General features: G+C 37.2%; 2 long non-coding RNA genes across 5 annotated transcripts; one reads left to right on the top strand and one right to left on the bottom strand.

Moving 5' to 3' along the window:
- Window positions 1-7,704: 7,704 nt before the first annotated feature.
- On the bottom strand, window positions 7,705-21,820 carry LOC112133925 (uncharacterized). Its single transcript, XR_002915532.2, has 3 exons — window positions 21,730-21,820; window positions 9,816-9,884; window positions 7,705-7,865 (listed from the first exon to the last, which is right to left on the bottom strand). It is a non-coding gene; the product is annotated as an uncharacterized LOC112133925 (long non-coding RNA).
- Window positions 10,505-42,621, top strand: LOC129060086 (uncharacterized). Of its 4 annotated transcripts, XR_008526490.1 has the most exons (5): window positions 10,505-10,775; window positions 19,606-19,763; window positions 21,737-21,876; window positions 24,948-25,069; window positions 37,000-42,621. It is a non-coding gene; the product is annotated as an uncharacterized LOC129060086 (long non-coding RNA). The 4 variants fall into 4 exon arrangements; XR_008526488.2 differs by lacking the exon at window positions 10,505-10,775 and having other exon boundaries at window positions 19,293-19,763; XR_008526491.1 differs by lacking the exons at window positions 10,505-10,775; window positions 19,606-19,763 and having other exon boundaries at window positions 21,755-21,876; window positions 37,000-37,058; window positions 37,508-42,621.
- Window positions 42,622-67,236: the final 24,615 nt, after the last annotated feature.

Here is a 67,236-nt window from a genome sequence, read left to right as displayed (position 1 = left end):
ATGAATTCTTAGGTTTGATTGAGAGCAGAAATTAAGTGAAAGGTTCTGGAATCTCTGCAACATTTAGATTTAGGCCACAATTATGAGTATTTGCTATATGTCAAGTGCTAGACAAGCACAAATATTTTGCATATAATGTCATATTTAATTCGACAGGATAGGAGTTACCATCATTACTTCACAGTGAGGAAACAGGGTAGGACAGTGGTGTGATTTGTTCAAGATTGCACACTTAGAAATCAGAAGAACCTGGATTTGAAATCTAAATGTCTGACCGCAAAGTCCAAGATTCCTCCCACTGTACCACAACCAGCTGGAAGTTGACCTTGTCACAACATGCTAGCGACTTTCTGTTTCAGCTCTGAAGTTCTCCTGGAACTCTAGGATGGTGACCTTACAGCCTCATGGTATTCATTGACATGAAATCAGTCTATGGAATGAAGATGAGGATGAGGAAAAGCCATAGTCACTAAGAGTAAATTATTATTGTGTATATAAATGACTAGACTATGGCAAGCATCAAAGGGAAGATTCCTGCATATAATAATAATTTACCGGATATTAAAATGTCATATTAGGCTCCATTTATGTTCCCTAAATGGTACTCCAGAAATGTATAAATGTTGTCAGTTGCTGGTTCCTGTTTACTTGAGTTGGTGGAATTTGCAAGGGTAGTTAATATCACACGCGTGTTTTTAAAATGGCCTAAGAAAAAAGGAGTCCATTTCTGCTTCATTCTGTTTGGAGCTAATTGTTTTCACACCTAAGAGTTTTAGTGTTCGTTGAATTCCACTTTTTGTGCTTGAGTATTAGTTCATTGTCTTTTCATGTAATCCTTTTTACCCATTCTGTATTTCTTTGAAGTTTTGCTCCACAGGGCTTTGTGCTATTACTTAGATTCTTCCTTAAATGAAGCAAATTGGTCAGTGAAACTTATAACTCATTCACTAAAACCATTAGCCTTCAGTGAGTTGAAAATGATGAGTTCTATTACCTAAGACTATTTTATCACTGCCCAGAAAACTGACTGTGTTAAAACCTACTATCCTTAAGCATCATTTATTAATGAATATTTTTAACAGAACACAATGAATGCACCGTAAAACTCTAAGCAAATATTAAACCATTAAACAAATTCAATGAGTGATAACCAATTTTGGGGAAAATCCCCAGCCTCATTTTCTCCCTATACAAGCTTATCGTACACTTGAAACATGTCAGACTATGGAAATATTAACTTGCAAGTTAAACATGATTGATACTTCTCTGAGAACCCATTTCACTCATAATTCTTACTCAAATGTTGCACTATTTCTGAACTTTCTGAAACATTAAGCCCTAGACTGGTTCTCAAAATACCGTGGCTCTCACTGATATATGGAATTCATTACAACATAGCGCTGATGGTAGGAGAAGGAAGATACTGGAGGGAGAAAGGAAATACCGTGTATGCAAGAGAAGACATTTATGCTGACCCACTGGAAAACTGCACAGTTTAATTCATATTTAATAACATATTGGTGATGACATTTCCAGAGGTAAAATCTCAATTAGTGTGGAATCATTGACTATATAATCCTGGATATGTTTTTGAAAGAGATTGTTCTCATACTTACATTGAAATGTAGAAAGATCTAACGATTTTCCTCTCTTCCTCTTGAAATAACTATAGTTGAATGAAGAGTCAGTCATGGGAAGGAAAAGCATGGAAGCTACAATCCAGAGTTCTGGGGTGATTAGGGAAGGGCTTGACTCAAATAGGGAATCTGTTGAGAGCCCACTGTAAAGTGGAGACTAAGGTTTTATATGGCCTTTTAACAGGCCACTGTCTCTTGAGCCTGTGCGGGTGTGTGTGTGTGTGTGTGTGTGTGTGTGTGTGTGTAAGTGGACACCAGAGAAGAGGTGGCATTAAGGAAGTAGGCTGTATCTCTGCAGTAGGGATTCTGCATCATGGAGAAGTATCTTCAGACCCTGCTTGACAATGCAGCTGTTGATTTTAAGCAGCTGTTACTGGAGCACCAGTAGCATATGTAGCTGTGCCTGTATTTTCTTTCCATCCCTGACTCATTCTGTTTCACACTGTAATCTGATAACATCTCTCTTAATCTGAGAAGTCTGTCCTCTTTGTTTTTTAATAAGGAAGCAGCCATAGTTATAGGCAGTGCCAGATGCTTCACTTCGTGACCTTCCTTCGGGATCACTTGTTTTCTCTCACCTGGGGGAGGGGGTTTATTAAATGTGCAGACATAGTGAGTCAGAATTTTAACCTGCCCTCTTGGTAAATCTTCTGTATCTGTTAAGAGCCCAGACTGTATCACAAAGGACCAACTAAGAGAATATCATTTATATCTGGGTGTCTATTTGAGACAAACTAGAAAGTGCAAAGTCATTTCTACAATTCTATTTTATAGACTGAATAAAACCACAACAAAAGACACATAATAATGCAATGTTTCAATAAAAATAAGCTAGGAATGATGTTAACAAGCATATTTACACTTAGCATTTGTTGTTTTCTTCTTCCCATTCTGTTGGTTGGAAAGCCAAGAGAACCAGTAGCCTATAAAAATAATTAAAACAAATGGAAAAATGAATCTCAGGATTTTCCCCTGTGGAACTCCTTGCTCATGAAAAAATATGAAATTATTTTAACTTGATTAGTTTTCAGAAGATCACTAAGTCATATGGGGAGAGTCCTGAGAACTGGGATCAAACATAGATTCAGTGATAGGATGCATATAAAACTTAGCCAAGTAGTTGCCACTAAATAATAATAGAAAATATCTCTACATAATATTCTATATTATGTTGCCAGGTACTATTCTAAGTGCCTTACATATATTTAATAATTCGCTCTATCATCACAGCAGCTATATATGGCATGTATATTACTATACTCATGTTACAGAAGCAAAACTGAGGCAAAGAGGGTTCACATAACTTGCCCAAAGTTATAAAGCTAGTGTTTAATGAAGCTGGGATATTTGAACCTATGCAAACTGGATTTAGAGTGGATTTTCTCAATCACTATACAAAACTACAATAAAAATAGACTTCATTGTTATCTGAACAAACAAGCAAGTGTAAAACATTTTGAAAATTTTGAAGGAAAGAATATATAGGGTCTAGTCCTAGAAGATAATGAAATATTATATAAAACTAGAATAATTAACTGTGTAATTTAAATGATTAAACTGTTGTACTTAGTGGTGAAAAATAGACTGGCAGATCAATGGGGTAGAATAGCTGTCATGGAACCAGACCCTTTAACAAAATGCATGATAAATAAATCCTCATGAATCAGGTGAAAGGGATAGATCTTTCAAAATGTATTGCTGAGAGTGTTGATGAGATAGTTTTAAAAATCCATTTTGATTTCACTTCACTCCATTGTATCAAAATAGATTATAAAAGGATGAAAAAGCCAAACATAGCAAACGAAACTTTAAAACAGCAGAAAATATAGATAGGTATTTATCTAACTTGTGAGTGGAGACAAGCTTTATGAATTGGAATAAAACCAAACAGCTAAAAATAACCACTCTATCTTACTGTTTGTAAACACCTTCAAGACACTAAAGTAAAAACAAAACAAAAACAAACAAACAAACACCCAGAAACAAACAAACCTCCAAAAACCCAAGAAACAAACAAATTAAAAAACCCCAAAAAGGAATTAAAAGAGAAAACACAGGAATGTATTTAAAATAAAATGTGAAACATTGTTGGTTTTCTTAATAAAAAGGACATTAAACCACTTTATAGAGGGGGAAATACTTTAAAGTAAGCCACAGATAACTGGACAAGGCACTCAAACTATTCACAAAACCAGAAAGGCAAATGTTTAATCAAATTTGAAAGAGATTATGCTTACTAATAATTAGTATATAAATCATAACTGTAGTATACCATTTTTAGCAAATTACTAAAGATGTAAAACATGAATTTTTGGAAACTATAATGTGCGAACATATGACCCAGAGCCTAGGTTCACACGCTTTGACTCAGAATTTGTGTTTCTGGATATATGCGTTAAGGAACACTCCAAAGAACATAGATAAACATTTACAGAATAACAATTTACAATGCATGTTTTATAATGACAAAATACCAGCAACTACTTAACTGTTTCAAATTTAACTATGGTGTGTCTACACAATGAAATACTACAAAATCTACAGTTACGTAAAACAGTATTTTTATTACAGTTAGAAAATGGTGGTCATTTTCTAATCATTTTAAGTGCAAATTTTATGTGTGATTTCTTATTTGTAAAACAAGTTGCAAAGTAACAGAGAAATGAATCAGAAAGATTACGGTGAGTGGTTAAAATTTCAGTAATTTTCTTCTTTTTAAATTTTTTCCTTATATTTTCTAGTATGTCTTTTTTGCAATTAAGGACTATTCCTTTTCTACTCAGAAAAGATTGCTGTTTTAAAAAAAGAAGTGAGAGGAGAGGAGAAGTAGGTTAGAAAACAAGGGATGGAGTGGGTGACAATAGGAGAGAAGTGAGTATTGCCTCCTTTTGGGAATGATTACCTCCTGTTGGAGAAATTGTATCAAGGGAACTTGGGAAATCTAGTGAGTATTCCCAAAGATGATTTACTAGGTGCCTTGGTCTGTTCTTGCATTGGTATAATTAAGTACCTAAAACTGGGTAATTTATAAAGAAAGGAGGTTTAATTGGCTTGTGGTTCTGCAAGTTTTACAGGAAGCATGGTGCTGGCATCTGCTAGGCTTTTAGGGAAGTCTCAGGAAGCTTCCAATCATGGTGGAAAGTGAAGGAGGAGCAGGCATCTCACATGATGAAAGTAGGAGCAAATGAGGGAGACTGAGCAGAAGTGGGGGAGGTGCCACAGACTTTTAAATGACTAGATCTGTGAATTCAAAGGGAGAGCTTACGCATCACCAAGGGGATAGCCCAAGCCATTCATGAACGATCTGCTCCTAGATCCAAACACCTTCCACCAGGCCCTACCTCTAACACTGGGTACTACATTTCAACATGAGATTTAGGCAGGGACAAATATCCAAACTATATCCCCACGTTTCAGAATTTTCTAATAAAGAAATAAATGTTCTTTGCTTGGCTATAAAGTTAGCGGGAATAAAACTGAACATTTTCTTATAAATATTGCAAAAGTATGCACCCACATACCAAATGCCTCTTGCTAAACTATTTAAGACTATTAGATTCAAAATAGGTGTAGGATACATTCGGAAAGTAAAGTGAAAACATTTTAAAATTGTCTAATGAAGGATGAGGGCATGCTTTACTGAGACAAGAGAGGAGGACTGAGGCATAGATTTCCGGAGAATGGAGCCAGAGATGAAGAGCTAGAAGCAACTAATGAGGCTTCAGAAGTCGTTCCACAGGGCCTGGCACAGTAGCTCATGCCTGTAATCCCAGCACTTTTGGAGGCCGAGGCGAGTGGATCGCCTGAGGTGAGGAGTTCCAGACCAGCCTGGCCAACATGGCGAAACCCCATCTGCACTAAAAATACAAAAATTAGCTGAGCGTGGTGGTATGCGCCTGTAGTCCCAGCTACTTGGGGAGGATGAGGCAGGAGAATTGCTTGAACCTGGGAGGCAGAGGTTGCAGTGAGCTGAGATTGTGCCACTGCACTTCAGCCTGGGTGACAGAGCAAGACTCTGTCTCAAAAAATAAATAAAATTAAATAAAATTTAAAAAGAAGTCATTCCACGAAGGTGGCAGCAGAAAGAAGAGCAAGAGTTAGCTCTGAAGATGGAACACAGGGATTGGGTGAATCTAGAGAAACGTTCCATGATGTTTTACTATCGGGTTCTTCTTACATAGGTCATCAGTTTTTCTTTTTCTCCATTGCATCATTTCTAGCTGCTTATGAAAGTGTTATGACTTCTTACGTTAAAAAATCCTTCTTCTGGCCAATTTTTCTGCTACAATTGTCATGTCCATTTCTCAGTCCCCTCTTATCCCAAAGTCTAAGGAAGAATGGTCTATCCCCTAAGCATTTACCCCACCACACCATCATATTTGTTCCTTTCACTCATATTGACAAATCCAACAGTCATTTCTCAGACCTCACCTTGCTAAACCTACTAGCACCATTTGACACAGTAGATGACTCGCCTTCCTTCTTAGTACACTTTCTTTACTTAGTTTCGGATACATAGCATTTGCCTGTTTTACCTCCAACCTCTCTGGTTTTATTTCACAGTTTCTTAACTTGTTCTTCCTCTGTCTCCCTCAACACTTTATTTTCTAACCATATCCACTTAGAAAGAGGTATCATCCAATTTTGAAGCTTTAAATACCACTTATATGGTATGGTCCCTCAAATTTAGAACTCCAACCCAGTCTTCTCTCTTGAACTCCAGACTTGTTTATCCAGCCACATTACGGTCATGTCCAGTGCTAGCCCTGCTGGTCCAAGGCAAAAACATCTCTTAAATGGATAACTGTCTAGTCTCCTAATTGCTGTGACACTTTCCACTCTTAACCTTGATGTTTGCTCTATGGAGCAGAAAGGGTGAATTATAAAAGAGTTAGATTATGTCGCTTCTCTACTCAAAGTCATCCAGTGGTTTACCTTCTCAGTCAGGGGGGAAAAAAAAAGAAGTCTACAGTACCCTAAGAGATATGATATAGTTTGACCCCAGCTACATATCCCTAATGTCACTCTGTGCCAGCCTCACTGGATTTCTGGAAGATAGCCACATAGTTTTGTTCCGAGGCTTTTGCCCTTTCTCTTCCTTTTCTTGGACCACTTTTCCTCCAGCAAGCTAAATGGCTGGCTCTCTTATGCCCTTCAATTATCTCCTTGAGCATCATCTATCAGATAGGTCTTTCCCTAGCACATAGTGTTCCCTCTTCTTTCACCACTCACCAACATTTTAACCTGTTTTATTTGTCTCTAGAGTACTTATTTCCACTATATAATTTAGTTAAGAATTCCTTCTTCTCATTATAAAGTCAGCTCCATGAGGGTAAAAACTTTTTAATTTTGCTCATTTTTCTATTTGCAGAGCTCTTAACAACACCTGGCATAAAGTTGGGTATTTAATAAACATTTGTGGAGTGAATGAATGGACATGGATCCTAGTATACACTTTCAGGATAAAAACCAAGTCTTAACCCAATATAACCCGAGTAAAGGAATACTCTTTAATAACTTATCCCAAATATAATATAATCATTTCATTATTAGGCTGTATATTTTTGTGATTTCACATTAAAGAAAATTATTTTAGAGAATGTACTTTTTCCGTATCTCCCCCAAATTTAGATGGCTATACTATTCTTAAGGTTTTAAAATTACTCTTTTCCAGAGACACATGAAATTTTAAAACACAAAATAATATAGTTTATTTACAAAAGATTTTTGATTTTGTTAATCTCTTTGTATTAAAATATAAGTGAGTCAAACACAGCTTTAAAGTTTGTAATTGTCTTCTCAAGAAAAAAAAGACACCCACAATCTTCATTGACATTAATTAGTTAATAAACTCAATAAGAGCATATCATATTATTATTGTCCCCTGGTGTAAATGAGGACAGGCGCTCTTATAATCTTTTTGATTGTTTTACATTATAATTGATTGTATTACATTATATATTACATTATAATATAATTATTATACATTACAACCATAATTATATAAATCTCATCTCCAATTTTTTGTGACTCAAATAATTTTAGTCGACTGATTTTTCACATTGAAGAAGTGTTATTGGTTACATCAAACAAATTATCAAGAGCTAGCACTTAAAAAAAGTACCAATCAAAATTTTCAAGTGGAGCTCCGTTCTTGTGAGATTTCAAGAGTTTCTGTGTCAGTCTTTGCATAATGCATGAAGAATTTGAATTCTTTAGTATTCATGCCTGAATGGGGGAATATATAAGAAAGTCATGATTTATATTTATTGTAATAAAAATGTTCAGCTTTTATCAGTTCAGTACCCTTTAGATGGATGAGACTGAATGAAATCTCTCATTTTTTAAACTTATTTTTAAAATTTTACCTTTAACCTATGTATATAGACAAGTGTATTATTATTGTATATTAAACCACCCAAAAAATTACAGTTTAAAATAACAATGATTTATTACTTTTTATGCTTCTGCAGGTTAAATTGATAAACTAGGCTTTAAAAAATTGTTAAATACTTATGTTCACCAAAAGGCATTGTAGTTAAATATATGTATAGGCAAGCCACAGCATGGGTGACAAGGTTTGTAAAACATATTACTGCAAAAGGACTGTTACCTAGAATACATAACAAAATGCTGTAACTCAATAATGAAAAGGCAAACAATTCAATTAAAAATTGGCAAAATATTTTAAATATATATGACAAAAGAACATGTACAAATGTCCTTTTAGCATATGTCACACTTCTCAGTATCATTAGTCATCAGAAAATACAAATTAAAACTATGCTAGGATACCATTATACATCCATGTGAATGGCTAAAGTAAATAGGCTGATAACATTAAATATGGATAAGGATATTGAGTAACTGAAATCCATACATTACTGATGGGAATGTAAAATGCAGCAGCCACTTGGAGAAAGTATTGGCACTTTCTTATAAAACTCAACATATACTTACCATGAGACACAGCGTTTTTTTTTTTGAGATGGAGTCTGGCTCTGTCTCCCAGGCTGGCGTGCAGTGGTGCGATCTGGGCTCACTGCAGGCTCCGCCTCCCGGGTTCACGCCATTCTCCTGCCTCAGCCTCCTTAGTAGCTGGGACTACAGGCGCCCACCACCACGCCCGGCTAATTTTTTGTATTTTTAGTAGAGACAGGGTTTCACCGTGTTAGCCAGGATGATCTGCAACTCCTGACCTCGTGATCCGCCCGCCTCGGCCTCCCGAAGTGCTAGGATTACAGGCTTGAGCCACCGCGCCCAGCCGAGACCCAGCATTTTTTATCGTTGTTGTTTACCCCAAAGAAATGAAAACCAAAAGGCTTTGATAATTATGATCATTCTGCTCTTTTCTGAATTGCTTTAAACTGTAAATAAAAAACCTTGGCGTACATGAATAAGAGAATGAATATGTGGTATATTAATACATGAAAATATTTTTCAACAATAAAAAGCAGCAATGTAGTGATATAGCAACAAGAATGAATCTCAAAAACATTATGCTTAGCATAAGAAGCTAACCATAAAAGCACATACTGTATGGTTTCGTGTATATGAAGTCCTGCAATAGGCAAACCTAATGTATAGTGAGAAAAATCAAACCAAGAGAACAGGCTTTGTCTCTGGGAGTATTCAAGAGATTGATTGGGAAGGGGCATAAGGGAACGTTCTGGGGTAAAAATAATATCCTATGTCTCGAAATGAGTTTGAGTTTTCCAGCTATATCCATTTATTGAAACTCAAATCTCTTCTACACTTTATTTATTTCATACTATATAAATGCAAAAACTATAAGATCAGATTTAAAAAAAAACCCTCATGGAGAATACTCATGTAAGGCTTGAATCAAGGTGAAAAAAATGGCACAACTGGAGAAAGAAAGTATATGCAAGCCTGGGGGCCAGAGAGACTCCTGGGCACAGCTCCACAGGGATTTGTCTCATATAACACTCTTAGTCTGTGGATTATAAGCCACCAATATGGAAAGAAGAATATGAGTTTCATGAGACCAGGAAAACTTTCCAGCTGGATCTTTTATGCTGATTAGTCACATTGTCAAGCTAGTAAACATTTAACCAGTTACACCAGGTGTAAGTGATCAATAAACAAGTTGGTCTTGGGTGTAAAGTATAAAATGGGAAAATTAAACAGCACATTATTAATCTTTAGTTAACTCACTTGTTTTATCTTGGTCCCAGACTTTTCTAGGCATCTCCAGTTGTTAAGCACAGAGCTGTTCCAGTGTAGCTGTCACATAATGGTATGGTCAGATAACGGTATGCAGTAAATTTTAAATCAAAAGAGAAGAAACTGTAAAAAAATTGCACTCTTGTTTATAATATGCACTCTGAAGTACTTAAGCAGAAGAATATAGATTCTGTGATTTAAAATGAATAGAGCTTGATGATGGGGAGATGAGTAAATACAGGGTTAAAAATAAATAAAATACTAGTGGTAAATTTAGGAAGTGAATGTACTGGTGTTTATTTTAAATTCTTTCAACTTTGCTGCATATTTGAAGATTTTTATAAGATTTTGGAAAAATCTGTTAGTGCAAAGATTTATTAAATGTTCTATAACTAAAAATTTTGACCTAGGAAAAGGGATTGCTCCAATAAAAATATGAGTGAAACAAAGTATGTTGTCTTCTCTTTTCCACCATTCTTTGTTTCTTGCTCTTTGTGATGGTTAGTTCTTTGGATTGAAGGATGCAAAGTATTGTTTCTGGGTGTATCTGGGTGTTTCTGGGTGTTGCCAGAGGAGATTCACATTTGAGTCAGTGGACTGGGGGAGGAAGACCCACCCACAATGTGGGTGAGCACCATCCAATCAGCTGTCACCTTGGCTTTAAGATAGAAGAAGGCGGAAGAAGCTGACTTGCTGAGTTTTCCGGCCTTTATCTTTCTCCCATGCTGGATGCTTCCTGCCTTTGAACATCAGACTCCAAGTTCTTTGGCTTCTGGACTCTTGGACTTACACCAGTGGTTTGTCGGGGCTCTCAGGTCTTCCGCCACAGACTGAAGGCTATACTGTCAGCCTCCCTATTTTTGAGGTTTTGGGACTCGGACTGAGCCACTACTGGCTTCCTTGCTCCTCAGCTTGCACGCGGCCCATCGGGGGACTTCACCTTGTGAGTGTGTGAGTCAATTCTCCTTAATAAACTCCCTTTCATATGTACATCTATCCTATTAGTTCTGTCCTTCTAGAGAACCCTGACTAACACACTTTTCTTTCTGCCTCTTCTTTGCTTCTAGGTACGTATGAGCTTTTTGCTCATCACTAAATATCTCTATTAAGATTTCTTTCAGAATTACTCTAAAACCAGCAAGCTGAATAGGTGAATTACACTAAGGTGCTATAATTATAAACAAACTCTTAATGAGGTCTAATCTCTGCAGTTGAATAGTACTGTCAAGTATGTGTCTATAGAATTATAAGGAAGTTCCATTTTTCTGAGATAATTTCAATTTAATTGCAAAAATAATGTTCACGTAGGAAAGTAATTCACAAGATGGTGATGAATTTTATAAACGCAAAACTTAGTGGTATATCCCTAACAAATTTTGTTCTAAAGAAGGTGAGAATGTGCTCAACTGGGAGGGCAAGTAACAGTTTCAAATTGAAGGTGGATCTTAAAGGATGAGTGAGCTCTCCATACACAAATGTAGCCTTCTAGGCAAGGAGAATGAAATGAGAAATAGGACAGTGGTCTGTCAATTTACTGCATATTTTCTTGAGGATAACATGGAGTTCATATTGGAGAACAGTGATTTGGCAGAAATTTTTGAATTCTATTTTGGCTGTATTCGAAGGCAGAATATTCAATATATTTCCAAGGAAAGTGGAAATATAAGACTGTATCCTTGAGGCCAGTATTAGAGGGGTAAATGTCCCATGTAGCATTGAGTGTGATTTCATAAATCAAACAAGAATGTGTTTCATTACCTGATTGATGTACACCTTACATAGATTTAAAAAACATTTTTATGGAACAAATTACTGACAGTGTATGTGATCTCACAGGGAGAACTATGTACAGAGTACGGCAGAGATACTCAGAAAAGATAAAGACATGGTGAAGAGCTAATATCTCAAACTTGAGAGGAAATCCCTCTAAAACCACACATCCAAGTGGTGCAACAGATAGATATTTCTGGCAGGGCAATGTTTATTGGCATCTGCATGTCAACAAATATTAATGTCACATCAGTCAGAATCGACATTATTAAAATGTCAAAAAGTAACATGGTGGTGAGGCTGTGGAGAAAGGGAACGCTTATACACTGTTGGAGGGAATGTAAATTTGTTCAGCCACTATGTAAAGCAGTTTGGAGATTTCTCAAAGAACTTAAAACAGGACTAGCATTTGACCTAGGAATCCCATTACTGGATATATATCCAAAGGAAAATTGATCGTTCTACCAAAAACACCCCTGCACTTCTATGTTCATCACAACACTGTTAACAATAGCAAAGACATGGAATCAACCTAGGTGCCCATCAATGATGCACTGGATAAAGAAAATGTATATATACACCATGGAGTACTACACAGCCATAAAAAAGAGTGAAACCATGTCTTTTGTTGCAACATGAATGCAGCTGGAGTCCATTATTCTATGCAAAGTAATGCAAGAACAGAAAACCAAATACCACATGTTCTTACTTACAAGTAGAAGCTAAGCATTGGGCAAACATGGAGCTAAAGATGGAAACAATAGGCACTGGGGACAATTAGCAGGGGGAGAGAGGGAGAGTGGCAAGGGCTGAAAAATGACCTATCTAAGTATTATGCTCACTACTTGGGTGATGGGGTCATTTGTACCCTAAAACTCAGCATCATGCAATACACTCATGTAACAAACCTGCATATGCACCCCCAAATTTAAAATAATAGTTGAAATTATTTAAAAAGCCCAAATAACTTATTTCAACTATTACACACACACATGCGCACACACACACACATTATTTATTTAAGTTCAGGGGTACATGTACAGGTTTCTTACATAGGTAAACTCATGTCATGGGGTTGTTGTACAGATTATTTTGTCACCCAGGTGTTAAGCCTAGAACCCATTAGATATTTTTCCTGACCCTTTTCCTCCTCTCACCCTTCACCCTCAGGCCCCAGTGTCTGTTGTTTCCCTCTATGTGTCCATGTGTTCTCATCCTTTACTGCCCACTTATAAGTGAGAACATGAAGTAGCTGGCTTTCTGTTCATGCATTAGTTTGCTAAGGATAATGGTTTCCAGCTCCATTCATGTCCCTGCAAGGCACATTATCTCATTCATTTTTATGGCTGCATAGTATTCCATTGTGTATATGTACCACATTTTCTTTATTCAGTCTACCATTATCCAGTCATTTAGGTTGATTCCATGTCTTTTCTATTGTGAATAGTGCTGTAATGAACATACACATGCATGTATCTTTATGGTAGAACAATTTATATTCGTTTGGGTATATACCTAGTAATGAGATTGCTGGGTCAAATAGTAGTTCCCTTTTTAATTCTTTGAGGAATTACCACATTGCTTTCCACAATGGTTGAACTAATTTACACTCCCACTAGCAGAATATAAGTATTCCTTTATCTCCACTATCTTGCCAGCCTCTGTTATTTTTTGACTTTTTAGTAATAGCCATTCTGACTGGTATGAGATGGTATCTCATTGTGGTTTTGATCTGTATTTCTCTAATGATCAGTGATGTTGATCTCTTTTTTGTATGCTTCTTGGCCACATATGTGTCTTCTTTTGAAAAGTTCATGTCCTTTTACCATTTTTTAATGGGGTTTGTATTAGTTAATTTTCATGCTGCTATAAAGACATACCTGAGACTGGGCAATTTACGAAAGAAAGGTTTATTGGACTTAGGGTTTCATGTGACTGGAGAGGTCTCACAATCATGGCAGAAGGTGAAAGGCACATCTCACACGGCAGCAGACAAGAGAAGAGAGCTTGTGCAGGGAGACTCTTCTTTTTAAAACATGAGTCTCATGAGACTCATTCACTATCATGAGAACAGCACGGGAAAGACCTGCCCCCATGATTCAATTACCTCCCAATAGGTCTCCCCCACAACACATGGGAATTCAATATGAGATTTGGGTGGGGACACAGCCAAACCATATTGGGGTTGTTTGTTTTTTTCTTAGTTGTTTATTTTTCTTATACATTTAAGTTCCTTATAGATGCTGGATATTAGACTATTGTCAGATGCATAGTTTGCAGAAATTGTCTCCCATTCTGTAGGTTGTCTGTGTTTACTATGTGATAGTTTCTTTTACCGTGCAGAAGCTCTTTAGTTTAATTAGATCCCATTTGTCAATTTTTGCTTCTGTTACAATTGCTTTTGGTGTTTTCAACTTGAAATCTTTGCCAGGTCCTATGTCTAGAGTGGTACTGTCTAGATTGGCTTCCAGGGACTTTATAGCTTTGGGTTTTACATTTAAGTCTTTCATTCATCTTCAGTTGATTTTTGGATATGGTGTAAGTGTCAGAGGCATTCAAACCAGAATGACTCCATCTTGAGTGAGGGCCAGGAAAATGAGGCTGGAACTTGCTAGGCTACATTCCCAGAAAGTTAGGTATTCCTAGCCTCTAGGTGTTTATGGTTAAGGGAGCAGATGGATAATGTTTACTAAACAGATCCAGACTTAGGAGTGTCCTAGTACCCCAATATCTTAAGAACAAAGGCATTTCTAATTTTACTTTAAAGATAATAATATTAATTCTTGCAAAATATAGTATTAAGAAAATTAATCCTTTATCACAAAGGCTTGTATCACAGCACATCTCCCCACGATCTTTTTTTTATCCTACATATACGAGTAGTGTACTTTGGGTGGACGCATTTCTCCTCTTACTTTCAGGAACACCCTACTCTTTCTATGGAGTAGCTGTTCTTTCACCACTTTACTTTCTTAATAAACTTGCTTTTCCTTTGCACTGTGGACTCACCCTGAATTCCTTCTTGTGCCAGATCCGAGAACCCTCCCGTGGGCTCTGGATTGGGACCCCTTTCCTGTAACATAAGGAAGGGGTCCATTTTCAATCTTCTGCATATGGCTAAGAAGTTACGTAGCACCATTTATTAAATCAGGAGTCCTTTTCCCGTTGCTTGTTTTTGTCCGCTTTGTTGAAGATCAGATGGCTGTAGGTTTGCAGCCTTATTTCTGGGCTCTGTATTCTGTTCCATTGGTCTATGAGCCTGTTTTTGTACCAGTAGCATGCTATTTTAGTTAATGTAGCACTGTAGTACAGTTTAAAGTTGGGTAGCATGATGCCTCCAGCTTTGTTCTTTTTGCTTAGGATTGCCTTGGCTATTTGGGCTCTTTTTGTTCCATATGAATTAAAAAAAATTTTTTTTCTAGTTCTGTGAAAAATGTCATTGGTAGTTTGATAGGAATAGCATTGAATCTATAAATTGCTTTGAACAGTATGGCCACTTTAACAATATTGATTCTTTCTATCCATGAGCATGGAATGTTTTTCTATTTGTTTGTGTCATCTCTGATTTCTTTAAGCAGTGTTTTGTAGTTCTCATTGTAGAGGTCTTTTGCCTGCCTAGTTACCTGTATTCCTAGGTATTTTACTCTTACAAACAGCAAATATTAATGGACTTATCCATCCATTAAAAGAAATGGATTTTCATATTAGACCATAAACGAAACTAACTCTAGGTTGAAAATCAGATCAGTGAGCAAGACAATCTAGAAAATCTGGGAGAGAAATGGGCAAATTTATTTCCAGGCCAAATGCAAATAAAAATAATGTGGAGATCTTGACTTTAAGATATTAAACAAAATGCAATTTAGTCCATCAATTATTCAAAGAAGAAGAGAAGGCCCCTTTGTAATGCTAACATGAGGAGTTTAAAATGGAGATACACAGAAGTAGCTGAGAAAGTACAGAAGACGAAAGGAGAAAATATCCACTTACTGCAAGTGAATGAATTTACCTTTCTTAGTCTGTGACAGACCAAACTAGACAAAATTTAAGGCTATGATGAAATAAATACCATAATTTTAAAAGTTCGTTTGATTGGTACGTACCAAATTTTGATCCCTGAAAAATAAGAATAATGGATTTTTTTAAGTGTCCTTGTTGCATTTATGAAAATTAACCATTTAAAAGCTCATGAAGCAACCTCAAGAAATTCCAGAAAATGTAAATAGTATAGAAAATTTCTCTGATTGAAATGTGGTAAAAATAGAAAATATAACAAAACCAGAAAATAAAAAGGTACTTCTGTCTGGAGATTAAAATAAACAAACAAACAAAGCAATAACTTTTAAACTCCTCTAGAATTAATATACAATGCAACCTGGAAATGTAGAATTTCTAGAAAACAATAAAAACATTACATTGAAAACTGTGGAATTCACTGAAGGAGTGCTAAAAAGAAATGCACAGACTTAAACAGTTACATAACAATAAAGAAAATTTAAATAAAGTTATGAAGCATCTGAATCTAGAGATTATAAAATAACCCCAAAATGCATTCAAATACAGAAAAAATGTAAAATATGAAAGCTGTTTGTTTTGAGAAAAAATGGGATTAATCACTATTTAATCCATGAATAAAAAACAAAATGCGCTAAAAACAAGTGACAATAGGTAAAAGCTCAGAGAAACAGAGGAAAATTTAAAAACTCATTAGATACCACTTAACTCAGATCACTCCGTAATAGTATAGAGAGATAATCCTCAATACAAACAGCTACTCTTTACTCCATTGTGTAGTAGACATATTTTATTCAACTGGCCTCCTATCGACAGTAGTTTAGGCTTTCCAGCTTTTTGCTATTATAAATAGTGCTACAATGAATTGTTTTATGGATATGTCTTTTTATGTTTTTGCTAATAAATATCTGGACTAGGTCTCTAGAATTAGAATGACATGTTCAAAAGGTAAAATGCAAATGCAATTTTGCTAGATATTACTAAGTTCCCCTCTAATTTTTTTTGTTTTCATGAGACGTATATGAAAACGACACCTACATCTTTTTTGAAGAAAGAAACCATACCAACTGACTCTAAATCTAATGTAAGAAAATAAACAAGAATAAATAGAAAAACTTTGTAAAAGAAGAGCAATGAGGATAGAATAAGACATATAAGATTTAAAACATTATAAAGACTAATTAAATTAATGTGATAGAGATCCATGAAATAGAATAGAAAGTACAGAAATAAGTTATAATACTTAAGGAAATTTAGCATATGGGTAAGATTGTTTTCATTAGGGAAGAAGAAGGGTTAATCAATAGAGACAGCTGGACAACTAATAACTATCTGGTAAAAATCATGATGGATTTATATCTCACAATGTCTACTAGGATGACATCCAAATGTCTTAAGAGACTACATGTAAAAATATGAAATCATATGTACTCAAAAGAATTTGCTAAAAATATTTGGAGTGGAAAACTTTAATTGAAAATGCAGATGGCATAAAATAGGTTTGAAAATTTAATTATCTAAAATTAAAAACACGTGAATTGCCTTTCAAAAAATAACATAAGCAAAGTCAAAATATAAATGATTAATTTGGAAAAAGTATTTTCAGCTCTTCTATGCTGAAAACACCTAGAGAAAGACCAACCATCAGGCCTAATTTTCCACTGGAATGTGTTGCTCTGGACATGCCAGGTGTTTACATCTGGCACTCCTTCTAATTGGGCTGGCATCTTTTGCCACTGGCTGGGAATCGTGCCAAATTGATTGTTAAAATTTTTGAATATCAAACTTTCTAATAACTCAGCAGAGAAAAGGACAAATAATATGAACAGACAGTTCACAGAAAATAATGCAAAGTGGATATTTAACATATGGGAAAATTCTCAACCTTATTCATAAAAAAAGTTTGTTGAATGCCTATTTTTAATCTATCACGTGAGCAAAAAATGGAAAAATCTGAGATATTTTGAGCTGGGCTCTGGGAACAAGGGTTCTCTCATCCATTTCTGGTGAGGGTGTAACTTGGTTCGATCTCTGTGGATGGCAATTTACTAATTCTTGCCAAAATTACAAAGATAAATAGAATTTGACTAACTCATTGACTTCTGGGACTTTATTGCTCTAATATACTTGCACATCCAAATGTGATTCTTAAACAAGGCTACTAATTGGATAATTATTTGTAGTTGGAAAAGCTTAGGAACAACCTAAATGTCCTCTAAAAGGGTACTAGTTATGAAATATAAGTTTTCAACACAATGCAATGATGTCCAACTGTAAAATATAACAAATTTCTGTAATATTATGGAAAGATTATTCAAATACTTTGTTAAATGAAAAGTATAAGTCATAGAACAGTGTGCATGGCATGCTGACCTGGTGTATAAATGGTAGACAAATATAGAAAATAATGTATGCTTTTTTATTTTATATGCTTGAAGGAGATTTGGAAAGATACACAATAAAGTGGTTACCTGGTGAGGATGGTTGGGGGAGGTGTGCTGAACAAACAGAGCAGAGTAGTGACAGGAATTCCTTCCCATTCATAACTTTTCTTTACATTTTTAATTTTTAGAAACATGTGAAATGCACTAGCTATTTAATTATTAAGTGAAAAAATAAGAAGATATGGAATAAAACTATAACTATTGAAGAAGTAGACAAATGTATCTCACTGCAGAGATTGCAATCTATTTTGCTTGCTCATAAGATTAGCCCTGGCTTTCATCCAAATTTTTCCAGGAAGTGAGATTACTCTTTTCCCTCTGGTCACAGAAGAATCTCTCCTTTGTACAAACCATAGAGCTATTATCGACTAGTAAAAGGCATCTTCTTATCATCATGCTAATCTTTCCCTATGAATATTTTGATATTTATAATCACTCTGGACATGTTCTTCCCCTTCAGCTAACTGCAGGAACTGGGTATCAAAATTTGGTTGTGTTCTATTCACTTGTTATGTCATAGTTTCAGGCTCCTCTTCCTACAGCTTGCTTTATTGGATTTCATCATTGTCGGTCACGTTTGCTTCCTGACCACTCTCTCTGGCTCTTGACCTAGAGTTCTTTCTTTCTTCACCAGTCCTTTGGAATTAGTGATCAAGTTTTTTCTTGACACCTGGGATTCTTAATCTTGATCACTGATCACCGAAGCATTCATTGGGATGCTTGATCATTTGAGCTTATCTTTAATGAGAAGACCCACTTTTTGTTTGCTTGTTTGTTTGTTTTTGTTTTGAAGACAGTGTCTCCCTCTGTTGCCCAAGCTGGAGTGTAGTGATCTGATCACGGCTCACTGCAGAGTCGACCTTTCAGGCACAAGTGATCCTCCCAGTTCAGCCTTTTGATTAGCTGGAACTACAGGCACAAGCCACCATCCCTAGCTAATTTTTTAGCCAAGCAGAGACAGGGTGAGAGGGTTTTGCCATATTGCCCAAGCTGGTCTTGAACCCCTGGGCTCAAGCAATCCACCCACCTTGGCTTCCCAAAGTGCTGAGATTACAGGCATGAGCCACTGCACCCTGCCCCACTTCTTATTTGATGAAAATAAGGTTGCATATTGTCAGGCCTCTGAGCCCAAGCCAAGCCATTGCATCCCCTGTGACTTGCACGTATACGCCCAGATGGCCTGAAGTAACTAAAGAATCACAAAAGAAGTGCATATGCCCTGCCCCACCTTAACTGATGACATTCCACCACAAAAGAAGTGTAAATGGCCGGTCCTTGCCTTAAGTGATGACATTACCTTGTGAAAGTCCTTTTCCTGGCTCATCCTGGCTCAAAAAGCTCTCCCACTGAGCACCTTGCCACCCCCACTTCTGCCCGCCAGAGAACAAACCCCCTTTGACTGTAATTTTCCTTTACCTACCCAAATCCTATAAAACGGTCCCATCCTTATCTCCCTTAGCTGACTCTCTTTTCGGACTCAGCCTGCCTGCACCCAAGTGAAATAAACAGCCATGTTGCTCACACAAAGCCTGTTTGGTGGTCTCTTCACACAGATGCACATGAAATTTGGTGCCGTGACTCGGATCGGGGGACCTCCCTTGGGAGATCAATTCCCCGTCCTCCTGCTCTTTGCTCCGTGAGAAAGATCCACCTATGACCTCAGGTCCTCAGACCGATCAGCCCAAGAAACATCTCACCAATTTCAAATCTGGTAAGCGGCCTCTTTTTACTCTCTTCTCCAACCTCCCTCACTATCCCTCAACCTCTTTCTCCTTTCAATCTTGGCGCCACACTTCAATCTCTCCCTTTTCTTAACTTCAATTCCTTTCATTTTCTGGTAGAGACAAAGGAGACATGTTTTATCTGTGGACCCAAAACTCCAGCACTGGTCATGGACTGGGAAGGCAGCCTTCCCTTGGTGTTTAGTCATTGCAGGGACACCTCTCCGATTATACACCCATGTTTCAAGGGTGTCAGACCACGCAGGGACGCCCGCCTTGGTCCTTCACCCTTAGCGGCAAGTCTCGCTTTTCCGAGGACAGGGCAAGTACCCCAACCCCTTCTCTCCTTGTCTCTACCCCTTCTCTGCTTTTCTGGGGACAAGGCAAGTACCTCAACCCCTTCTCTCCTTGTCTCTACCCCTTCTCTGCTTTTCCGGGGACAGGGCAAGTACCCCAACCTCATATCTCTGTGCCCCAATCCATTATTTCCACACCCCAACCTCTTATCTCTGCACCCCAATCCCTTATTTCTGTGCCCCAACCTCTTATCTCTGTGCTCCAATCCCTTATTTCCGCACCCCGACCTCTTATCTCTGTGCCCCAATCCCTTATTTCCACGCCCTGACCTCTTATCTCTGTGCCCAATCCCTTATTTCCATGCCCCAACCTCTTATATCTCTGCGCCCCAATCCCTTATTTCCGCACCCCGACCTCTTATCTCTGTGCCCCAATCCCTTATTTCCGTGCCCCAACCCTTTCTCTGCTTTTCTGGAGGGCAAGAAACCCCCACCCCTTCTCCGTGTCTCTACTCTTTTCTCTAGGCTTGCCTCCTTCACTATGGGCAAGCTTCCACCTTCCATTCCTCCTTCTTCTCCCTTAGCCTGTATTCTTAAGAACTTCAAACCTCTTCAACTCTCACCTGACCTAAAATCTAAGCATCTTATTTTCTCCTGCAATGCCGCTTGACCCCAATACAAACTCGACAGTAGTTCCAAATAGCCAGAAAATGGCACTTTCAATTTTTCCATCCTGCAAGATCTAAATAATTCTTGTAGTAAAACAGGCAAATGGTCTGAGGTGCCTGACGTCCAGGCATTCTTTTACACATCAGTCCCTTCCTAGTCTCTGTGCCCAGTGCAACTTGTCCCAAATCTTCCCTCTTTCCCTCCCTCCAGTCCCTTCAGTCCCAACCCCAAGCGTCGCTGAGTCTTGCTAATCTTCCTTTTCTATAGACCCATCTGACCTCTCCCCTCCTCGCCAGGCTGAGCTAGGTCCCAATTCTACCTCAGCTTCTGCTCCTCCACCCTGTAATCTTTTTATCGCCTCCCCTCCTCACACCTGGTCTGGCTTACAGTTTTGTTCTGTGACTAGCCCTCCCCCACCTGCCCAGCAATTTACTCTTAAAAAGTGGCTGGAGCCAAAAGCATAGTCAAGGTTAATGCTCCTTTTTCTTTATCCCAAATCAGATAGCGTTTAGGCTCTTTTTCATCAAATATAAAAACCTAGCCCAGTTCATGGCTCGTTTGGCAGCAACCCTGAGACGCTTTACAACCCTAGACCCTAAAAGGTCAAAAGACCATCTGATTCTCAATACACATTTTATTACCCAATCTGTTCCCGACATTAAATAAAACTCCAAAAATTAGAATCTGGCCTTCAAACCCCACAACAGGACTTAATTAACCTCACCTTCAAGGTGTACAATAATAAAAAAAAAAAGTTGCAATTCCTTGCCTCCACTGTGAGACAAACCCCAGCCACATCTCCAGCACACAAGAACTTCCAAACGCCTGAACCGCAGCAGCCAGGCGTTCCTCCAGAACCTCCTCCCCCAGGAGCTTGCTACAAGTGCCGGAAATCTGGCCACTGGGACAAGGAATGCCCGCGCCTGGGATTCCTCCTAAGCCGCGTCCCATCTGTGTGGGACCCCACTGAAAATCGGACTGTTCAACTCACCTGGCAGCCACTCCCAGAGCCCCTGGAACTCTGGCCCAAGGCTCTCTGACTGACTCCTTCCCAGATCTTCTCGGCTTAGCGGCTGAAGACTGACACTGCCCGATCGCCTCGGAAGCCCCCTAGACCATCACGGACGCCAAGCTTCAGGTAACTCTCACAGTGGAAGGTAAGCCCGTCCCCTTCTTAATCAATACGGAGGCTACCCACTCCACATTACCTTCTTTTCAAGGGCCTGTTTCCCTTGCCTCCATAACTGTTGTAGGTATTGATGGCCAGGCTTCTAAACCTCTTAAAACTCCCCAACTCTGGTGCCAACTTAGACAATACTCTTTTAAGCACTCCTTTTTAGTTATCCCCACCTGGCCAGTTCCCTTATTAGGCTGAGACACTTTAAATTATCTGCTTTCCTGACTATTCCTGGACTACAGCTGCATCTCATTGCCGCCCTTCTTCCCAATCCAAAGCCTCCTTTGCGTCCTCCTCTTGTATCCCCCACCTTAACCCACAAGTATAGGATACCTCTACTCCCTCCTTGGCAACCGATCATGCACCCCTTACCATCTCATTAAAACCTAATCACCCTTACCTCACTCAACGCCAATATCCCATCCCGCAGCACGCTTTAGGAAGATTAAAGCCTGTTGTCACTCGCCTGCTACAGCATGGCCTTTTAAAGCCTATAAACTCTCCTTACAATTCCCCCATTTTACCTGTCCTAAAACCAGACAAACCTTACAAGTTAGTTCAGGATCTGCGCCTTATCAACCAAATTGTTTTGCCTATCCACCCCGTGGTGCCAAACCCATATATTCTCCTATCCTCAATATCTGCCTCTACAACCCATTATTCTGTTCTAGATCTCAAACATGATTTATTTACTATTCCTTTGCACCCTTAATCCCAGCCTCTCTTTGCCTTCACTTAGACTGACCCTGACGCCCATTAGGCTCAGCAAATTACCTAGGCTGTACTGCCGCAAGGCTTCACAGACAGCCCCCATCACTTCAGTCAAGCACAAATTTCATCCTCATCTGTTACCTATCTCGGCATAATTCTCGTAAAAACACATGTGCTCTCCCTGCTGATCATGTCCGACTAATCTCCCAAACCTCAATCCCTTACAAAACAACAACTCCTTTCCTTCCTAGGCATGGTTAGTGCAGTCAGAATTCTTACACAAGTGCCAGGACCACACCCTGTAACCTTTCTGTCCAAACAACTTGACCTTACTATTTTAGCCTAGCCCTCATGTCTGTGTGCAGCGGCTGCCACTGCTTTAATATTTTAGAGGCCCTCAAAATCACAAACTATGCTCAACTCACTCTCCACATTTCTCATAACTTCCAAAATCTATTTTCTTCCTCATATCTGACGCCATATACTTTCTGCACCCCGGCTCCTTCAGCTGTACTCACTCTTTGTTAAGTCCCACAATTACCATTATTCCTGGCCCGGACTTCAATCCAGCCTCCCACATTATTCCTGATACCACACCTGACCCTCATGACTGCATCTTTCTGAGCCACCTGACATTCACCCCATTTCCCCATATTTCCTTCTTTCCTTTTCCTCACCCTGATCACGCTTGATTTATTGATGGCAGCTCCACCAGGCCTAATCGCCACACACCAGCAAAGGCAGGCTATGCTATAGCACAAGCCACTAGCCCGCCTCCTAGAACCTCTCATTTCCTTTCCATCGTGGAAATCTATCCTCAAGGAAATAACTTCTCAGTGTTCCATCTGCTATTCTATCTGCTATTCTACTACTCCTCAGGGATTATTCAGGCCCCCTCCCTTCCCTACACATCAAGCTTGAAGATTTGCCCACACCCAGGACTGGCAAATTAGCTTTACTCAACATGCCCTGAGTCACAAAAACTAAAATACCTCTTAGTCTAAGTAGACACTTTCACTAGATAGGTAGAGGCCTTTCCTACAGGGTCTGAGAAGGCCACCGCAGTCATTTCTTCCCTTCTGTCAGACGTAATTCCTCAGTTTAGCCTTCATACCTCAATACAGTCTGATAACAGACCAGCCTTTATTAGTCAAATCAGCCAAGCAGTTTTTCAGGCTCTTAGTATTCAGTGACAGACTAATGGTCTATTACAAACACACCTCACCAAGCTCAGCCACCAACTTAAAAAGGACTGGACAATACTTTTACCACTTTCCCTTCTCAGAATTCAGGCCTGTCCTCGGAATGCTACAGGGTACAGCCCATTTAAGCTCCTGTATAGATGCTCCTTTTTATTAGGCCCCAGTCTCATTCCAGACACCAGACCAACTTAGACTGTGCCCCCAAAAAACTTGTCATCCCTAGTATCTTCTCTCTAGTCACACTCCTATTCACCGTTCTCAACTACTCATACGTGCCCTGCTCTTGTTTACACTGCCAGTTTACACTGTTTTTACAAGCCAGCACAGCTGATATCTCCTGGTGCTGTCCCCAAACTGCCACTCTTAACTCTTGAAGTAAATAAATAATCTTTGCTGGCAGGACTATGCTGAATCTCCTTAGGCACTCTCTAATCAGATATCCTGAGTTGTCCCAATTCTTAGACCTTTTATACCTGTTTTTCTCCTTCTGTTATTCCATTTAGTTTCTCAATTCATCCAAAACCGTATCCAGGCCATCACCAATCGTTCTATACAACAAATGTTTCTTCTAACATCCCCACAATATCACCCCTTGCCACAAGACCTCCCTTCAGCTTAATCTCTCCCACTCTAGGTTCCCATGCCGCCCCTAATCCCGCTTGAAGCAGCCCTGAGAAACATCGCCCATTCTCTCTCCATACCACCCCCCAAAAATTTTCGCCGTCCCAACACTTCAACACTATTTTATTTTTCTTATTAATATAAGAAGGCAGGAATGTCAGGCCTCTGAGCCCAAGCCAAGCCATCGCACCCTCTGTAACTTGCATGTATACTCCCAGATGGCCTGAAGTAACTGAAGAATCACAAAAGAAGTGAATATGCCCTGCCCCACCTTAACTGATGACATTCCACCACAAAAGAAGTGTAAATAGCCGGTCCTTGCCTTAAGTGATGACATTACCTTGTGAAAGTCCTTTTCCTGGTTCATCCTGGCTCAAAAAGCTCCCCCACTGAGCACCTTGCCACCCCCACTCCTGCCCGCCGGAGAACAAACCCCCTTTGTAATTTTCCTCTACCTACCCAAATCCTATAAAACGGCCCCACCCTTATCTCCCTTAGCTGACTCTCTTTTCGGACTCAGCCCGCCTGCACCCAGGTGAAATAAACAGCCATGTTGCTCACACAAAGCCTGTTTGGTGTTCTCTTCACACGGACGCGCATGAAACATATCATATCTGCAGGTAAGAAGTGCTGTACAACCACTCAATTGAAAACCCAGTCTGTATCTTCACCTTTATGTAAGTTGGTTGATTTAATACATATTCAGTATTTCATTTTAAATTGATGGGCTAGCACTTTTTTTATAATCATAATCCTGAAAGTAATCAGGATAGATAAAAATAAATACTGTGGTAGTGCACTTTTCCCCACATATTTATTTTATCTCAAAGGAAGAGGAAGAAAATAATTTCTTTTCTTCCTACTGTAACGCCAAAGGTTCTTGCCTTAGCCACGCCAAAGAATTGGTGTGGTGGCTGCCTGCGGCGAGTGATGGGGACACAGACCAAGAGAAAAAAAGCTGTAGGCTTTATTGAACAGAGTGACAGTACAAAGCTTCCACAGCATGGAAGGGGTCCCCAGCAGGTAGCCAGGGTTAGATTATGCAGTTGCCTTTTAAACTCTTTAAGGCGGGAAACACCTGCAGAGGGAAGATGTTACCAGAGTGAGAAACAAAGTAGATCTTGAGGAAAACAGGAATTGCAACTTAGGTTTTATCTACTTTGTGACCTTACAGCGGCATGGCAAAGGAGACAGGATCTTACAGGACTTTACAAAGGATGTTTACAAGGAATTGGAATTAGGAGCATAGATAAGGTTCACTGGTCACAGCAAAACGGGCTTTTAACATTCCTTTTAGTTTTAGGGGAGGAGGAAGGGAGAGAGGGAGAGAGGACACAGGGAAGCTTACAGCAAAATTTTCGCTCTTTATAGCTTTCTTGGGGAAGAAAACACATGCACAAATCCTGGTGTTAGGAATATTTTAAGCATATATCTTCAATATTATTCATCCAGGACCGAAGTAAGCTCTGATGCAGGAAATGAATGAGTTTCACAGATTTCTGAGCCCTTACTCGACCCAGGAAGCCCAGCTGGCCCCTCCTTTCACTACCACACCCAATTTTCCCAGCTGAGTGTCCTATTATTCCCTGAGGGGATGGACAAACATTTGGACAAGGAAGACCTTGATATTTTCCTATGTTGTCATTTCTTTGGGAAAATTTTTTATGAATTTAAAAATTATATCCTCTTTCTTTCATAGTTTCCTATACTTTTGTGATCAGAGTTTAAAATTAAATACCCATGGGACTTTATAATACACATCAATCATCTTTTTAAGACATTTTAAAAGACATTTATCTAACTTCTGTGAGGTCATGGCCCATATCTGTTGGTTAACTTTTATATCCCAGCGGCAGGCATGTGCCCCGGCACAAAGCACAAGCATGAATGAACACACAAATGAATGCATGAGTGAATGGTCTCTGAGAATCTGTCTGGGAGGGACTGTGGATAATGATGTGGAGGTAAGAAAAAAAAGTCCTTCCCTTCTTTTAAAGTTCTAATGCCTGATCAGACTCAGGAAGCCCAAGGTGAATCTTAAAACTTAGTTGAGCTTCCAACAGAAATGTTGTTTTGAAAATCTTGTTTAGTTGTATTCCCACCCTCGGAAGGTGTCATAGTCATAGTGGTGAGCATGAACTAACTGCAATGTCAAGGGATCCAAGACAAAACTGGAGTAACCTGTAAATAATATTTTGGTGGCAGGGTAGGCATGTCATCACATGGTCCTCAAAACCAACAGCCCTTATACTTGAGCAAGGATCAACATCTTCTGGAGGACATATTGAACACAGATTTCAGGGTTAGGGTTAAGTTTTTTTGGTGATAGGACCTGAGGATTTGCATACCACTTTCTGGGAATTATTGGTGGAAAATTGAATAACTGCTTCCTCTGTCATTTTCTGCATGTTCTCCCTTCTACCGTTCCTTTAGAATCTTGATTCCTGGCATATATATATATATGTATCTTGCATTTGTGTGTGCACGTGTGTGTATATATATATATATATACACGCACACTCACATATAGTAGTCTGGGATTCTAAAATACTCAGCTTTTTATATAAAAGAGTCCAGGAAGTAAGAAAATTTCAATAAGCCAGTTGAGTCATCTGTACAAATAGAATTATAGTTCTGAGTCATTATTCATTGTTTTATGGTTTCCCAGAATGAGTATTCTTCAAAAGTAATCTTTAATAGGGGTGAGTAATCCATTCTTGGGGCTTGGCAAATCTGTGTGTGACTTCTGAAAGGTTAGCTTGGGGGAAGAAAGTTTCTAAATTTTCCTGTTTGTGGTATATGTTTTCACTCTACTACTACTTCTGTAGTTATGTTTTTTGCTTATTATTATGAAACCAATGTTTAAAGGAAAGTATAAGAAAAGAATATGAAGAGAAAGGATAGAAAGAGAGAGAAAGAAAGAGGGAGGCAAGGAGAGAGATGAGAGAGGGTCAGAGGTAAAATGATACCTAATAATTTGAGGTATCATCAAAGGATGCAAGTAGATAATGACAAAGGGAAAATTTAAATAAATATATGAAAATATATTTGAACTCAATAATTAATAAATGTATTAAAGACATAATAAAATTCCAATGTTTAATGTGTTCTTTAAGAAATCAGCAACAGTTTCAACAATGATGTTTCTTCATATAGTAGAGGGCACAGCAAAATAGAAATTCACAGACATTGTTGCAGAATGCATACTATAAAGAAGATTTGAATGATTTGTTTTAAAAAGTAAATACTACTCTCTATATTATAAAGTGCCATGTTAGAAGGTCAAGTGTTCAAAAATCTTCCTCTCGTATTTATTTTCCTTTCTATCTAGATTTTGCAGTTCATAGTTGTAGCCGCAAGGCCTACCCTTCTAACAGGTTAGATGAAAGAATATGGTCACGGAATGGTGAACTCAGATTATGAGCTTGTTGTTGGAAGACAGTCATTAAAGTATTTGGTTTAAACGAATGCTAAGATACAAATCCAGAGCCAGATTTATATTTTTGGACACAAAGAAAAGATCACCTTTTTGTGTGGCTGCCTGTCAGTGAGAGAACTGATTGGCAAATATCAGAAACATTTTACTAATTTAAACCGAATAAGAGGAAAATCCACTTGCATCAACAAAGTATGAAACACAATATTCTTTTCATTTTCATTTCATTCAAATCTCCTCAATTTCCCAAGCATCAGACATGTAACTTCCCTGATGACCTCTCTTGCCTCTAAGGAACTTCAGAAATAAGGCCTCTGTACTCTATTAGTACTCTATTGAATTAAAATTATATGTGCTCAGGTGTGATTCTGCTTTTAAAATATAAGCTTCTTAAAGGCAAAGAATGTATCCTAATCATCTTTTGTATGCACGGCTTAATTCTGTAGTTGTGACTTCTTTATTCTCTTCTTTCATGCTGTGGTAAAATCTTTAAACTTCTTTGACCATCTGATATACTCCCACAGTTTCAACCATCAGTACTACAGAGATGATTCTTAAATCAATTTTGTTTTTGCATTTTTGTTTGTGTATTTTTGTTTAGCCCTCACTGTTTTCCTAAGTTCCAGAGGTGTCTCCAGATGTCTATTTTGAAATTTACACTTGCATGTCCTGCTGCTTTCTCATCTATAACATGCCATGGTCTGAACTCCCTATCTTCCTCAGAGCCTGACGGAAATCTGCTTTGCTACCTCTGATAACTACCATAGTCAATGACATCATCATCTTAGAAAACTTAAGGAGACTTTTGCACACATTCGTTTGAGTTTCAAGAGAGTTGAGTGATACAGATAAGCAAAGACATATTACCATCGCTATTTTACCATCAACAAGATCAAATCTCAAGGAAATTAAGACATTTGCCAACAGTCATGGTGGTTATAAATGGAAGAACTGGACACGCATGGTGGCTCATGCCTGTTATCCCAGTACTTTGGGAGGCTGAGGCTGGAGGATTATTTGAGTCCAGGAGTTTGAGACCAGCCTGGGCAACATAGGGATGCTCTGTCTCTACAAAAAAATTAAATAAATTAGCTGGGCATGATGGTGGATGCCTATAATCCCGGCTATTTGGGAGGCTGAGGCTGGTGGATCACTGGTGCCCAGGAGGTAGAGGCTGCAGTGAGCTGTAATTGTGCCACTGCACTCCAGCCTGGGTGACAGAACAATACCTAATAATAATAATACTAATAATTATAAAAAATAATAAAATAAATGGTAGAACTGAGACTCAAACTCAGGTTTGTCTAACTTAAAAGGAATGTAGTTTTTTTTTTTTTTTAAATCTCTGATTTCGGAATCGTGGACATAGGCTTGACAGGGTTTGCCTACTCATTGTTTATGGACTAAGAAATGAAAAAGAAACATTTTCTCTCTTCATTCTTCTTCGTTCTCCACAACTGATCAGTTTCCAGATGCTTTTGTTTTATCTCAGCAATAGTATCTCCTTTCCACATCAGTATCTCCCTTTCCTTTCAGCTCACATTTCCTTATTTCACCTCCGTATTCCTGTTAGTACTTATTACAGTAGCTTTATATTCAGTGTCTCTTACTCTGGTATCTCCTGAGTTTCAAGTCAGGGCAGTGATTTTTCATTTTAATATCTTCAGACAGACTAACTAACCATGAATCCATAGAGTGCTTGATAGAATTTTTGAGATAATTTTTACTATTGGAACTCAAAATGAAAATATTTTGCTAGGAATAAGAAATAATTATATAATATATGATGGGTTAAAACATGGCAATATTTATTCACCTAACCTACTTAAAGGATAAACATTTTTTTTCTTTCAGAATCAGGAGCAGGTGTTACAATTAGAATGTAGACAGCATATTACAAAATGTATTGGTAAAATGGACATGGTCCCAGCTATTTAACTGTGTGCTGCTTATGTAAATCCACCTGCTGTTGAAGTCAGATAAGTGTTTATTTGCATTTATATTCTAACATTTACAAAGAGACATTATTTACAAAATTTTGTGTATTATATCCTGAACATATGGTATTTATTCTTGGCTGTTATACCCGTTATACATGCATATGTGGTTTTTTAGGCCAGGGAAGAGCATTAGAGAAGGAAAGAAATTTGTCTGAGATAGTGAATTAATACTAATATGTATGAGTGTTTACTATATTCTCAAAAATGCGCTAAAAGCTTAAGGGTGTTATCTCATTTGATCCTCATGATAACCTTATAAAATGGTTACTCCAGTACCCATTTTATAGATGAGGAAACAGAGGCTTAGTTAAGTTCAATATATTGTCCAAGGTAATTCAACAATTAAATGGTAGAGTAAGATCTGAAAGCCATCTGAGTAGATTGCTTTCTGGTTGCAGGTCACAGGAGGCAGCAAGCATTCCTGCAGTAGAAAGTTATATTCCAGTAGTGGGGACTGAGTTTCAGGGTGATGAACCCAGTCTCTAGAAGGCTTGCTAACGTCACTCTTGCCCTCCTAAATGTGGTCTAGAAGTATATGGCAAAGATTTTCAAGCTAGATGCTAAGTCCCACCCATGGCTTTTGACACAATTCTGACTACATTCATTAGTAAGGGGTTGGGACATACAATTAGTTACTTATCATATTAGTTTTCCATTGCTACACAATGTTTTACCACAAACTTAATACCTTAAGTTTAAGTTACCTTAAGTCTGCCACTTAATAGCTCACAGTTCTGTAGGTAAGAACTTTAAGCGTAATATAATCCATGTGTCAAGAACATACTAGATCGAGGTTTCTGCTGGATGTGTTTATATCTGGAGCCTAGGGTCCTATTTCAAGCTCATTCATGTTGGAGAATTCAGTTCTTGTAGTTTTAGGACTGAGGCTGGCTTTCTTGCTGGTTGTCAGTCAAAGTTTATCTCAGCTGGAAGAGGCCACTCTCAATCTTTTGGCACATGTTTCCCTCCACCTTTGAAGCCAGCAATAAACAATTGCTCTTATTGAGTCCCTCTCATACTTTAAATCTCTTTGGTTAAGAAGAGCCTCCTGCCCTTTAATGGCTCACATAAATAGATCAGACTCACTGCATCAACTTTATTAAAGTCAACTGATCTAGGATCTAACTACACTGCAAAATTCCTTCACAGAAGCACATAGATTTGGTTTGAATAATTAGAGGAAGGCATGTATATATCAGGAACCAAGGGTCTTAGTATCTTCTCAGAACTCTGCCTGCTATACTTGTCCAGATTCCAGTATCTGAGGTGGCCTTCTGTGTATCTATATGCCACACTTATGGGAGCCATCTTTCCTCTTAAACTACTTTTTTTAACCAAAAATTGTGCCAGGTCATATGTTTTTCTTTTCTCTTCATCAGTCCAGCCTATCTGGCTGTGGCTATGACATTTTGCCCAGAGCTTTACCTTGAATGCTGTTCTGCATAGAACTAAATATTTTTTCTTATAACCTTAACTGATGCCTGGAATATAGCTTTAATCTCATCACACTGCCTAAAATCATAAACACCCATTGAGCATTGGCTACACTGCAGGCCCTTGGGGCACAGATATAAATCCACAGAGCAATTATTTTTAAAAAGTTTATAGTCTAGAAGAGGACATAAATGGAAAATAATAGTTGGCCTTATATTTTTAATACTACAACAGAGATATTTATATGGTCTAGTGAGAAAAAGGAAAGAGCATAACCTTCAGAGAAGTCTTGTTGAAGTGCCAGGTAAACTAATTAATTGGGGTAGCGTGTTCCACTGAGACAGAGAGATACACAATGAATGACTCATTAATGAAACTGTAAGATATTTGGTATGGCAGATACATAGGGTTAAGGAGTACTAAAGTGAAAAATTCAACTTGAAAAGTAGGTAGGTAGGACACTAATGATGTGAAGGTTTACAATTTACCATGAATATATAGAAGTTTTAAATACCTGCATACCAAATACTATAACAAATATCCATCATAAGGCAGGAACTACATGAGATGCAAAATAAAATTTACAGATAAACTGGAATGGTAAAATATTTTAATATATCACTCTCAGTCCAAGTCAAGTCAAGTATATAAAAAATAATAAAGATCTAGACCTGTATAATATAAAGAATACAGTAGATTTCACAGATATTTTTGAAATTAACACCCTAATACAAATAGGATACTTTCTTCTCAAGAAATGTAGAAGAGTAAACAAAGCTGATCACATCTTAGGTCTTGACTTGTTATTTCTAAACTCTCGTATTGTGACATTGTGCTCTTGATCTGTATAGAAGATTTCTTCCTTAATACTGTTCGTTAGTGGCAATATAGTTAATCAGTCTTTTTATGTGTTTTTGTGGCAATATTTTTCTAGTGAATACTCCTAATTTACTGTTTGTTTTTCCGTGTTCTCTTCTCTGTGTTCAACTTTTTTTTTCTTTAAGTATTCTTGGATACGCATACAATGGTCATTTAAAAAAATTCACTTGGATTTGGTAACATGAGTTTCCCCTAGATCAGCCATTTGTAAGTGATTGACAGGACTGGAGTGGGGCCGGAGCTATATGAGAGGCTAACCAGAATAATTGGAGTTTTACATCTGAATACAGAGTGTTATGTCTCTCAATGCAGCCTTTTTCCTTTTTGAGTTTCACCAGTAGAATGCTCCTTGAAGAGATGTATGTCTTCCTCCAAGATAAATATGTCATGTAGAATTGCATATACCACTTATTTTCAAGAAAGGTGCTCTGTAAACTTTTTCTGAAATCCGAAGGCTTGGAGTTTGTGCTTCTGAATCTGGGTTTTGCTATGGAATGATGATTTGCTGAGAGGATAAGGAGAACAACTGCCTTGTATTTCACCTTTTATAACTATACGTTTAATTTTATGACTTGGATTCCTACAGCATTTCATCCACTTTTAAAGATATTTGTCACTATATGAATCGTTGTGGTGAAGTATATCACTTTTTATTAAGTAATAAGCAGACTGCTTTTTTTCTCTCAATTGATAGAGATTATTTAAAAGTAAAAATCCTGGACGTAAAATATATAATAGTACATTGAGATTTTATGCATAGTAGGCTCATAGTAGCTATTTTGTGATAAATATATTTTTCCCATATATGGAATTTAGAATGAAATAATAATTTTTAACAATTTTCTTTAATACTTATACATTTTGTTATTATATATTTATAGTGCCAAATATTTTTTATTGAAAGGAACTGGCATCACAACAATACATTTTTTTGTTTTATATGTGACAGAAAGCACATTTTGTTAATTAGACTTTGGAAAATATTCATTCCACATAATAAGAAAGTGACAATAATTAGGAAAAATGTTAGTTTATATTTTAATCATCTCCAAATCAACATTGTCACATTTATTTATTTTGTCACAATCAAACTAGAAGTAACATTAACTAATTTTCACCTATCATAATTAGTTATTTCTTCTCAATTCTCAAATTCTCTCATTATTTAAAGATAAAGCAGTAGAACATGTTAGTAGATTTGAATCTCTCAGTAGACTGTAAATTCCATGTGAACAAAAATTGTGTTTAGTTTACCTGTCTTTGTACTTATGTCAGGGTACTTCATACAAAATGTGTACCATATAGCAACGTAATAAATATTTGTTTAATGAATTTATCATTTTTATGATTATAATTGCTTCTGGTTCTTATTTTTGCTACTTGATGGTGATTTTTTTAGGAAACGAGGAAAACTCCTGCCTTTATTTTGATGTTTCAAAAATAGAAATGTAATCTTACTAGTAGAATTTTATAGAACCTTATTTATTTTTAAAGACATTTGTAACCATAACATTATTATATTTAAGTATTTCTTTCTGCTTCTTCATTAGTTCATAAGAAGAGTCTGGGTCCCTTTTGTCTTTTTTTTGACAAAAAGAGATTATTTAGAAATAAATTGGATTTGAAATGATAATACTTTAAGATATGACCAGTCAGAAATTGTGTTAATAATTGAATATTTCAAATATATTGCTATTTATCTGAGAAATTAGAGATGTAGAGATGTTATTAGAACTCAAACTTTCTTCAGCAAATATGCACTTATTCCAACATGTTATTCTAAGAAACTCTGATAGGCAATAGATTCTCATTCTTTTTCAGAAGTGTTGCTTATGTATTCTTTGGTTTTTATTATATAGTTTATCCTTGTTACTTTTATTATGGTGCCTTTTGGTGATTGTTCATAAGCCCTATTTCTCTTTCCCCTCTCAAGTATGAAATGGGCACAGGTTGCTGTCATAACTCAAATCCTCTTCCAGGCTCTGCTTTTCTACATAACAACCTTTTGTTGGGTTCTTAAAAAAATTCCATCAGTTTTGAAGAATTCAGACTGTTGCCTAAAATCTATATTTACTTTCTGCATCATCTCATGATTTGACCCACATTTACTTTACTTGATGTATATCATCATAATTTGTGATATGAGGTAGTCACTACTTCTTTGTTTTATTAGAAATGAAGTTGTCTTTTTAATTTTGTTTTCATTATTTAAATATTGCTTTTAGTTGATTGCTGAGAGGTTAGGGTAAAATCAATTTTACTCTACCATCTTTCTCTGAAAATATGTAAGCAATCTAATATACAAACAGACTTTATTTTATTTCATCTTACACAGGTATAATGCAGAATAACAGAGAGGACCCAAGGGAGATGTAAAGAGTAACTGCCACGGGTGTTTGAAGATTAAATATGCACTGGTGATAAATTCCCCATGAATAAGCTATGGATGCACAGGACAGATATTTTGGTGGGATTCTTGTAGATTGCCACTTTAGATTATCCATAGATTATCTATAAGGTCCCATTTCCATGCTTTTATTCTATTATTTTATTATTTCTTTTTCGTGATGTTGTTAGTCATAGGTAGTTCTAGATTAGTAAATGAGTAATTCAAAGTAGTCTAATAAGACATTTTCTCTTAAGTAATTTTCAGCAGAAAAACAGAAGAAATACACATCTTTTTTCTATGAACTGTGTAATGCAAAAATAAAAGTAATCACTGAAAAATGAAGGAACAAGTAGATTAAAAAATTTACAAGCTACATTGAGCTTTAAAGTGATGCATAAATACTGTGCAGGTAGCCATTATTTATATAATAGCCTAGATCATTTTATCAGCTTTTAACCAGCTTTCTTCTTAAAATCGTAACTACTAAAATGAATTTATAGTACAAAGCAACTTGCTATAGATACATTCAAAGAAACTTTCTTGGAGTATTTAAGAGCACCAAACCAAACAAAGAATTAATAAAAAGGTTCAGCACTCTGATCTCGGGGGAAGGAAATGGGGCAGGACATACTTGTGCTCTTAAGCTTTTCTAGGGCATTCTTTAGAATGTTCTGTGAGCATTACTCTGTGCTTCAGAATAATATGTTGCTGTACTAGCAACATCATCTTCATAAATTTGCACCTTTGGTGGCTAATCATAAGGCTTCATTTTTCTGAAAGTCATAACTCACATCAGCCTGCTGCACTGAGTGAGATAACATTATTTTCTTGTTCATGGAAATAAAATTCTACAGGTGATTTACTGATGTGCTAATTACCATTTCCAGTAATGAGCTAGGGAATACTGTGGTTTCTCAAATTGTTTCTTGCCTAAAAATACATTTATATTTGCAAAAAACTCTGAAGCATAAAATGGTGTTAGTCTTGTGGATTGTTGCCAAACATGGTAGGCAATATGCTCATAATTTTTATTTTTAAATTTTTTCAGTAAATTATCAACTGTGCTTGAGCAGAAAATGACATAATTGCTGATTTATTTGGTGTGTGAATAGCAATTTCTTCGTAACATCAGTAATGGAAACATATCAGCACCCATGGAGGATTAGCAGATAAAATAATATATATAAATAACATATGTATCATATATATAACATGTATATCTTATATATAACATATATATTTTCTATATCTCTCTATAAAACATATATATCATATATAACATATATGTGGTCTTAGAATATATATTCTTTCTATATTTCTATATATATTCTTTCTTTTATATTCTAAGAATATATAGGTAATATATAAATATATATTATTAGAAATAATATATATTCTTTCTTTTATATTCTTTCTAAGAATATAAATATATATTGTAAGAGTATATATTTCTTTGTAAGAATATATATTTCTTTCTAAGAATATATATTTCTAAGACATTCTAAGAATATATATTCTGTATATATTCTAAATATATATTTATATGTAATATAAATAATTTATTTTAAAATTATAAATTTTAAAATAAATTTATAAATATAAAATTATAAATTTTTATTTATAAAAACATAATATTTTTATAATGTAATATGTAATAACTTATATGTAATATAAATATATAAATTTCTTTGTAATGTATATAAATATATATTGTAAGAATATGTATTTCTTTCTAAGAATATATATTTCTAAGACATTCTAAGAATATATATTCTTTATACATTCTAAATATATATTTATAAGTAATATAAAGAAATATATAAATTTATTTGTATGTATATGTACAAACAAAAATATTGCTGCTTAAAGATCTACAAAGGAAATAGTACTTCCATTTACTCAACTTTCCAAAACGTCTTTGTTTTAGTTGTCCCTTTTAGTCTTCTCACCTCCTTTGCTTGCTGCCATCTGGGCAGGCTCCAACCTTTTACTCTCAGCCATTTCTAAGGCATTCTGTTTACTTTCCTATCTCTTAATCTATACATACATGAGTCCAGTGTATCCTTCAAAGTTGCTTTCCCTGTCCTCTCTGAAATCTGCTCTAATTTCCCAGCTGGCTCTGATGTCTCATCATGTGCCTTAATCAGGGCTCTGGTTGTTAGATTTGAAATACCACAATCGATATGCTTGTTGATATGGTTTGGCTGTGTCTCCACCCAAATCTCATCTTGAATTGTAGCTCCCCTAATTCCCATATGTTGTAGGAGGAACCTAGTGGGAGATCATTGAATCATGGGGGTGGTTTCCCCCATACTGTTCTCATAGTACTGAATAAGTTTCATGAGAGCTGATGGTTTCATAAGGGGAAACCTCTTTCGCTTGGTTTTCGTTCTCTCTCTTGCCTGCCGCCAGTGTAAGACGTGCCTTCACCTTCCACCATGATTGTGAAGCCTCCCCAGCCACGTGAAACTGTGAGTCCATTAAACCTATTTTTCTTTATAAATTACCCAGTCTTGAGTATGTTTTTATCAGCAGCGTGAAAACGAGCTTATACACTTGTCTTATGTCTTTGATGGATTGCGGGCTTCTTGAGAACAGGAGCTTTCCTTTCCTCATCTTTATAATTTCTCACCCTCAGCTCTCTGTTTGGCAGAGGGTAAATAATAATAAATGTTTCTTGATTGAACTATTGACCGAATCTTTTTTTTACTATGGACTCCTGAAAATCATTCTCATGGTTTTATTTCTAATTTGCTGGCTATTCTGTGATGTCTATTTCCTTCACTTTCTATCTCCTTCATATGTATTTCCATCATATCACTTTTCTATCTTTATTTTTGTCAAACAGAAGTCAACTCCATACATGTATTTCTCATTTATTTATTTATTTATTTGATGGAGTTTCTCTTTTGTTGCCCAGACTGGAGTGCAATGGAGCGATCTCAGCTCACTGCAACCTCTGCCACCCGGGTTCAAGCGATTCTCCTGCCTCAGCCTCTGGGATAGCTGGGATTATCCTGGGATTAGGCACCTGCCACCATGTCCGGCTAATATTTGTATTTGCTGGTCTTCTCCCATTTATATAGCCTCGCTTGGTTTCATTATTCTCTTCCCAAGTACAGTAACCAGAGGTACACATGCACGTCCCATGCATGTGCACACACAAAAAAGGGCCGAGAGGAAGGACACCAATAAATTAATGCTTATGTCTGGGTAACAAAAATATCCATGTAAATATGGATTTACAGATTTTTAGGAACAATTGCATTTCTTAAATACATTACGTTCATTCTCATCTTTGGGTATTAAATGTTCATGCTTCTTTCATTAGCAGTTTTCCACCTAATCTTTTGAACCAAACTTTACCAAGTTTTCAAGGCCCAGTTCACATTCTGCATGATACATGGAGCCTTGTTCCAACACATGAATCTCCAATGATAGCTGTCTCCTCTGAATTTCAGACTTTTTGAGAGAAGGAAACCTAGGAACTGTCACCATGTCTTATATGCTACATAGAGCAACTATTTGCTTGTATTGCACCTTGTGAGAATTAGAAAACAGTACCCTCCTTGGCAAATGCAACTAGAGCCTGTGGTTTAGTAAGTGTAACATGAACTAAATTTTAGCTTCTAGCAGTTCCCTCTACATTTGGCCAGATACCTTTGTACAGGGCACAACTGGCAATACACATTTTGTTCAGATCACATCTTACACTTTGATGTCGTTTGACTTTTCCATTCCAAATAATGTGACACTTAAGATTAATGTAATTTCTGATAACAGAGGTGCACTTACATGCTTTTAAAAATAGATACAAATATATGTGCTATTTATGGGGTACATGTGATAATTTTTTACATGCACAGACTATATAATGATGAAGTCTCGGTAACTGAGGTGTCCATGGCCTTGAGTATTTATCATTTCTATATATTGGGAACATTTTGAGTTCTCTCATCTAGTTGTTTTGAAAAATATAATACATTGTTGTTAACTATAGTCACCCTACTTTACTATCAAACATTAGAACTTACTTTCTCTGTCTAATGTATGTTTATACCTACTAACCCACCTCTCTTTATACCCCACAGTCACCTATACATCTTTCCTAGCTCCTGGTATCTATGATTCTATTATTTACTTCCATGAAATCAAACTTTTAGCTTCTACAAATGAGTGAGAACATATGATATTCATCTTTCCGTGCCTGGCTTATGTCACATAACACAGTGATCTCCGGTTCTGCTCATGTTGCTGCAAATGACATGGTTTCATTCTTTTTAATTGCTGAATGGTATTCCTTTGTGTATATATACTACATTTTCCTTATCCATTTGTCAGTTGATAGACACTTAGGTTGATTCCATATCTTTGCTATATTAAATAGTGCTGCAGTAAACAAGGGAGTGCAGGTATTCCTTTTATATACTGATCTTTTTTCCCTTATATTCAATAATAGGAATGCTGGAGCATATGGCATTTCAACTTTTAAGTTTTTGAGAAATCTCCATGCTATTTTCATAGTGGTTGTACTAATTTTCATTCCTACCAACAGTAACAAGTTCCTCTTGTTATTAATTTCTAGTTTTATTTTGTCATGGTCTGAGAAGACAATATGATTTCAATTTATAAAAATTTGTTGAAATTTATTTTATGTCCTAACATATGGTCTATTTTGGAGAATGTTCTATGTGCTAAGAAGAATGTGTATACTATAGCTGTTAAATAAAAAGTTCTATAAATGTAAATGTCTTTTAGGTCCCTTTGGTCTAATGTGCTGTTTGAATCCAATGTTTCTTTGTTGATCTTCTGTAAGAATTCCCGTTTTTCCACATGCTTGCTAGTATCTGATTTTTTTTGTCTTTTTAGTAATAGCCATTCTAACTATGGTAAGATGATATCTAACCGTGGTTTTGATTTGCATTTTCTTGATAATTAGTGATTTGTTTTTTATATGTCTGGTACCCATTATATCTCTTCTTTTGAGAAATGTCTATTCATGTCTTTTCCTTCCTTTTAATAAGATTATTTGTTTTCTTACTGTTCAGTTGTTTGAGTTCCTTGTATATTCTGGAAGAAACAGTTTGCAAATATTTGCTCCCATTCATCAGGGTGCTTCTTCACTCTATTAACTGTTTTCTTTGTTTATACAGAAGCTTTTCAGTTTAATGTATTCCTTTTTGTCTATTTTTACTTTTGTTGTGTGTGCTTTTGGGATCTTAGCCATAAAATCTTTGCCTAGACCAATGTCCTGAAGTGTTTTCCCTATGTTTTCTTCTACTAGTTTTATAGCTTCAGGTCTTACATCTTAATTTTTAATCCATTTTGATTTGATTTTTGAATATAGTGAGAAGTCGGGCTCTAGGTTCATTCTTCTGCATATGGATATCAAATTTATTGAGCACCACTTATTGAAGAGGGTGCCCTTTCCCCAGTGTCCATTCTTGGTGACTTTATTGAAAATGGGTTAACCATAAATTCATGAATTTATAACTAGGTTTTCTATAAAACCTAGTGGCAGGCGAAAGGTACTTCTTACATGGAGGTGGCAAGAGAAAACGAGAAAGATGCAAAAGCGGAAACCCCTGATATAACCATCAGATCTCATGAGACTTATTCACTACCATGAGAACAGTATGGGGTAAACTGCCCCCGTGATTCAAATTATCTCCCACCGGGTCCCTCCCACAACACATGGAAATTATGGAAGTACAATTCAAGATGAAACTTGGGTGGGGACACAGCCAAACTATATCAGCTACTGAAAAGAAAGGAAAGTAAACATCGGTGGAAGAAACTAGAGTCTGGAATGTCATGTTTACATTCTGTTGAGACTTGACTTAAAGTGGAAAGCAAAAATATAGTCTTGTGAAGCCAGTACAAATATTAAGCATGTATATATTAATTTATGTCTTTGGAGAGAGGATTAGCTGAAATTGGTAGTATCCAGGAAGAATCTTCAGACTATATCATTCTTTATTAATTTATTTGACTAGGGCAATTAAACATCAGACCTATAAGCACAAAACTTTATTTTGTATTTATCCTCTCTGAGTATGGTTATTATAAATTTATATTCCATCTTCTTACAGCATAGTAACTCATTTTGGCTAATTCTTTAGATGATTTCTGCTAAATGACCATGTTTAGAAACCTTATCTGTTTAAAATAACACAGGCTATCAAAATATGATTTTAGAAAACATGCCTTATAGCTTATCCTAGCATAATTGAAACTTCTGAGAGCAACACGCCATATAGAACTGATTTGTCAGCAAAAAGAAAGGAGAGAATATCTCAGAAATAAGTAGAATTTTAGATTTCCAAACAGATTATGAAATGGTGTCATTATTAAGAAATATATAATTGCAAATGTAAGAAGAATCCATATAGTAATTGAAGAATGAGTGCCTATTAGCTGGTAAATTGGATTGAGGTATTCATTTAAACAAAATATGTACAGGGTATGCATGCTGAAAGTTTCCAGTGTTGTTGGAAAATATCGAAGCCCCAAATAAATGGAGTGAGATGCTGTGTTCATGGATTGGAAGATTAACATCATAAAGATATCTATTCTTCCTAAATTTATTTATAGGCTTAATGTAATTCCCCTCAAAATCTCCATAAGGTTTTTTTGTAGACATAGACAAAATTATTCTGAAATAATGTCGAAAGGCTTAGGTCCTGAAGTTGATAAAACAATCCTGACAAAGAAGAATAAAGCTCAAGGAATCACTCTACCCAATATTATGTCTTACTATGTAGCTACAGTAATCAAAATACGTGAAATTGGTAGAAAGAACAGAATAGAGAACACAAAATAGGCCCATACAAATATTCAACTGATTTTTGAAAAAACTGCAAAAGCAATTCAGTGGAGGAAGGACAGTACATTGAAAAAATAGTGCTACAGCAATTGGATATCCATGGACAAAAAAATAAATCTTGACCTAAATGTCATACCTTATATAGAAATTAACTCAAAATGAATTCTAGACTGAAATGTTGTAAAATGTAAAACTATAAAACTTTTAGAAAAAACAGAGAAGAAAATATGCAGAATCTAAGGCTAGGCAAAGTGTTCTTAAGCTTGACACAAAAAGCACAATCTATAAAAGGAAAAAATTGATTAATAAATATTCATGAAAATTAAATAGAGCTGTAAAAACCTTGCCTCTTGTGATACTGATTGTTGCTCTCTTTAGACTTTATACATTTTCCAAGTCATATTGTAATAACACCTAGATTTATTTACGTGTGAAGTTATTAAAAACTGTTATTTTGCTCAATTAAAAACTCATTTTAAAGATTTCAAAAAATATTCAAAGCAACTCAACATGCAACAGATAAAATAATTTGCTGTTAATTGGAGGAATTAATTAACAACTGTTAGTTGAAGAAATTTTTCAGAAACTTTATTATCTTTAGACTGATAATATTGCTAATTTTCCACTATTAACAGATGCTGTGGCTAATGATTTCTACAGTGGTGTACATAGTCAATGTGTGAAACGTGCTCAAATGTGTATTTGATTATTTTAGTTGATGTTAAGAATCTTCTAGAATTTGCATAACTCACTATGGTTGATCTGCAGCCAACCATAGAAACCACTATTTAAATAGATTGCATTTTTAGGAGCTGGCATATTATTCTCTGATTAATAACATTCTGCTTTCAAGCCATTTAGCATCTGATTGAAAGGTTGAGAGAAGCTACAAGAAACATGCTTATGAGTTTGAAGTCCCATGCCTTTTTGAGGAAAACTAGCTTTACCTACATAACCACAAAGTGTAATAAGTTATTACTTCAAAATATTCTTTCTGAGTCCTAAAATGGTGCTAGTATTCTGTTTCAATTTTATAGCCCTTTGAGATGGTTGATTAATCTAGAATAGTATGGAAAACCTGACAGCCAAATAGTTTTAAAACAACAGAAAAAATGTTGACTGTAATATTTTTCTTATATTGTGTTCTTTTTACAAGGGAATGTTCTTAAAAGCTTCCACACTGATAATAAAAGTCTTTATAAAACTGATGCTGTTTCTCACACTCCATTAAACGGCCCCTTTTATCTTCGAAACTGATGTGAAAGCAAACTATTTATACTATGTTTACTTTAGTTTTTAAATTGCTTTTTGAAAATAAACATGAAAATAAAAATAAATATGTTTGAGACCCAAGAAAGGGCCAAGAAAATGTAATTCATTTTATAAGGGTCATTAAAGCCTTGCATCTCTGTTGTATTGAAATAGCTAGCATCAGTGACAATCTAGAACATTGTAGAACATTGAATAATTAAAAAATTACCACTGTGCCCAGATTAAGAAAGAAAAATTTGGTTTTCATCAAAGGTTAATATCCATGGAAAATCTGAAAACAAAATGTCCTTTCCTTTACTCACGTAATATAAAGGTTAATTTCAGGTTTGGAAATCATGAACATGTAGTCAATAATAATCAACTTCTTAAAACATCTTGGTATGTACACCTAATAGCAACTTCTTGGAGCTATGGAACATTCTTAACTTTCAATTCTTAATATGAATATTGATGAAATAATAAGCTATAAAAGGCCAATAGAAAGAAACTTAATGCATTTTAAAGGGTCAGATGTCATCTTCAGTCACAGCAACACTAAAGGTATATCTTTTTCATTCTCAAGATCATAATATTCAACACTTATGTTAGGCTAATGATATATACTTTTGTAAAGAAAATGAATCATTTTGAAATCCTTCTGAGGTCGCTGTTTTGCTTCCTATCATCGGGACTGCCTTTAGCTTGCAGATTTCCATCAGAATGAGGAGAGAGGCCAGCTATGAAAAGAATTCTGTGAAGTCCCAATCAAAAGTGAAAGGGCTTACATCAGAATGAAAATCAATGTACTGCCTCTTTCATTGAGTCTTGCCTCTTCTACAACACACATAATGCCAGCTATGCTAAATAGCACACTTATTGACACAGTTGACTTATATTCTGGCTCAATGTCCTTAATGAGCATCAAGCTGTTAATAAACAGTTTGCAGCCACTAGTCTGGGATCCAGACTTTGACAGCATTGCTGCAATGGCTCATTGCTGACAAATCAACTGGTATTCAAACATCCAGAAGCAACCAGCTACAAAAGCTGCTAAGAGTGTGCCCTCTGCTGGAATGATGGGGGAAACTCATTCTTGTTTGGTAGTTCGGCGCTTTCTGAAATCTAATATAAGAATTCCACTGACTAATAAACTTTACTTCTGGGGTCTGGTGCAAAAACATTGCTGGGGCTTTATAGTTGTGCTCATAGAACACTGCTGTTGGAGCTCCACACAGGAAGAAGGTGAGGCTGGGTCTGGTTGGTCCCTTTAAAGACACCAAACCATATGCTACTTATGGTAAATGCATAAAAATTATGCTCAAAGGTCTCCTACTAGCATGTTTTCTGTGTGGAGAGCATGTTGAAATCCTCTGAGAGGGAACATTTCATTCTCAAATAAACAACAGAATTCTTCCTGTTGGAACTTTGTAGTTCCCATTGTGGCCCAATGTGGTTAGAAGGTATCTAATTATATGATAATTAATGGAAACATAGGCCGCAGAATCAGATAGCGGCAAGTCATTTCCTTTTTCCATTTTCACATGTGTGTGAATTTTAACATACATATATGACCATAAAGAACTAAGGCAAGTTAAAATGTTTCAGTAAACAGGTGTCGGAAATTATACATTAAATGAAGTATAAATAAACTTGTTCAATAGTTCTGGATAATGCCTGCTTTTGGATATTTTAAAACCAAGCAAATTTCTTATAGTGGCAACTAAATGGTTTTAATAGACTTATTATCAAGTACATTTTATCCATTGACTATACTTTTCTAATTGAGTTCTTATACATGAAAGTACATATTTGTAATGTTGATTATGCTATCCCGGTAATGATTGTATTAAGATAAATTAACTATTTATAAAAATGATATTGGACTCATTGAAGTCAGAAGATGTGATTTTTATGCCCTGCTTTGTCAAGTCACAGGACTAAGCTGGATCTCAGGTTACTCATTTATAAATGAGGAGATTGGCATAGTTGATATTTAAGCCTCTCCATTAAGCAATATATTGTGTGTTCACCTGGTCCACCGTACTAGGTATTTGGAATGAGAAGATAAAATTAGAAAGAAACATTATACTTTATGAATCTTTCTCAGACTCTAAAATAGTATATTATAATACTTGTTAATGAATCTCCATTTTACTGCATTGTGATTTCTTTATTATCCTATGAAGTTAATTAAAAGCAATGCAAAGGATTCATTACTTTTTTTTACTTTAATGAAAGTGGTACTGAATATAGAAAGCAGAGATTTAGAGGATAGATTTGCAGCTAAGAAAACCATTAACTCTTTTTCCTCTTCTCCCTCTTTATCGTTATTCAATGAGTGTGCCTCCAAAATTAGATTTGATTCAAAATCTCTTTATCTGTTGTGTGACCTTGGAGGAAATTCTTTTACTTTTCATGCTCAGTTTTCTCGTCTATTAATAGGGGAGTATAATAGAGCTTGAGGAGCATCTAGGGCAGGTGAAATAAGACATTGTTTTGAAAAGCAGTTGGCTTGAAACTGTGCACTAGGCTCCTGGAAAATAGTGTTCATCAAAATTGTAATAGTCAAGTTTCCTTTTCTTCATCCCTCTATTGGCTCTGACCTTATTCATTTTCTTTTGCTTGGTCTCCTCAGCTCTGATCTTCTGTATTTCAATCTATTTTCACATAAACATCAGAGATACGAATATTATTATATCACATATTTTCTTAAAACCTTCCATGCCTTTCATTACATGGTTGAAACCTCTGTCCCTATGCTCATTTCCAGAAACTTCCCACCCAGGCCTTATGGTCAACAGCCCTGTACTCCTTAGCGGGCTGTTTCTCAAGCATTGCTCCTCCTCTATTTTGCCTTTATGTTCACGTCTCCCAATTTGTCTGCATCTTGTCTTCCCTTCTCCAAATAAAGATCAACTACTGCACAATGTAGTAAAATAGAAATATTTTAGTATAATACCTTTGTATGCCACAAGATTTGTTGGAATAAATGTGTGTGACTACCCTGTTTGATTTTGTTTTCTGAAGACATAAATAAAACAAAATCAAACAGGGTAGTCACACACATTTACTCATAGTTAACATTCAGGGCTTGTTGTTTGGAGGTATTTGGGGAGATATTTGATAAGAAAATTCAATGTGATCAATAATCTCAAAAGCTCTAAGCATTCTAAAATTTTATTCTGGAAACAGCTAGAAATAAGGTGCATAAACGATGTTGTCATGCTAATTGAACCTCTATGAAGTATTTTACTCTTCTGTTTGGAGCAAAGAAAGTTAAATCTTTGCTTTTCAAGGCCATTCACATTGATTTGTAAGTATGCATTCGTTTAGATGTGAGATCAACAATTAATACATTTTTGGCCACAGCTCTAAAATGTGATGGGAATATAAAATAATTTGTCTTACCTGTATTCCTCGTTCTCTGGGGGAAGGTGGGGGGAGGCCAACTATTTTCCAATTAGAGTAAACTTTGGAATCAATTTCTGTATTCCTTATACATTCCAGATTTTACTGCATTGGTGGTTAAATTGTTATATATTTTTTCAAATTTCCTACTGCTAAAACTTAAATTAAAAATCCATGTTGATGTTGACTGGATGGTACATATTTTCCAAATGTTCAAAGCAATAGTGATGAAGGGAGTGATGCAAAGCCGCAGTGGGTAAAAGGAGCAGACAGCTGTAAGCCAGGAGAACCAAAGGCACAGCTGTAAACCTGATTGCACCTTGCTTACAACACTCTGACCAGGCGGTCGGTCAGTAAGGCGTACAAGTAGAAACCACACATTCACATGCATTGCTGGGATTCACAAGAACACTGGAGCTTTTTGAGCAGTTCCCCAAATTTCGGTGTTGCCATGACAACCTCTGTATTCATCCTGAGGTGTGCACTGGTATCACATCTTGCCAATTGATAGGATCACATGATGACTCTGGGTAGCTATTTAAATTATCACCTTTTAAAATAGTGACAATTATAAAATTTTCACTTCACTGTGTATTAAGGTAGCAGGCAGGTCTCAGCAGAAGCAAAGTGATAATTTTTGTAATTATCTATCCACAAAGAAACATGTGACGTCTCACAACCAGGAGCTACTACATTCTTAGTTATAGGTAATAGAAAAATAAAAACTTTTCTCTTTTGAGTCCTTGAATTTTGCTTTAAATGTATGTGTGACTCATAATTTCTTTGACCAACAAATTAAGATGTGGTGTGGGGCTGGGCGCAGTGGCTCATGCCTGTAATCCCAGCACTTTGGTAGGCTTAGGTGGGCGGATCACAAGGTCAGGAGATCGAGACCATCCTGGTCAACATGGTGAAACCACATCTCTACTAAAAATATAAAAATTAGCTGGGCGTGGTGGTGCAGGCCTGTAGTCCCAGCTACTCGGCAGGCTGAGGCAGGGGAATCGCTTGAACCCGGGAGGTAGAGGTTGTAGTGAGCCGAGATTGGGCCGCTGCATTCCAGACTGGTGATAGAGTAAGACTTTGTTGCCCTGCCCCATCCCCTCCCCCAGAAAAAGATGTAGTGTGGGATGGCTTATATAAGTGACCTTAGAAGAGAACAAGAAAAGGTTTTCTCATAATGGAACCTAGGAATTTAGGTTAAAGGATTAATTGGAAAGAAAGGGAAAATGCTATGGGATATTTTCTTTTTCACATTTGAATGCTGATCACTCTCATGCTTTAACTATTTTTCCCTAATTCCTTCACAGAGAAATAAGGTATACTAATTTGTGGAGATAAAATGATGCTTTTACTTTTTATGATACTAGAAATTCTGCAGTCCAGACAGCAAACACATAATTTGTAATCTTTAAAGAAAAAACTCCAGATATTAGAGATGATAATATACTTATAGAGATGTAATACGTGTTGGTATATTTTAGAAGATTAGCTTATCATAGGATTAATATTTACTTCTTTTTAACAGGTACATGTTTCATTAAATTAATAGGTAAAGTGTTCCACTTTCCTAAGAAAAGAAAAATATTAGCTCTAAATAATATGTAACTATGCACAATATAATACATTAATTATTGAATAAATTATCTCAAACTAGAGAAAGTAAGGTATGACTGAAGCAAGTAATGTCTGCACATTTTAACAAATCTTATGTTGAGTATAGGTAATAACACATAGTTGAAGCTATGTCGTTCCATATTATTGTCATGAAAAGGTAGATTTTTTGCATAATTTTAGATAATAGTATTTTCAACATTTAGTGCTTTTCAACATAATGTCTAAAACACAGAAAGTATTCAATACATATTTGCTGAAAGATTGAGTTGGGGTCTCATTTTAATATACTAGATGGTCATTAACATAGTTACCATAGAATATTACATGTCTTGAAGTAAAGAATGGAGATAGTATAGATTTAAACTATTATATATTTTCAAACTGCTGTAGAAAAAATAGTGGAAACAGATGATCCTGAAGGGAAAGTGAAGAAGCTGCTTCTGGTGCAGGTTTGGAACTGACCTTGATCCATTTGGAGAAGTGGTTTAAGAGGATTGGGATGGGGAAAAGTAAGTCAAGCGAAATTACAAAGCATAAATTATCACCAAATCTGATCAGGAGGGCCCCTGTTTAGGGAGATCTTGGGGAAAGCAAGGTATCAGTTTAGGGATTAAGAACACTTGGGTCCAGCAAAGATGGGCACTACAGCTGGTTTACTGAAGTTTATTTTGCAATGACAATAGTTAAGAGAAACTGTCAACAGCATTGAGAATGACCAGAACATGCCAAGGAGATGGCATTTCACAGCAGCACGTTTGTCGGGGCAGTAGGTCAACTTTCCCCCTCTCCAGTGCAAAACTTCAAGTCAGAAGGACAATTAAAATTGTGAGGAAGAAGGCTCTAAACAGACACAATTGTAGCTTTTCTTTTCAACATGAGGAAGAAATTAGGAAAGAGTGAATTTCAAAGAATCGAACTGGAAACCTGACAGGCTACCCACTGATTCTTTTGTATGTAGGACTTGCTTCTGCTAACTAATGGTTAGGAAAATTGTAATATATTTAAAAACATTTTTTGTTTCTTTATTCAGCTGCAGTGAATTAAAGACTCCACTCAAATGGTCTTAAACAATGAAATATATTACTTCTACGGAAATTCTAATAAAAATGCCAACAAGATTTGATAAAGTGATTCTAAACTTTTAGACAAGAAATAGGTTACTAGTAGAATTCAGTCTCAAACCTAAAGGTTAATTACCTTTGGCCATATCCTCATCCCCAGACCCCTTGGGGAAGGTGTGTCATGATGTCTACACAACTTCTTATTCTTTTTTTCTTTTTATTCTCCAAATTCTTCTTTTTTTCCCCAGATGGTTCATCTCTATATTCCTTCTCACCCTTCCCACCTTGCCCCCCTCCGCCTTTTTAAGCCTTTTCTTTGGTTAAAGGCACTTTTAAAATTTAGTCATTGAGATTTCATAAGCTTTGTCCTGGGAGAACATTCCCTGGGAGAAATAGGTAAGGCTTGAATACAGAAGGACAGAAGAGAGACAGATGGAATGAACTGATCTGTACCAGAGAAGCAAAAGGCCAGCAGCAGGCTGAGAAAACAATACCTAGAAAAACCTAGGAGGTTCCAATAACCCATTGATTCTCAAGGGGCTTATCCATTGGAGGATATGAAATTGAGGCAGTTCTCTAGTAAAATATGCCAAGTGTGAACTATCCGTACGTGTGCATGAATCCCTGCTGTGGCTGAGATAATTTTCTTTGGCACAACAGATTTATTTTCCTTTCCTCTTGATAGTATTATTACTGACTCTATTCACAGCTTTGTTTCTAGTTCTGAATGCTCTAGCCTCCTGAACAGGACAGTCTTGTGCATACCCTCACCATTTATTTCCCTCTTTCACCCACTATTGATGTTTTTTAACACTGAAAAGCATAATTTATTTGAATCATTCACAGCCTCTTAATGAGTTTATACAAGTCAAGATGTTTTGCTTAGTAGAAAAAAACACCCTTCTCTGTGACAATTGTCTTCAGAATTACAAGGGAATAAAAAAGTAGAAATCATGCTATTTGCTGTTTAGTTTCACTTCCAATATTACTTCTATTGGTAATAAAAGGAAATAACATATTTAACCCAACATCAAGTTTTTACTTCTTCTTATTAAAAATAGTTTTCACAGTAAGGCAAGGAGGTCTTAAGTGAGAGAGGAGAATTTATTGACCAGTGTTTTATTAACAATAAAACTTGTTTTGTTTTTCAGACACATAAAGTGACTTAGAGCAAGAGAAAAAAAGCCAGCCAAAGAGTAATTTTTTCTTGCTTTTGAGAGTGCTTCTGCACTTGCCTGATATCAAATCACTTTTCCTGATGAATAAGATCATGGTGCAAGACAGAAGGAAGAAAAAGTGTAGTGTTGTTTCTGTAATCAAACCAATGGTCACAGTTTAACATGGGTGGATACAATTAAGAATGTTACAATAAGGGAGGGGGGAAACAAACTCAATAAAGAAGATAAGAATATCTTGCTTTGCCAAGTAATAGTAAAACATTTAAAGATTGTGGTGGCCTATATATTTATCACTGTATCACAATTTGACCATATTTATAGTAGAACTATTTTCCTTTCTAAAGTTATGTTTCAGTGAGTCATGGATTCATTTTCTTATTGCTTCTCTGGATTTTTTATGCTCTGTCTTTGAGATCTGAGGTCCTCCAAAGCTTGCACTTCTAGGTAGTGATTAATTCTTTGGATTTTCTTAACTTCATCCCTCTGTCAAAATTCGGCCATAACATTTCACTCTGTCTCCTAAACATTCTCCGTGTCTCCTTGTGGCCACACTCATTGTGTCTACCTTATATAATACTATACCTTAGGATATCTTCAACAAGGAATGATATACGTTAATTACTCTACCATGAAGTCATTTCATTCTTGGCAGTTGACTGTCCTATAAGGCTGGAATTTTAGGATGTTTGTTAGGATGCCCTGAACAAATAAGTTTCAGTGAGGATAAAGGAGAGTCCTGCAACCTGCAAGGTAAATCTGTGAAAGTTGTGTAGAATTAAGGAACTTGGTAACCTAAAACAAACCCCATAAACACCATAAATTTACTTAAGGTTGGGCTCTCATATGATTACAGTATTGTATAGATGGCATTGACATCGACCAAGTATTTTGTATTGATACTGGTATAAGAGGAAATACATAAGTATACTTTACTTACATAATAAAAATATGACTTTCTGCTGAATAGGAAAAGATTCAGTCTCTATATCTGAATCTGTTTAAAAATGAAACATATTCTTATATTTTAGGATATATTGATAAATAGTATCACTTGAAGGCCCTCTTAGTCTCAGTATTCTATATGGGGATTTTAAAAAGGTAGTAGATAAGGTGGAAATATATATAAAAAAAGGCTTATCACAGTTTTTGTTAAGATCAAGAAAGCATCAAGCAGGAAAAGATGTAAAATTTGTAAGGCCCCAAAACGATTAAAATGCAACACTATATTAGAATTATTTGTAACTCCAATTCCTATGGTAGCCAAGATAATTGAAGTTGTAGTTGACAATTTGGGTTTTTGCATCTGAATTTGTATACCAGCTCTGCTAGTTACCAACATTTTGAACTCAGAAAAGTCACACAATCCTGCTATACAGTCCTGTTGATTAAGGAGAATGGTAATATCCAGAGACCAAGAAGTCATCTTTCACTGAGTATGCAATTTATCTTCGAAGAGGTATAAATATTACATAAAGAGTGAACATTCTATCACTATGTAATTAGATGATGATATTTAAATAGAATAAGGGAATTGACAAGTAACTGCCTGAACCAAACTTGTTAAAGTTTCTTCTTTTCCATAGTGGAAAGAGGGGATTTCCCCCAGACTTGAGGACTGAAGAAGGCTGAGATTGCTCACTGGAATTTGCATTTCCTGAGTCCAGCTGCTACAGACAGGAAAGCACCCTTTTAGGTGGGGTTTATATGGTAAGATTGCATGATGGTAGTAGTTTTTCCAGTAAAGACTCTAACTTAGGCAGTGAATAGAGAAATCTTGGGGACCATTCAACCTTGGAGGTGTAGTCTTCAACTCAACACACCAGCTCATTACAAATAGCTGGTCACATGATGTATCTTTGGCCTCAGTGCATTACCAATCTTAGAATCCTAGCTCATTGAAAATAAACCTCTCAATGGAGCTTCCTTTAATACTGCCCTAGGGCTCTCTGATTTCCTTTCAGGAATCAGCAATACTATTTTCCTCCACTGGTAAATACTAGTAGGGGAGAACTCAGCACAATATCCCTCCTTGGGTTTACTTATTTCTGTGTTGGGGAATTACCTACATTGATTCACGTGACTCCTCTTTACATAGTACGCCAACCTCAGAGTTCCCAGAAATATATTCAATTTCACACTTTTACCAAATATCTTAATCACACTAAAATGGTACTGAGTTTTCTTTTGTTTTTAATTGCTTCCTTAATTCACATTTTGGTGTTCCCTTTGCAAAAGATCAAGATAAGCCCTGTTCATGTTGTAAAAGTACAAAGTATTAGTACCGATTAGCACATTCAAGCTGGTGCATGCATAGGTCTGTCACCATGAAGATAAGGAAAAAAAATTCTTTAGAAAGGGGCATGCGGTAGATGAAGTTTGAGTACCAGGACTTTTTGGACTGTGAATGTTCTCTATCACTGTGGTAGGAGTATGTGTAAGGCTCTGCTAGGTTGTTTTCAGGAACTCAACTATTCTTTGTTTAGTGGAAATTTTCTCTGAGGCCTGACAAGGCATTGATGAATATTGCTGCCTGCCAAGGAAGTTAGAAGTTTCAATTTCTTGGTGTACAGGTTTTCACCCACCTGTCCATCCTCCCTTTCCTTCTCTTCTCCTTTCCCTCCCTCCTCCTCTCCTCCTCCCCCTCAATGAATCTTTCAATGGGAAATTTGAGGAGTTATCTAGTCATTATTTAATCTCAAAATCTCATTCATAATTTTATTTTAATGGATGGTGTCAAAGTAAATGATCTCTGTAGGCTAAATTTACTTTACTGAAATGAGTTTGAGTGTGTAAACAAGTTGGTATCACTACTGAACTTAATTTAACATTTTAATTAGATGTCACTATTCCCAAGCCCAGAGTAATTGCCTTGTGATTTCAAGGCCTTTAAGCATATTTGCTTAAGTAGGCTATGACTAATGCTTCTTATTTTCCTGGAAAAATTATTCATAGCCATGATTTTAAAAAGATAAGTTTCTGTAACCTTTGTGTAAGGGACTTGGAGATGTGTGCCTGTGGCCTCTGTGCTCCACCGAGCACCGAGCTGATTGACTGATCTGGATGGCTATGTGGACATCTCCTTCCTTCACAGAGTTCCCTATTTGTTTCTTCTGAGAGTAAAGACCTTCTCCATTAGAGGAGTTCTGCTTTTTGATACCTCTAGAATGGAAAGCCTTTGGAAGTATGATGCTCTGGCTAAATAGATTTGCCATTTTTTTTAAAGTGTGTTTGTGTGTATGTGTGTGCGTAGGTTGGAGGTACATTTTTAAACTCAGATAATTGTCTGAGTTTAAATTGTAAATGTATTAGAATTTACTTGACATATTAACTCTTTTCCCGTAGTTGTTTACTATTCTATGCCAATACTGATAAAGATCAGAAAAATTATGCCAGAATGGCTCAGTGTCATGTAAATTGTAAAAACAAAACTTTTAAATTTGAGCCAGAAAACATAACCTTTCCCTTGCTTTATTTTTTGTTTGTTTTAAACATGTATAGCCCCATTTGGATATGCTTGACTTTACTTTTTATAATATTACTGTCTTAAACTTCTCATCTGAATGATGTATCTATAATATGTAGTGAACTATCACTGGCCACACTTGGGTTTCTTAGTTGGCTGATATTCAGCATATCCAAGACATGTATGATCTCTGCTTACCATCTTGTCTTCTCTAGCATGCTTGCCTATGTGCCCCGTAAATTCACTAACACCCACACCTCACACTTTTGATCTTACTTCTGCATGTTTTTTATTTGTTTGATTTTTACTTTTGTGAGTGGCAATCTCATCCAGGAAAAGAAATGTGGTATTTCCCTGGTTCATCCTCACCCTCATCAACCAATTAACAATCAAATTCTTTCACTCAGCAACTGCAGTTCAAGGTATACGGTTCATTTATGAAGACAGATAGACCACGGTATGGGCCATACAAATATCTCAACAAATTTAAAAGGATTGAAATTATGCAAAATATCTTTTCTGGTCACTATGAAATCATATATATGTAAAATTAAAAATTACGTATATATACATACTTCTAAATATTTGGAAATTAAGCAGATTATTTCTAAAGAATCATGAGTAAAGTAATAAGTTACATGGAAAGCTAAAAATATTTAGACTAGATGATAATAAAAATATACATATTAAATTTTGGGATATAGCTAAAACAACTCATAGAGGAATATTTGTAATTTTTGATGCTTACATTACTGAATTTCATGAAAGTGTCTGTCTTATTCACTGGTCATTCAGGTATCTGAAACATAATAGGTGTTTAATAAATATTTATTTATGGAATCAACCTTCTTTATGTGTCACTTCTTACTGACACTTTATAACTCTTTATATTCATTCTTAGCCAACTTTTTCCTGTTTATTTTCCTTATAAAATGTGCAAAAGTTAGAAACTATGAAATTGGCTATCTCTTATTTTTGGGATTGACATTATATTTCCCAATCAAGAGAGAAATAATTTCTTTTCAAGTGTGTTTCTTTTTGTTTGCCTCTACAGAAGCGTATTAATTTATTTTCAAATAATTATTAACGATTCCTGTTTAGCTTCATTTTTACGTTATCTACATATATTATTATGAAAAGGGTATTTAAGGCCAGGCGCAGTGGCTCACAACTGTAATCCCAGCACTTTGGGAGGCTGAGGCGGGTGGATCACAATGTCAGGAGATCGAGACCATCCTGGCTAACACGGTGAAACCCCGTCTCTACGAAAAATACAAAAAATTAGCTGGGTGTGGTGGCGGGCATCTGTAGTCCCAGCTACTCGGGAGGCTGAGGCAGGAGAATAGCGTGAACCTGGGAGGCGGAGCTTGCAGTGAGCCTGCAGTGAGCTGAGATCACACCACTGCACTCCAGCCTGGGTGACAGAGCGAGGCTCCGTCTCAAAAAATAAATAAGTAAATAAATAAATAAATAAAATTAAAAAAAGTAAAAGAAAAGGATATTTAAGACACAGGTAACAAAATTAAGAGAATAGTAAATTTTTACTAGTTTACCACAGACATATAGTTGAATAAAAATGTGTTTTATGATAGAACTATTCTTAGAAGAATGCATTGTATCAACGTAGATTCTATCTTCTATTAGAAAAGTGTGAATGGAGCCCTAGATCCTACTGTTTTTGGGTTAATGACATCATTCTTTTCAAGCAATAATACCTTGATGTTTGACATTGATTGACTGTAATTTGTGACTGCCAATTCTGTGTTCTTCTGTCATTGTCGTTCTCTGTAATTTTAGAGATAAAGTTTTACACACATAGTGATCTCAATAAATATTAATGCATAAATACTGAATTGGTATGATTTCAAATTGCTCAGCACCCTTTCCCATAGGAATAACTCCTGGATTATTTTCCCAACACCTAGAATAGACTTTGCTTTCCATTTAATAACTTTATGAAATAAATGAAAGTCCATAGCTTTTTCTTTAAACAAAAAAGGAAAAAAAGTTTAGTTTTAATATGGGTGCTGATAAAAACTTTGGGCCGGGCGCGGTGGCTCACACCTGTAATCCCAGCACTTTGGGAGGCCGAGGTGGGTGGATCACGAGGTCAGGAGATCGAGACCATCCTGGCTAACACGGTGAAACCCCGTCTCTACTAAAAATACAAAAATTAGCCGGGCGTGGTGGCAGGCGTCTGTAGTCCCAGCTACTCAGTAGGCTGAGGCAGGAGAATGGCGCGAACCCGGGAGACGGAGCTTGCAGTGGGCCGAGATCGCGCCACTGCACTCCAGCCTGGGCGACAGAGCGAAAGACTCCGTCTCAAAAAAAAAAAAAAAACTTTTGAAGAATGAATTTCCCCAGTCTGTAGCTCTAGCTCTACGTAACTTTTCTAATGAAAAATATGTGAGGAAAGTTTACAAAGGTGGTCTTGCTACAAGAGTCATGGTTGTTGCCTGGAGAGAATTACCCTCTTCATGTTGAGAAATGTTGACATATGCTGCACAGGACAGTACTTAAAAATTAGACTCACTTTGACATTTTGACAAATAAACATGCTTGCTAATTTTTCAAAGCAGGCACAGATGACTGATTATTTCATCAAACACTTAATCTAAGATCATAAGTGGTGCCAAGCCAAAATTAATCAGCAATTTAAATGACTGACAGGTTGTTTAAAGTCTGAATCTCTGCCATACAACTTAGTGCTCTGGGATTAGTCTCCAAAGGCAAAGAGAGTAGAGAAAGAAAATATCATTTATTTTATATATATTTCATTAGTTTGACACAAATAGAATATCTGTTGTATAAAGCATTTTTAGAAAAACCAAAAAGGGCAAGTTGGATTATTAATGGGTGTGGATTATTTAAAAACAAATATTATTTTTTAATAAATCATATACTAGATTAGCATTCCAAAACTGAGAATCTGAAATGCTGCAAAATCCAAAATTTTTTGAGCATCAGCATAATGTCCAGAGAAAATGCTGCTTGCTTTTGTTCAACCAGTGAGTACATATAATGCAAAAATTCCAAAATCTGAAAACATCTGAAATCTAAAACATTTCTGTTCCCATACATTTTGGATAAGGGGTACTCAGGCTATATTTACAGAGTAAAGTACATCAAAAGAAAAGAAAAATAGGAACAAGACAAACCACTATTTATAGTTCGATTCACTTTTTCAATCTTTTATTCTATTTAATTTTCTTTTGTTCCTTCTATATTTGAACACCATTTTCTCCAAATAAAAAATTGGAGACATATTCTATGTAATATTTTACAAAGTTTTTTGGCTTCTAATTAGCAATTTATTTTGGATATCTTTCTTCGTACTGCATATAACTCTGATCCTTTGTACTGTTATGGTATAGAGGCGTTTCATTAATTTTAAATCCAGCTTCTTCTTGTTACGACTATGGTACAATAAATACTTGTGCATGTGAGTGCAATGGTTTTACCCACTACAGTTAGAATTTGAGGTTGGATAATCCAAAGATAGTTAAATTGAAGAATTATAAGAATATAGCATAAAGACACTACTTTGTAAATGCAAAGTCACTTAACGTATTGGGCCAACACTAATCAAATTCCTATGCCATCTTCTTTTGCATAAGCCACTGGTTTTTTGCATTCAGTTTGACTTTTGTAAGAAATTTCCTGAAAATGTGCACATTTAGAAATTATTGCAGAATAATCTCAGTGTTTTTTTTATTTTGCTATATTTTATGTTCATTTTGACAGTACATTTCAGGGACTTGAGTTTTTGAGGTCTCCCCTAAACTTTCAGAAAGTTGTTTTTGACAGAAACACTTGTCTTTTTTATTGGTCTATACAATGTAACTGCCCAACAGGTTCTTGCTGCACACTGCACAAAGACCATGGCATTGCAGTAAATAAATAATTTAATAGACACGAGGCTGGCTACACAACATGGGAGAAGGAGTTATTACTCAAATCAATCTCATTGAAGGCTTGCAGGTTAGGGGTTTTTCAAAGGTAGTTTGTGGAACGGGGTGGGGATGGCTAGACAATGGATGCTTGTTGCTGATTGGTTGGGGGGTGCAATCATAGGAATATGGGAAATGATTCTCCTTTGCTCTGAATCACTTCTGGGTGGGGCCTCAGAAGCAGCAGGTTGGTCCAGGTAGAGTCATCATATGTGTCAGGCATGCAAAAAATCTGAAAAGATATCTCAAAAGCCAATTTTAAGTTCTGTAATAGTGATGTATTCTGCAGGAGTAATTAGGGAAGTAGCGTATCTTGTGACCTCTGGAATGATGGCTGGCAATCCTTCTTCCCTTCCTTCCTTCCTTCCTCCCTCCCTTCTTCCCTCCCTCCCTCCCTCCCTTCCTCCCTTCCTTCCTTCCTTCCTTCCTTCTTTCCCATTTTTTCTCCTCAATCATTGCTGCATTCCCCTGCCTCCTACTTTTCCTCCACCTCTTGGTCCTACCCCTTCTCTTCCTCTTTCTCTTTTTCTTCAAGATTTCCTTGGCTAAAATCTGTATTAGTCAGGGTTCTCTAGAGGGACAGAACCAATGGGATATATGTATATATAAAAGGGAGTTTATTAGAGAGAATTGGCTAACACAATCATAAGGTGAAGTCCCACATTAGGCTGTCTGCAAGCTGAGGAAGAAAGAAGCTGGTAGTGGCATAGTCCAAGTCCAAAAGACTTGTAAGCAGGGAAGCCGACAGGGCAGCTTTCAGTCTGTGGGCAAAGGTCCGAGAGCCCTTGACAAACCACTGGTGTAAGTCCAAGAGTTCAAAGTTAGAAGAACCTGGAGTCTGACGTCCAAGGGCAGGAAGGAAGCAGCCAGTACAGGAGAAAGATGAAAGCCAGAAGACTCAGCAAGCCAGCTCATTCCATCTTCTTCTGTGTGCTTTGTTCTAGCAGTGCTAGCAGTTGATTGGATGGTGCCCACCCACATTGAGAGTTGGTCTCCCTCTCCTAGTCCACTGACTCAAATGTCAGTCTTCTCTGACAAAATCCTAACAGATACACTGATAAACAATACATTTCCGGCTATCTAGGCATCCTTCAATCCAATGAAGTTGACATCTAATATTAACCATCTCAGCTATTCTTGGGAATTTTATATTTCTATGAAATTTTCTGATAAGCTTTCCATAAATAATGTGAAATTTTAACTAAAATTGCATTAAATTCGTAGATTATTTTGTGAAGAATTGCCATTGATATGGGTTGGCTGTATCCTCACTCAAATCTCATTTTGAATTGTATTCCCATAATTCCCATGTGTTGTGGGAGGGACCCTGTGGGAGATAATTGAATCATGGGGGTGGTTTTTCTCATACTGTTCTCCTGGCCATGAATAAGTCTCATGAGATCTGACGGTTTGATAATGGGAAATCTGAAGTCCGTTTTGCTCAGCTCTCATTCTCTCTTTTGCCTCCATCATGTAAGAAGTACCTTTTGCCTTCCACCATGATTGTGAGGCCTCTCTAGCCTGTAAGTCCATTAAATCTCTTTCTTTTGTAAATTGCCCAGTCCCAGGTATGTCTTTATCACCAGAGTGAAAGCAGACTAATACAGTAAACTGGTACCAGTACAGTGGGGTGCTGCTGAAAAGATACCCAAAAATGTGGAAACAACTTTGGAACTGGGTAACAGACAGAGATTGGAACAGTTTGGAGGGCTCAGAAGATGATGGGAAAATGTGGGAAAGTTTGGAACTTCCTAGAGGCTTGTTGAATGGCCTTGACCAAAATGCTGATAGTGATATGAACAATAAGGTCAAGGCTGAGGTCATCTCAGATGGAGATGAGGAACTTGTTGGGAACTGGAGCAAATGTGACACTTGTTATGTTTTAGCAAAGAGACTGGTGGCATTTTGCCCCTGCCAGATTTCTGGAAGTTGAATTTGAGAGAGATGATTTAGGGTATGCAGTAGAAGAAAGTTCTAAGCACCAAAGGATTCAAGATGTCACTTGGGTGCTGTTAAAAGCATTCAGGTTTATAAAGGAAGCAGAGTATAAAAGTTTGGAAAATTTGCAGTCTGACAACACAATAGAAAAGAAAATACCATTTTCTGAGCAGAAATTCAAGCTAGCAGCAGAAATTTGCATAAATAACAAGAAGCTGAATGTTAATCCCCAAGACAATGGGGAAAAAGTCTCCAGGACATATTAGAGGTCTTCATTGCAGCCCTTCCCATCACAGGCCTGGAAAATAAGAGGGAAAAGTCATTTCCTGGACCTGGCCCAGGGTCCCTGTGCTATGTGCAGTACAGGGACCTGATGCCTTTATCCCAGCCACTCCAGTCTAAAAGTGGCCAAGGTATAGCTGGGGCCATAATGTCAGAGGGTTCAAGCACCAAGCCTTGCAGCTTCCATATGATGTTGAGCCTGCAGGTACACAGAAGTCAAGAATTGAGGTTTGGGAACCTCCGCCTAGATTTCGGAGGATGTATGGAAATGCCTGGATGTTCAGGCAGAAGTTTGCCACAGGGGCAGGCCTCTCATGGAGAATGTGTGCTAGGGCAGTGCAGAAGGGAAATGTGGGGTCAGAGCCCCCACACAGAGTCTCTACTGGGGCACTGCCTAGTGGAGCTGTGAGAAGAGGGCCACCATCCTCTAGTCTCCAGAATGGTAGATCCACTGACAGCTTGGATTGTGTGCCTGGAAAAGCTGCAGACACTCAACACCAGCCTGTGAAAGCAGCCAGGAGGGAGGCTATACCCTGTAAAGCCACAGAGGCAGAGCTGCCCAGACCATGGGAGCCCACCTCTTGCATGAGTGTGACCTGAATGTGAGACATGGAGTCGAAGAAGATCATTTTGGAACATTAAGATTTGACTGCCCCGCTGGTTTTTGGACCTGCATGAGGCCTGTAGTCCCTTTGTCTTGGCCAATTTCTCCCATTTGGAACTGGTGTGTTTACCCAATGCCTGTACCCCCATTGTATCTAGGAAGTAACTAACTTGCTTTTGATTTTACAGCTCATAGGCAGAAGGGACTTGCCTTGTTCAGATGAGACTTTGGATTGTGGACTTTTAAGTTAATGCTGAAATGAGTTAAGACTTTGGGGGACTGTTGGAAAGGCATGATTGGTTTTGAAATGTGAGGACATGAGATCTGGGGGAGGCCAGGGTCAGAATCATATGGTTTGGCTGTGTCCCCACCCAAATAACATCTTGAATTGTACGCCCATAATTCTCACGTATTGTGGGATGGACCCATAGGGAGATAATTGAATCATGTGGGAGGATTCTCCCATACTGTTCTCCTGCTAGTGAATACATCTCATGAGATCTGATGATTTGGTAGGGGGAAGCCTGTTTCACTTGGCTCTCATTCTTTCTCTTGCTGCTGCCATGGAAAAAGTGCCTTTTGCCTTCTGCCATGATTGTGAGGCCTCCCTAGCCACGTGGAACTGTGAGTCCATTAAACCTCTTTCTTTTGTAAATTGCCCAGTCTCAGGTATGTCTTTATCAGCAGCGTGAAAAGAAACTAATACAGCCATCTTTACCTTATGAAATGTTTTTATACAGGAACCTGGCTACTGTGTCAAGAATAGAGTCTATGGGTGTATGGTGATGAGGGTGTGGAGGGTGGCAAAAATATAGTCATACATATCAGTTAAGAGGCTACTAAAGTAATGTCGACAGGACTGATACTGGCCACTCACATCAGGCTAGTGGCAACAGAGGTGATAAGTGGTCCATTTTAGATATGTTTTTTAAAATAATCAAAAAGATTTCCTGATTAATTTGATGTGATATTTGAGAAAAATAAAAGAGTAAAGAATTGTTTCAGTGTTTTTGGATGGAACAACAGGAAGGATGATGTTTCATCAATTAAATAGAGAACACTGTGGGCAGAACAGATTCTGGGGAGAAATATCAAGAGTTAAGTTTGAAGCATGTTCAATTTGAGATGTCAGTGAAAGAAGGTGGAAAGAGGTCTGAGCCAGAAATAGAAATGTAACTGAACTCAAGTCTAGCTGCTCATCACTGGAAAGCCAAAATACAAGAAGTGAAGTGTGGTGAAGGGAAAGCAACATTATTCAAATGCTGGAAGTTGGGAAATGGCTGGGCTCATGCCTCCAAAAGCCATTTCAAAACTGTAGGTAAGCGAGTGAGTTTCAGAAGAGAAACTTGGCATCAGAGGTATGCAGGTGTGGAGAAGGGTACAGGGTCTCTGTGTCTGGTTCTGATGGCAATTGTCCACCTGGAATGTGGGCTGGCACCATCTTGACAATGGCCAGGTTGTAGATTAATTGCTATGGGTAACCCTTAGATGGGCAGAATTCTGCTGCTGGCTCTTCCTGCCTGTTTTATTTCAAGATTAGCTCCTGGAATGTCTAAGCAAGCACGTAATTAGATATGTGAATGCAGTGCAAGGGAGTGCCTGGTGAGAAAGGAGAGAAACAGTTTCAAAGTACATTTGAAGGCTAAGATTAGAGAGAAGGAAAAATAATTTTTAAAATGCATTTTAAAGTCAAGCCACTCAATTACAACTCCCCACTGTCAACTTCCATTTTATTTCTTTAGAAGGTGGGTAATGTATTCAATCTAGCTACTTCCTCCTGGATGGAGATATTCAGGGAATGTAACCAGTCTACGTGGATTTGAAAATATTCCTGAATACCTGGACTTATAGGAGAGATCTGTTGGAGGGCTCAAGAGCCCTCACATTCATACAGAATGTATGGCAATATATAATCCCCAGCAAAGAAGCACACCTATTCCTAAAATCATCGCTAGAATTATGAGCAGCTTTTTCCACCAAGAAGTTCCCGGCCCAAACAAATAAGATAGCCATTGGTCTAGTGACATCATAAGGTCAGACATAGCATTAATCTGTTTGTGCATATCCTTGAAGGACAGAAATGTTCCCTTACTTACCTGGAATATATACACAATATTCAGTTTTAATAATGGCACAAGACACAAGTTCCCCTTTGTGCAGCAAAGATATCCAAAGCCATGCAGTTCTTCAGAACAGCTTCTTGCATGTAGGTCATCCCAGAGTTTACTAAGGAGATACTTTGGAGGCTGTCATTGAGAACCCACTGGGTATAGTTTGCAAGGGTTTCTACATATTGGATGACATCTTCAATCCTTGCTAATGGCATAAGGATTGAAGCCAAATAGTCATACCAGTGAAAAATGGATCTGGTCCGTGTCTTAATTAGGTGTGGGGGATTAGCAAGTTTCTGAGTATACTTTCTCCATTGCCGTGGCACCCATGGGAAACCTAAAGTACGTTGTCCTAGTCATTTCAACGGCAAGCAAGATGAGAGATTAGAGCCACGCAGCCATTCAGTGCCATTGGAATAATACCAGTTTAAGCTGGAACACTGAGACCAATCTGTGGCAAACAAATCTGTGGCTTGCAAAACTGTGGTATGCTGACAGTGTTCTTGGGAAATCAAGCTCATTGTTCAAATAAGATTGGGTGATGAGTCACAGGTGTCATTTTGATGCTTCCAGTATAGAGGAGCTACTTGACTCAACTGCCCTGCAGTTGATGTCAACCAAATGAAACCATCCCAAATATGAAAAAAACTTCCTTACAGTGAGAATTGCTAGATTTTATCTTAGGACTTAGTTGCAGGTTGGTTACAGCTATTCACATATTCTTATGTGATATTCATTGAGAAAGGCTTCCCATATCTGGAATCACTGAGAGTTTTATTAATTGGCCAATTGATCACATTGCTCCTGGTTGTGTAAGCCATCACACCACCCTATTGTTTAAAAATTTTTGTTTTTTGAGTCAGGATCTCACTCTGTCACCTAGGCTGAAGTGCCGTAGTGTGACTATAGCTCACTGAAACCTCAGCCTCCTTGGCTCAGGGAGCCTTAGGCTCCTGCCTAAGGTTCCTGCCTTAGGTTCCTGAGTAGCTGGGACAACAGCTGGCATGCACCACCTTGCCTGGTTAATTTTTAAATTTTTTTTGTAGAGACAGGGCCTTGCCATGTTGTGTAGGCTGCACTCGAACTCTGGGGCTCAAGCAATTTTCCCATCTTGTCCTCCGAAAATGTTAGGATTATAAGCGTGAGCTACAGTGCCCGGCATATTGTTTCAGAATTTTAGTGAATGTTTTCAGATACTGCCAGTCATTTCCCTGCATAGGTAAAACCTACTAAAGCAGGCCAGAGGTGTTGGAAAAGGGTTATTGACCACAGATTCAGCAAATTTTCTTGTTGTAAACTGTGCATAGTGCTGTGCCTACTACAGCAAAAAATTATTAGTTTTAGTGAGCACAAAAAACATACTTATTATGATAAAAACTAATAAGAGCTTTATATTATGAGAGCAAAGAAAGAAGTTTCTACTTATTGTCAAGATTCTTTTAAAGAAACAATTTAGGTCTCTCTCTGATTCATAGGTCCAGGCAGGTTGGTTATCTGAGGTGGAGAAGGGGCAGCCTTCACCTGAGTATGATATATCCATGGCTTAACGCCAGACAGGTTCACTAATGAGTGGGTGGTTAGCAGTTCATTGATATCCTGTCCACTTTTCAGCAGCTGTTGGTCTTGTCCTTTGTTTTCCCAAGACTTCAGCAGCACTTTATCTGTTGGGTAGAAAGGGTGAAGAGGCTTGTCTGTGGGATATGTGGACCTGGGAAGGGAAAACTGATGCATAGTTAGTGATGTCTGCCCTAATTGTTGTTTATGTTGTTTCATTCTTGGTTCACTTACTAGACTAAAGGTGGGATTCCCAGGGAGGAGTTTTGGAAGGATCACCTATAAATAATTTTTAAAGAGGTTAACCCTAGACTGCTTCAGGGCACTACTCTGATAAAGGCAATGGGTATGACCCTTTCCCAACTTAAATCCATTTCCTGATGGAGATTAGCCACTATCTTTTTCAAAGTTTGGTTTATTTTTTCTGTCTTTCCTATTGACTACGACTCCATCATGAATGCAATTTCCATTTCATCTGTAATGCTTGACTTATCTTCCCGGTAACCTCAGAAACAAAAGAAGAACCACTGTCACTTTGTACAGAGCAAGGAAGTGTAAAATGAGGAGTTATTTCATTTAGCAAACCTTTTGCTACTTCTGTGGACTTTACAGACTCAGTGGGAGTATACTTCAATCTATCCTGAGAACATGTCTACAAACACTAAGTAGAAATTTATAGTTTTCACTTGCTCTGGGCCTCTGTGTGAAGTCAACCTGCCAGTCTTCATATGGACTCAGCCTTTGGTGTTGTGCTCCTTTCTTGGGTGGACTATGTTCAGTTTTGGGATTACTTTTTGCACACAGGTAGAATCCTTGTGTGATTTTCTGGATGGTTCTCTAAATGTGTGGCCCTCTGAGGTAGGTCCGTATTAAGTCAACTAGGGCATCCCTTCCATAGTGGGTTCCTTCATGTAAATGTTTGAGAATTGAACAAACCAAAGTCTCGGGAGCCAAATGATCCCATGAGTGTAGTCTTCCAAGGTGAACTAGGGTCTGCATTAGTTAACCCTCAGTCGTGGGCACACTCTTCATCCTCCTCAGTGAAGTGAGGCTCGAGTCTGGTAAGTCCAAAGAGGTATGACAGCCCTCAAGCACCTGTGCTTCCCAGGCAGCCAAATTTGTTTCTTTGTTGGCTGCTTGATTCCCTTTTTGATGCCCTGGGCATTGCGTTATGGTGACCTGAGCAGGTGGAGTGACTACTTTCAGCAGGGCAAGGATTTCCACTGGATGCCTAATGTTCTTATTTCCTGAGGCCAAGAGGACTTGTTCTTTCCAAATAGCCCCATGGGCATATACCACCATAAAGACATATTTGGAGCCAATGTAAGTGTTTACTCACTTCCCCTGGGACAATTCTAAAGCTCTGGTGAGTACGATCAGCTTAGCTTTTTGTGCTGTAGTGCTAGCAGGAAGGACACGAGCCTCTATTACCTTACCTGTGGTCACCATCACATACCTGGCTTGGTGTCTATCTTCTATGAAGCTGCTTCCACCAGTGTAGAGCTCCCAGTCTGGGGTGATCATCAATTGATCTGATAGGTTCACCTCTCAGAGTAAGCCACATTAAGGATTTCTAGACAATTGTGTTTCAATTCTTGATCAGGATCAGTGGCTGGAAGCAAGATGGCTGAGTTTAAGGCTGTGGTGGTTTATAAGGTGACATTTAGGTCATCCAGAAGATGACCTAATTTATTTACCCATTTCCTCTGCAGTAGGCCAGTAGCCTCACTTCTTTTCTAGCAAAGTTAGCACCTGATGAGGCACAAATATGGTGATGGACTGTCCTAGGGTAAACTTTTCTGCTTCCTGCAGAATTTTACAGGTGGCAGCCACTGCCCAGAGATAAGGGACCCATTCTTGAGTCATTTGATCCAATTGTTTAGAAAAATGTGCTCTAGGTTGTGAGGTGTCCCCCAACATTTGGAATAGCATTCCTAGACCTATATTCTGCTTTTCATTTACATAAAGCTTGAATGGCTTCTGGGGATTTGGCAATCCCAGATCCAGGGCTGACACTAGAGTTTCTTTAACAGTGTTGAATGTCTATTGACATTCCACTATCCAGTGCAGGGTTTTCAAGTCTAATCTTTTCAGGGGTTCATAGAGGGGCTTAGCCACAAGTCTGAAGCTGGGGATCAAAATTTGGCAAAAGCCTGACATACGCAAGAATCCCCACAATTGCCTCCTGTTTTCAGGGGCCTTTATGGCTGCTATTGCCTGGTTTCCTGTCTGAAATCAGGCTTCTTTTTCCCTGTTTTAATGGAAACCCTAGGTATGTCACTTTTTGTTTACAGATTTGGGCCTTTTGAGGAGACACTTTATATCTGCATTGTGCCGGGTGGTTTAAAACCAAGATGGTGTTGGCCAGGCATTTATCATAGCTTGAGCTTGCTAGCAGCAAGCCATCTATATACTGTAGCAGAACTTCCTCATCTAATTGCAAATTTTTTAAGTCTCTTGCCAGTATTTCACTAAAAAGGGTGGGCAAGTTTTTAAAACCTTGAAGTAACACCATCCAACAGTGCTGAAAAGTTGCTTTTGTTTCTGGGTCTTGTCATTTAAAGATAAATAGCTGTTGGGCCTTTTCTTCAAATGGGATGCAAAGAAGGCATCCTTTAAGTTCAATTCTGAAAACCATCCACAGTTTCTGGGAATGGCAGTCAATGGGGTGTATGTATTAGGTGCAGTCAGATGAATATACTGGACAATTTCATTAATAGCTCTTAAATTCTGTATAAAAGGGTTTTCATTCAAGTGGAGATTTTTCATAGGCAGGATAGGAGTGTTATATGGAGATCTGCAGGGGTGAATCAGCCCATTTTTAAATAAATTTTTGCAATACAGGCTGAATCTCATCAAAGGCTTCTCATTTTAATGGATTTTTTTTTCCAAGGTATTTTGACTCCTTCTTTTATTTCTATATGTACAGGCAGCACATTCTTAGTTTGGCCAGGAGTTTTGTCTGCCCATACGCAGTTACTCACTCATTTGTTGCTTTCCAGAGGAATGGTTTCTTCTCTTTGTTGGGATTAGTGAGTAGTATCTGCAGCTGCAATGCTTGTTTCCATGGGACCTGTAGGTGTAACTGCTGCTTTTCTGGGGAAAAAGTCACTTAAGAATTTAATTTACAAAGCAAGTTTCATTCCAGCAATGGGATAGGGGATTCTAGCATAGAAAGGCAGCTGTGCCTCAGCTGCAAATCCCCCAGTTCGCATTCTAATGGTTGTAAGAAAACCTTTTGCTGTATTCTACTTGCAACCCCCATCACGAGTACTGTCGCTTTTGTGCTTTTTCCTTCTGGGGTGTTTAAAACTGAATAATATGTGTCCATATCAACAAGAAAATCAATCAGCTTGTGCCCCACTGTTGTTGTACCCAGGGATCCTTTGGGGAAATTTTAACTGGC

Source organism: Pongo abelii, chromosome 5 (genome assembly GCF_028885655.2).
Source record: "Pongo abelii isolate AG06213 chromosome 5, NHGRI_mPonAbe1-v2.0_pri, whole genome shotgun sequence".
Taxonomy (NCBI): domain Eukaryota; kingdom Metazoa; phylum Chordata; class Mammalia; order Primates; family Hominidae; genus Pongo; species Pongo abelii.
This window is presented reverse-complemented; position numbering and strand designations above follow the sequence as displayed.